The 71394-nt window shown below is 40.6% G+C and overlaps 5 protein-coding genes across 5 annotated transcripts; 4 read left to right on the forward strand and 1 right to left on the reverse strand.

Annotated features, from left to right (window-relative positions):
* The first annotated feature begins 3834 nt into the window (after nucleotides 1–3834).
* On the forward strand, nucleotides 3835–5160 carry LOC111646672 (uncharacterized). The gene is made up of 4 exons (XM_023396223.2): nucleotides 3835–4050; nucleotides 4225–4342; nucleotides 4617–4691; nucleotides 4809–5160. Exons 1-4 carry the CDS (start codon nucleotides 3987–3989, stop codon nucleotides 4861–4863), a joined length of 312 nt encoding a protein of 103 aa, XP_023251991.1. The 5' UTR covers nucleotides 3835–3986; the 3' UTR covers nucleotides 4864–5160.
* An 859-nt stretch (nucleotides 5161–6019) lies between these two features.
* LOC111646644 (putative monooxygenase p33MONOX) lies at nucleotides 6020–13502 on the forward strand. The gene is made up of 8 exons (XM_023396187.2): nucleotides 6020–6213; nucleotides 7261–7387; nucleotides 7573–7760; nucleotides 7974–8085; nucleotides 8282–8406; nucleotides 11245–11396; nucleotides 11588–11754; nucleotides 12158–13502. Exons 2-8 carry the CDS (start codon nucleotides 7360–7362, stop codon nucleotides 12361–12363), a joined length of 978 nt encoding a protein of 325 aa, XP_023251955.1. The 5' UTR covers nucleotides 6020–6213; nucleotides 7261–7359; the 3' UTR covers nucleotides 12364–13502.
* Nucleotides 13503–20587: 7085 nt separating this feature from the next.
* Nucleotides 20588–36110, forward strand: gfpt2 (glutamine-fructose-6-phosphate transaminase 2). The gene is made up of 19 exons (XM_023396200.2): nucleotides 20588–20735; nucleotides 21726–21833; nucleotides 22877–22984; nucleotides 23392–23517; nucleotides 24277–24335; nucleotides 24878–25012; nucleotides 26086–26147; nucleotides 28104–28183; nucleotides 30121–30244; nucleotides 30484–30647; nucleotides 30944–31039; nucleotides 31550–31647; nucleotides 31813–31933; nucleotides 32129–32286; nucleotides 32566–32680; nucleotides 32863–32990; nucleotides 33085–33252; nucleotides 33697–33858; nucleotides 34769–36110. Exons 1-19 carry the CDS (start codon nucleotides 20729–20731, stop codon nucleotides 34811–34813), a joined length of 2064 nt encoding a protein of 687 aa, XP_023251968.1. The 5' UTR covers nucleotides 20588–20728; the 3' UTR covers nucleotides 34814–36110.
* Nucleotides 36111–37007: 897 nt separating this feature from the next.
* On the forward strand, nucleotides 37008–51973 carry mapk9 (mitogen-activated protein kinase 9). The gene is made up of 12 exons (XM_023396078.2): nucleotides 37008–37198; nucleotides 42232–42378; nucleotides 43716–43845; nucleotides 44234–44292; nucleotides 44621–44759; nucleotides 45208–45373; nucleotides 47220–47291; nucleotides 48306–48488; nucleotides 48913–49037; nucleotides 49139–49202; nucleotides 49557–49628; nucleotides 49836–51973. Exons 2-12 carry the CDS (start codon nucleotides 42263–42265, stop codon nucleotides 49970–49972), a joined length of 1263 nt encoding a protein of 420 aa, XP_023251846.1. The 5' UTR covers nucleotides 37008–37198; nucleotides 42232–42262; the 3' UTR covers nucleotides 49973–51973.
* LOC111646557 (uncharacterized) lies at nucleotides 51801–54469 on the reverse strand. The gene is made up of 2 exons (XM_023396079.2): nucleotides 53234–54469; nucleotides 51801–52368 (listed from the first exon to the last, which is right to left on the reverse strand). Exons 1-2 carry the CDS (start codon nucleotides 54226–54228, stop codon nucleotides 52131–52133), a joined length of 1233 nt encoding a protein of 410 aa, XP_023251847.1. The 5' UTR covers nucleotides 54229–54469; the 3' UTR covers nucleotides 51801–52130.
* Nucleotides 54470–71394: the final 16925 nt, after the last annotated feature.

Consider the following 71394-nt stretch of genomic DNA (forward strand, 5'->3'; position numbering starts at 1 on the left):
TAGTTGGCTTGTTTAATTGTCTGACCAGACAGGTTCTTTACCTAGTCTGACTTTATTCAATGTCCCCATGTTGCCTTGGCCCCACATCTCAGCAGCTACTTTGGTAGCACAAAAAATGAATTACCGAATAACAACCAAGTTGTAATAAATCTGAATTGTTCTGTAAATCAGCTAATGAGAAACACGTTGGTTGACACAGACACATGGGCATGAACTCAAAGAAACGATGGAACAACATAAACATCGATGGTTCCAGGAAGAGAAAAACACCTTCACTGACTTCACAAGACAAGACATGTGCACCCACATCGACTCACAATTCTGTCTTTCTTTCACACTTATCTCAGCACATCCGGATGAAAGGCTGTTGTAACCTAGCCAGTCAAAGCATATATTATATAGATTATCAAATATATCAAGATTTTTAATACTTTTTTTATTAAAATTTCTAAAAATGAGGCATTATCAGAAAAATTAAAGTAACTGTCTTGATTTTTGTTGACTCCCCAGTTTGATTTCATTTTTGTTACTGACCTGCCCATGAGGTTAAAAATCATTCTTTTCTAATTACATATATTTATAAAACCTTTATCTTTACCTTTAGCTACACTGTATTTGAGAACAACTTGAAAACGGAATAATATTGGACCTTTAACGTATATGGAATAATCTTAAGCAGTGCAGCTTGAGGCTACCTGTACTTTACTTGTGTATTTCCATTTTATGCAACTTTCTATTTTTACTTCATTAAATTTCAGATGGAAATACTGTAATTTATACATTTATGGGGGGTGGGGGGACAAGTCCAAAAACACTAACTTTGTATTGCAGAACTTTTTGTTTGTCATTCCTCATTAATCATTGCACACACAACATTTATATTGGGACCCTTTACAGGCTGAGAACCACTGGATTAAACTGCTGAACTGTAATCCAGCTCGACCAGCTACAGCAATAAAATGCTATATACGAATTAATTAATCGATATTTACTCTCTGATCATCTAATAATCATTTTCCTGCAGAGTGAGTTTGACTGTCAGCCGGGGATCTTTGTTGAATGTCATACCCTTCTCTCTCTCTCCCCCCTTACACTTCCTGTCTGTAGCCTATGTCTGTTACTGCTGTTCAATAAATGCAAAATAAAAGACAAAAAACAAACAAACAAAGAAACAAAAGAATGCAGGACTTTTGCTGATAATGGAATACTAATACGTTTATTTTTATTTCACCCCAGATTATTGCTGATTATAAAAATGACTTTTCAAATGAAAAGAGAAGTGCAACCACACTAAGCTTTGCACCCAAAGTCTGCAGAGGAAGAGACTCTGCTTGCGTTATTAGTTCCTGTTGGCTCATGGTCACATTTTGTGGTACTTGCTGTTGGTGAAGAGATGTGCTACCTCACAAAAAGGAAACATGAATAATTAAAGAGAGTTATGGTTGGTAATCCCCTTGCACATTCAAACCCTCAATCACCCCACTCCACAGTAAATAGGGCAAATAGAAAAAAATAGCCTATTTTCCGTGAACCATGTGGTCATTCATGAACTGGACTGCAGTCACCTGTTTTTGTTCATGTGCATGTGAATGACAGAGCAAACTCTACTTTCCACTCTCCTTTCCCCAATAAGTGAAACCCATGAAATATTAACTGAAAGGATGTATAAAAAATTCAAGCTTGGTAAGTGCAGTCTGGCTGTACTGTGGCAACCAACGAATGATTTCTAAATCCCCCTGATAAGTCAACCAGAGAAATTCTACATTCATGACTCATATATTAACACAGTCACAGTCTTGTCTTGAAACAGGATTTAAGTGTGTTATAAGCTAGATTTTGTGAGCGGACAAATCACGCTTGCTGACCGCCTGACCGTTGTCATTTAGTTTGTTCCATATGCTGTAATAGATGAAAGTCCCGGGCACTGCGCTTCATTGGCAGGGAAGACCCCTGTGTCTTAAATTAGCACAGCTGGGCTCTTTTTGTTGGCATGTCATGCAAAAGTAAATGTTTTTGACAAAACCAGAGGTAGATAGTAAAAGTTTTAACACTTTAACACTATGTATCTCCATATATGATTATTTTTAAGATACACTGAATGATTACATGCTCCTTTTGTTCCTCATCCTTTCCAAAAAATCCACTGGTTAATCGTAACTTGCATTGTCACCATGCTTAATGGGTAGAACCAACCAGGTTACAGTAAACCATACAGTATTTCCACACACTAGCAGTTTCCACGTGGACAGTTTTGATTTTAGCTACCCTGGTTTTTAGATATATGTCTCATATCGTCTGCCCAAAGAAGACAGAAATCTCAAAACCTGGGCAACTAAAATCAAAGCTATCAGCATGACTGCAGACAACTGTAGAGGTACAGTAAGTGTGAAAGCAATGTGAAAACACAACAATACAGCAGTCACATTCATCAGCCTTCTGTGTCCTTTATCAATGCCTTTACTGTTCCCTAATGCTCTCCATGGAATATAGTTTAGTACATTACAAGAAAGCAGGATTTTCAGTATAATTTCAATCATCTTCACACTTCATTTTCCTGTTGTTTCATACCAGCGGTATTCAGGGGCCAGAATACAAAAGAAAAGAGAAAAAAAATTGATAGAAGTTGACTTTGTCCAGAAAAGTGAAAGAGGACATAAAACTGAAACTCACAGCAAGACCAAGCTTTCTGTTGAAACCAAGCATTTCCTTTCAAACCGGTGACATGACAAGAGGATATATGATAACAGATCTCTGTGATGGGGTGTTGATATCAAATACAGAATATGATAAGGAAATTAAGATAAGAATCTCTAAGATGAGGCCAACACTACTGATTTACTCTCACCACAAATGTCACAACAGTCTGAGTACCATGAATTACAATGGAAAGACATGAAGTCATGCCTTCATTTTTTTCCGAGCGCTCATACATTTGATTTTGTGCAATACACAAAGGTGTTAACCACAGATCAAAATACAACAGTGCATCTTGCAAAGATCACAACCTACACCTTGTGTTGCCATATATAAAATAATCAATACATATCTAAACTAGTTTGATTAAAAAAACAAAATCCAACTGGAAACTTTTTTACCATGTAAATCAGAAACATGAGAATGGCTCTCTGTGCACTGAAATATCAAATAGCTATTTCAAATTATTTATATTTATTTATATTTTACTTTATCTTCCTGGTCGTAGCAGAAGGGATATAACAGTATGCCAAATTAAAGAAATAATAATTTGTCACCCTTTTTTATTCATTATGAGTCAGTTCAGTTATGTCTTTGCTTGATAACTTATGACTCCCCCATGAACCCAATTCACCCCAACAGAAAGACACAAATCTTATAGTTGTACTCATATAACTTTACTGTGTTACCTTTATGCTGCAAGTATAGGAAGAAAGGGGAGACAGAAAAGAAGCGACCTAAATGTCATCATGGTTTTTGGGGTTTTTTTTTTTTATATAATCCATTTGTTTGGATCTTTGCACTTCATGGTATCAACATGAGAAAATGTGCAAAATGTCCACAAAGATTTGTTCATTAGTCACATGACTAGTTACACAAACAGTGTAGGTACAAGTTTGATGTAAAAGTTTTTTTCCCTTTTTTTTTTTGCTTACAATTCTTTTTTAATTATATATTGTATCTAATGTATTTCTATAATCTAAGTTGTGGTCAAATCATACTAATATAGCCAAAGGAAAAGGAAAGGAGAATAAGTGATGAGGGGTTTTTTGTGGTTTCACTTTCCACTTGTAAAAAATTCCCTTGAAGGATGGGGTATGTGCTACAGTGTGTATTTAAAGCGAACCTCAGCCTCTACCCCTCACAGAGCTGCTGTCAACTCACTTTGCTTTCCTTGACACAAGAAAATCTCTCTAGCTGCATTTATTACAGATTTTTTCTATCATCTTCTACACAAAAACTAAGATTTTTTTCCTGCACCAGTGTCATCTTGACCAAAGAGGAAACCAACAATGTCTGGCATCATCAAAGTGTTTCTGCTCCTGGCCGTTGTGGTCTGCATCTCTAAAGCCCAGCGTAAGTTTATTACACTTTTTTTGGACTCTGATATAGCAAACGTGAGATTTGTTTTGCTGACGCAAAACTATTATTAATATATTCAATTAATCTTGGTGGATGTAAGTTGGAATTCTGCGCAGTCAATAGCATTATGGTTTAATAAAATGTTTCTTTCCTTGTCCCCCTCTCTAGGCATTGATTCCGGACAGCAGTGTCTGTGTCACAATGTCAGGGATTCCCTCGCCAAGTCTGAAATAAAGGACATCCAGATCTACCCAGTCACCATCTTCTGTAACAAAGTGGAGATTGTGTAAGAGACATTGATTTTTATTTATTTTTTTATATATACAGCTGTGGAAATATGGGATGCTATTGGGAAGATTGATATTAATATAAAGTTAATGTAGCTCAAATAAAGCACTACATTTGTAAGGAATGAAATGTGTGTTTAAAATAACACTTAGATCATATATTCTGAAAAATACCTATATCTATTAGTCTGCCCGCATAGCTCATCTATATATCTGTTTATGTTTTCCGTAAATCCCTTCAACTGAACATATCTCTATTGTCAATTTCAACAGTGTCACCACCAACACTGGTCGCTTTTGCCTGAACCCCAACAACAAGCGAGTGAAAAACTTCCTGATTAACATCCTGTAAGTATTTGAGCAGAGCTGAATTCAAGCCTCATCTTCAAAATACACTGACCACCAATAATGAGAACACTGTTGTAAAGAGTCTAATGTTTGCCCTACTTTCATTGTCATTTCTAGAAAGAAGAAGAAAACCTTTGCCACCGTCAGACCGGCTCATTTCACCACCAACTAGGGCAGCCGCAGCACGGCTCGCATTTGAGTCTCTCTTTAACTCAGGTGAACAAGAAGCTCATATGACCTCTGACCCCCCACCCCAGAAAGAGCACCTTCAACAAATGTGGATGTGAAATAAGTGAAGCTTTTTGTCTATTTATCTTCTATTTATACTGATGTGCACTTGCAGTATATCTCCGTTCTATCTTATTTCCTCTGATGTGTTTCTGTAAATACATTTATGCGCTGTAAACCAAGTTTTTCTGCATTTTGATAACTTCAGTTTTTTTTTAAATAATAAAAGAAATCAATTGAGCATTGTGTAATATTTTTCTGTTCCAAGTCTGATACTGTTTGTGTCCTATATCAACAGTGCTATCTTGTGGTTCAGAGCTGTCAATGCATAAAATACAGTGTATCAGTCAGTTCACATATCCTATGATCTCAGACGGGCTTAGGTGGCAAAGCATGAAATATCAGAGGGAGTTACGCTCTAAGGTGTCTTCTAGACACAAGTAATGGGTCTCACTAGTACTTACATGTATCACATATCAGGGGACAACAGAGCTGCAGTCAGACTCTGGGATTAGCGGTCGATAACCAGCAAACATCGTATTTTCCTGCTCAACTCTGACAGGGGCGGCTCAGCTCAACTGAGTATCATAGGCTGTAATCCTCTACACCCATCTCACACGCACACAGACACGCACACGCGCACACACACACACACACACACACACACACACACACACACACACACACACACACACACACACAGGTGTTAATTTATTCCTTGGGCATTTACCCTAACCTTAACCATTACCACTACATTTTATACATGCCTAAACCCAACCTCTACCTCATCTTTAACCAGTGGGCGACAGTTTATTGTCTTCTAGAAGGAACTGAGTGTCCATGATGTAGCTGTCTGAATCAGACCCTAGTTTTACAGCAAATCTTATGACTATTTATTCTTATTACTGCACCTATCCATCTCAGTTTTAAAGTATAACATTTGTATTTGGTGTTCCCTCGCACTCGGTGGCATTGTTGCATATAAAAGGCTAAGACCTCACAATACTGTTGTATTGCACCACTTGTTATTCCCAAACATGCTGCAGGGCTTTAAATTTAAGACCAGCACTTGCGCCGGTTGCGTTGCCGGGTGCGTTCACCGGTGGTGTGTGGCCGCCTCAACGCCTCTCTGTTTACTCTCTGCATGTCCAAAAGTCATGGATGAACCGAGCGCTGAGCAAACATACAGCATTTGTTCGTCCAGTCTGTTAAATCGGCGGAGCTCTGACAAAGAAATCACCGCAGCTGTGGAATAATCTCAACAGGACAGAAGAGGAAATACTGATAGGTCGAGGTGAGTGTTAATCTGCATGCATGACAAACTGTTATCCTTCATGTGAACGCTGCAAATGACTGAACAATATTAAAAAATAATATGAAAATGCAGAAATTAGCTACCACTCCATGTATGGTTCAAATACTCCATTTTTAATGTTAGGCAGGGGTCTACTCTGTGGGAAAATATCCCCACATCAGAAATGCTTTTGTTTTTATATTATGAATAGAGTTTACAGTTTCTTTTTGACGTTATTCCCACGCGTCTGGCATACTTCCTATTTTTTGCAAGTCACTGTATCTGGCTTCCTAACAGTGCTGACGAGAACAGCAGAGAGCTGTCAGCTGTCTGGAAAGTAGAGTAGTCCAGGAAATACCCCAGACCTAAATCTAATCAAGCTGAATTCAGGAAGAATTTAAGTTTAGGATGTTGCAGATTACTCATTATTTAAATGAGGGAGATCCAGGTGGACTGCAGTGAGTGGAAAGTGAGCTCAGACAAGGCTGATAAGGAGTAGACAGGTTCATCATAACACAAGAGGACTGAAGGAGGGTTTTTCTTTTTGTATTTTTCACAGTAAGGAACTCGTTGCAGAACAGGTCCCAGTCTATCAAACAAACAGTGGAGCTATTTCCTTAATTCCACAGGTTTCATTTCCTTGTGAAGATTAACCCGCTTGAGGTCACAGCTTGGCTGTTTTGCTCTACCATGGAGAGAAGTAGAGGCTGGTATATGAGGGTGACTCTGACTTTCACTCATATTAATGACACTTTAACATGCTGTAACCAGATTCTCTGGTTCTATTTGCAGCAGGTCAGAAACAGGACACCATGCTCTTTGCACAGTAAATACAGGTCTCTGATGTGTTTATTCTCTGATTTAGCCATGATTTGTGGAATAAAAACATGCACACAAAGGCCTACATTTAATTATTACGTCTTCTGCAAGGCTGTGGTGACAGGGCTGATGTGTTGTTCTTGCACTACACAATTTGCATCCATATAGGACCAGGCTACTCTATCTGTCTAATGGCCCTGTCTAACTGTGTGATGTCATGTAATGAAGTGTTCAGGTTTGGAGTCCAAACTCAAGCAAGCATAGCTGACGACCACACTGTCAGCCTCCACAGTCTCCTGTGGCCATCCTCTCTGATCTGGTGTCAAAATGGCCTCAAGACGGGGAGATATTCCAGGTAATGTAGGAATTTAAATTTGGCAAATTAAAAGACAGGGAGGATAATTTTACATTTTCTACCTTGTGAAATTGATTGTTGGGTATGTTTAAACATGGAAAGAGAAATAGAAGAGTAGAAATAGTTTTCTTATGCAAAATGAAACACAATTAACTAACATCTGTCTGTTTATTTCTATGCTTCAGCACTGGAGTCAGGCACGTCATCTGGACTCTTCGGTGCCTTTTCGTCTCCTATTGGAATGACTCGGCATAATATCAGCTATGATGAGCACATGGACGCCCCCATGCATTCACCACCCCCAGACCTAACTGTCAACATCTTGTGGAAAGACCCTGTCATCCCACAGCACAAGTTCAGGAACACTGCAGAGGTGCTTTCCTGTTTGTTTGCACTAATACTGCCTGACCCAAATTGTATTGGAGATATGAACTGGTTAGCTGAACAAAATGTTGTTTGTTCTGGCTGATGTGTAACTTGTGTTCTTGGAGGTTAGGTGGATAGCAGTACACATTTGATTCGCTGGCATATCTGTTCTGTAACTGGTTTGTGAGATAATCTTAACAGTGTGATCTTGTGTGACTAGGAAGGTGAAAGTGGTGGGAAGTTTCTGACTTGTGAGCCAACAGCGCCAGCCAAGTCACCAGTGCCTGTGGTGAAAGCCAAAGCCACCTCTTTAATGAGTTCACTTATGATCAGTAAGTCAACAAAATCGAGTAACTTAGTTGAAGAACATACATTTAAACTTAATTTCATAAATATCTAAACATGTAAGAACACAGATAAACTTGATAAACAGTTTTCAAAGTATCAGTAGGCTAAAATGGAGTGCAGCACTTTAAAACAGTGACTAATTTTATCTCCAATGCTGACTCTATGCCCATCTTTACTTAGAGCAAACCCAGGAGAATCTCCAGAGGTTTGAGCACCAGGCAGGCCTGACAGACGCTGGGTATTCTCCCCACAAGGGCCTCTCCACCGAGGAGACACGCTTTCACCGTCTGGGTGACACACTGCCAGTGAGTATTAACAAATGTGAGTTAGAGGCTTGAAGTGTGCAGGAGAAGGGAAAAGTTTGTGCCTGTCCTCAAGTGACTGTAATAATTATCTTCACACGTTAATGTGTGACTTGTGTGTCAAAGGGTAGCACCACACAAGGTGAAAAAAATCCACACGGTTTCACTTACAGCTCGTTTATAAAGTTTAGGTCTAAATGAGAGGTCGCAGGTCCCCCCTTTTGTTTTAAAAGTGCTTTTTTTCTACAGAAAGTGAACTTTCAGCAAGATTGAGTTTATTAGATTTCAGCGGATTGGAGTAATTTGGTTTGGAAATGTCACACAACCTCTGAATATATGTTTTCATGATCATAAGGCAGTGCAAAAACATCCCATGAACAGTGAAAACAAGAATAATGTCTTCAAAATATAACTTGCACAAACAGAAAAACAAATTTTGTGCTTAAGGTTAACCAGTTGTAAGAATTACGTAATGTGCTTTATTTTCTATACATTGAATTTTAAGCAAAAACTGTTATAGAAAGTCCCAGAGGAGGGCACTCTGCATACACACATTCACAGTAGTACAACCTGAGTGTCACGCACTGCCCCCACCCCCAGTCACAAGTACAGCTACATTTCAGTGCTGTAATGTTGACACACACACACACACACACACACACACACACACACACACACACACACACACACACACACAGGACTAACCTATATTCCTACTAAAAGAATTACGGTGTCTGCATTTTATTACTCAAAATAAGCAGGCATTATCGTGGAAAATTATTGGTTAATACCATATTGTTGTAGCCTGTTGAGTGACTGCAGGCTGAACACGGAACAACATCTTGGTAAACAAATTACGTAATATGCTCTGTGCTGCTTGCACAAACCACAGCTTCTATCAGTGGTGTTGCCAGGCAACGCCCTTAAATGAATCGAGCCCCCTTATTTTCCCAAACGGACCAATCACCGAGCTCCTAACAGAACAGACGTTTTAGAGGCCGACTGTGGAGTGTACAGACGTTACCGTCTGTGTTTTCGAGAAATAGTCGTCCCTTGAACTTGTAAAAACAACAAATTATGGGCAAAATGAAGGAATATATCGGACTGGAGCGTAAAAGAAAACTAATCATAAAAAGGTATGTCAAGAAGCTATTGTATTAAGCTAGTACTATGTCTACATTCCGACCGGAAAGCAGGCCGTTAGCAAAGCAACCCAGTAGGCTAGCTGGCAAAGCTGGCAATCGAGCTAACCTTAGTGAACAAACCCATTTTTGACATTAACTGTCATTTAACAGCCTACGGAAGCTTTATGTTAGGTATTGTGGAGGTCATAACTGAGCCAGAAGTAAAAAGGGTGGCGTGAACTGATGCTGGCTAGATAACGTTAGCTTACTACGCTGCTTGATAGGTTCATATTGTATCTGGTGTGTGGCAGTCTAGCCACAGTTAGCTTAGCACCTGCTAACCAATGTTAGGGCTACACTTAACGGGGATATTGGTTAATGTGAATTGAAGCTACAGGGAAGGAAATTCATCATAGGCTGTTCCTGTGACTGTATTGGGTTTTTTTTTTCACTCTGCTATAGCAGCTTTCGTGTCCCCAGGCAACCACTAGCCCCAGTTTGTGCCCCTCATATTATCATCAACCTAAAGGATAATAAACGAGTGGCACAAACTTGGGCACTTGCCCCTGACGTTTGGGTCAATTGAAAACATAATCCACACCAGACCCGTGTTTGCCTCCATAGTGTTTTCAGTATATAACTATAGAAATTATTTATGATAACACACAAGGTCTAGCCTGGAACATTTTTTTTATTTGGCTTTTTTGTCTCCACTGCAGTTCTCCTGCACTTTATAGATCACACAAAAATTGGTTTAACTTTGCAAAATATTGTTGATTCCCATTCTGGCAACAGAATACCGACCCAAATAATACAGAGGGTGTTCAAGGCCATGGGGATCTTATGTTATTCATTTGTATGATGGGCACTGCCCTGAGCAGGATGCAGGACCACATATACAAGATTGATATGAGTTTGGAAGTACCTTCAACATATGGATCAGAATGCGCCTTCATTGAAAGGAGACTGAACACTGAAAACATTCTTCCAGAGATCATTACTGCCGTAATGTCAAGGCATGTATGGTTGAACGTGCATTCAAATTGTTACAGGTATCAGGATCTAAATCTGTTTTTTGAATGTTTATTTGACTGGCACAGGTAAGCCAGACCAGGTTATTTTCTCTTGAACTGGAGGTTTTGCAGGTGTTGCTGGTAGAGTTTTAAGCAATTTATATCATTGCAATAATGGCCTTTAAGTAATACAACTTCTCAGGCTCAGTGCTTATGCTATGAAAGCTTATTTCGATGGTTAGTAATGATGTGGGTCATAGTCAGATCACCATGATTTTATAACACAGCAGTCCTCTCTGTGTGTGTGTGTGTGTGTGTCCTCTCTCTTTCCACCCACACCACATGGTCACAGGTTATAGGCTCTGACGATCTGTGACGCACTTTGTTATCATTTTTGAGCTGCAGGTCCAGAAAAACACTGCTGACCTTTTGCATTGTGTATTCAAGGAGTGTTTGTTCTTTAAATAAAATCAATGTTTTGTCTCTGACACATCTGTCACAGACTGTGCTGATAAAATGGTCATGGGGGGAAAGTGTCACAGCTTTGCTGTTTTTAAAGGGTATACAAGTCAAAAATGAACAACCAGCCAAACTTGGTTTTAAAAAAAAAAAAAAAAAATTCACTCTGTAATGTACAGGGTGATTCTGGGTCAGTGGAGGTCATTCTTTGTTTGTTTCATCGCTTGTTTTTTCTGTCCGTGCAGAAGTTGAGAATGCCAAGCGGGGAGTTCAAGGAGGACAGGCTTACAACATCAGCACAATCCACCCCAAGTGGCACCCCTTCTGTCACCCCCTCCGTCACCCCCAGTGTCACTCCCTGCGTTAGTCCCCACTCATCGCCGGCTGTCAGTCGCAGGTAGGCTACGAAGATGATAAGCTCATGATGTTATTTAATAAAAGCTCAGATCAAATATCGTATGTTTAAATGAATGGAACCACACCCCGTAATCATAACATGCTTAATTTCCCAGCATGGCCTATATGAGGTGCCATATGGCTTATCACCTCACATGTTGTCTTGTATGCTCATTGCTTGGTCGAGTGCAGGAGCTGGTTCCAGCTGAGTCCTGCGCCTTTTCTTGCCACCCCAGAGCACAGTCCAAGCACAGACATGGGAGGAAATGAAGGGGGAGGAGGAGAGAGGTGGAACTTCTTTGGATCTCGGTCTGTGGTACAGAAATCCCCCACCGACCCAGGCTCTGAAACCAGCACAGGTGAGAGATCCTGCATGTGGATATTGACTGTATTGCACTATTTTTTACATTATTAATGCACAGCAGTTAGAATAGTTTCTCGTAGCAGTAGGATAAAGCCTGCAGCATGACAAACTGGGGACTTTTGTACCTTAAACCTCACCCATTAGTGATGTCATGGTGTCCTGGAGTACACCTGTACATCACTGCAGCAAGATGCGAAGTTAGCCAAGGCAAATTTATTTGTATAGCACATTATCATGCACAGAGGTCATTCAGTGTGCTTAACTTAAAGTTGAACCACTGGATATCAAAAAAGCAAGACTTAGCATTACTCTTTAAAATCATGACAGTTAAGGTGTTGGCTGTAACAAGTAGATTTAGGTTATTAATGACAACATATACCACTTCTTCTCTCCTGCAGGCTTTTCACTGCAGTCCTACTTTGGCCTGCAGAAGTCTTCTACCATGGATGGCACCAACACCCAGGTCAACCTCAAGGTGGAGGACCCTGCCAACTTCATGCCCCCCAAGATTGAAATCTCGGGCATTAATGCCAAGCCGGCGCCCCCACGGCCACACAAACTTAAACCTCGGGATATGAATGTTTTAACACCTTCAGGCTTCTGACACCAGGCCAGCTGTGTCATTACACCTCTGTACCACATCCTCAGTATTTTGTTTTCTCTCCATTTGGTTGCTCATTTGCTTCCCTGCTTTCCTCTGTCCCCTCTGCCTCCCTGAATTCACTGAGGCTGTGAGGAATGAGGACCACTTATAGTATTAGCCCACCAGCCCCAGAGACATCGCCACACTCTTACTCCTCCCAGTGGACCTACTCAGATGGATAGCTATCTTCTATTAGTTCACACCATCCCCAACTTATCTCTTCCAACTCATTGGTCCAAATAAAATACCAAATGAAGTAACTTCATTTGTCATCCCTAAAAATCATAATGCTTTTTATTATTGTTGTTCTGTCATGTAATGTGTGCATTGGCATTCATTGCCTTGCTGTCCTCGTTCCATTGTCAGTGGTAGCGTGAGATTGAAGTCGTTGAAATATCTTGTCAGTCCCTTGCTTTAGTTAATCACTTTAGCATTGCCTCTTGTACTAAAACTGACCAGCTATTTCAATTCATAATGCTCAGTTGCCTCATTTGTATTATAATTTTTTTATTTTAAATAAGATCACAGGTTTGTAGCTGTGTAGTGCTTTTCTCTGTTAGCATGCAGAGTATAGTGTGGTATGACTGATATTGTGCCTAAACAGAGTGTTTGCTTTTGGCTTTCTTGCCATCTAAGTTCAGCTTTTGTTTTTGTATTATATGGAAGAGCGTCTTATTTTACTTTATTACAGTATGACTGCTGACCTGAAGTGATTTTTTTTATTTTTATTATTTCAACAAGTATTTTCATATTGCTCCATTTTAATTCAACTTTGTTAATACTAAGTAGTAGGTAGTATTTTGGGTTTATACCATTTTATATAGCATCACAATCTTGTTTCAGAATGCTATAATAATACAAAGCATCTGCCATTTTCAACTTTCAACTGATTTTATTTGTGTGTGTATCTCAATCCAAGAATCCCTGCTGTTTTATTTGAAAAAGTTGATGAATTCCAATAAGTAATTGCACAAGGGAGGTTGTCTCCCACTTACATCTGTAAATAAATCTGATAGGCATAAGCAAAAATTGTTCTTTTGTTTTTTCTTAATGAAAACATTTGGAAAATTAAATGCAAGTAGTGTGTACCGGCAGACTAATCCCATGTCGTACTGTCCACTCATGTTCACTATATAATGCATTCTATTATAAAGAAATACTATTTTGTGTTATAGCAGTTGTTACTCTGAAGAAAAATACTCCTAACAGATTATATATATATATATATATATATATATGAATATGAATTGTGCTGTGGAAATACAGCCTAAAAACCAGACTCAACTGTCCTCTTGTTTCCCTTTAATATATTTGGAAGCCTGGAATGAGACGATGTAAAACACGCATTTGTATATTTTCCTTTTCAGAGGAAAAAAACTACTGGCACCAACTGGAAATTTCTATTGAAATATCAGCTCATAAAGGTGATAACATATAAGCATTTTGCACCAACCTTTAACTACAGTCTTTGGCCACAAGGTGGCGCAATAAGTTAAACATGCAATCACTGGGTTGTGACAAGTTTCGTACTCATTAGTTTGACACTAGTATTCCTTCATGAGTTACCCAGGCCCTTATCAGATAATAATCAAGAACAGAAGCATATATGCTGCACTTAAATGATTAAGTAGCCATGATATTTTTTTCTCTAAAATTAAAAGTTTGATGGATAATCAGGAAATTAATTCTGCTGTCATCTGCTGTGCATACACATATTTAATTAATCTTGTCCTACTGTTGTCAGAGAGATTGATGCAACAGTAATTACATTGTCAACAATACCGCACAATAGCTGAATATTATTTCCCACCCAGCCTCCCCCCTCCACAATGAAGCAAACATCCAGGCCATCAGACAATGAGCCAGCAGGGAGGATCAGTAGAGAGGAGAGTCCTTCCCCCCTGGGCTCAGCCATGAACTGGCAAGGTTTACAGCCTTGTTAAAGTTCTCAGCAGTTATTGTCTGATGCTCTATTTATTGTGTGTGTGTGTGTGTGTGTGTGTGTGCGAGAGAGAGAGACAGCAGCATCTGTGTCAGTGTGTGTACATGTGGTAAATTTAATACAGGGTGTGCGTAACATTTACAACATATTGTACAGGAGGCCTTTGTTGACTTATTTAGAAAAGTATATATGAATTATGAATCTTACTTTTGGATTTGGTGCTGTTGTTCTGAGAGAAGCAAACCTTGACTTCACTTCCTTTCTCATTCATTTTAAAATTTTGACTTTCGTCTATTCAGAAACTAGCTGGAGCTTTTGAAGGAAACACTCCTTCGCATGATTACAGGCTGTTGAGCATCCACGTCTGGTTTTCAGATGGTGCGTCAGGAACGAAGGTGAATGTCAAATGAGACAGGCAAGTGCAGACAGAGAGATGTCAGTCAAAAGGCTGGATGTGGACAGTCATTAGCGGCAATTAAAGTGATGGATAGACAGACACAAGATGAAAGGCAGAGAGAAAGACAGGATGAAGAAGGTGCAGTGAATTTGGTGTCCGGGTTTTGTAAAACTACTAACACAGATGGAGATATTCGGTCTTGGGTCACATTTCTGTTAGAGGCATGCAATATGGCAGATAAACAACTGGGCAGAGATGAGTGTGTCAGTAACACTAAACCAGAAACACAAACAGCAGTAAAGCAAAGGCAAGAGAAAGAGTGGGTGGGGGGAGTCTTGGAATGAGTAAAACAGAGGAGCAAGGAAATAGAGAGCAAAGGGTGGAGTGCCCCGGCAGTCATGACATAATACAGATGGCTCTCTCTCTCTCTCTCTCTCTGGCTCTGCCATGACGTGTTTTTTGCGAGCCCCTCCCCCCAACTATGCTCTGATCCCACACTAATCATTTAGCTCACTCACAGATGTGCGATGGCAAGCACCACCCTGCCAGAGTGATCATACACCAAAACAAACAGTAGGATCCAATCTGTAATCTGACACGACAAATTCACTCACTCATCTACATTGTGAAAAACTGGTCTGTCTGAATTCCTTCCTTAACAACCTCAAAACAATGACTATTTTCCACAGACTGCATTTTAATTCCTCACCCTCTTATGACACAACTTGGTCTTGCCAGTCTGGCCAAACTACCATGGTGTAGTCTCGACGCAATGCTAGTGGCAGTTTATAAGACGCTATGTGATTTTTCTTTTTTAGGTTGCGCTCGCTCCCCTTCTCCAGGTTTAGGTGTGTTAGGGATACTATGTCAGAAAAACACTAAATGTGCAGTGTGGGAAGGTCAGCTTTGAGGAGGATTGTGTGAACTTTCATCCGATTCATGTAGGAGTGTTATAGAGGCACTTTATGTCAGGGTGACTCCAGAAGGGTGCCAGGAAATCCTCTCTCCAGGTCTTGAGTTCATACAGTCAATGATTGGGATGCTGATACCTGACCTATAAAGAGTAATTATTTTCCAGCAGCAATAAACTCCTTCAAAGACTTCTTTGACGCGAAGCATGTGGTACTTTGATGTTTTCTATATCAGCTGTACACAAGATGTTAGAGTGACAGACACGACACTGTCACTGGAATTACATTTCATTTATTGCTTCTAAGTTACAGTTTCTCTTATCCGCTAAACTCACAACTTGTAACAAGCTTCACTAATCATGGTGATGACTAACTGTTTTTTCAGATTTAATCTGGTTACTCACGCAATGACATAAACAGCGAGGGATTTGGAGGGGGTCCCTCTTGACATTTGCTGCTGGGTGGGTTCTCTGTGTCATATGCTATACTAGCTGACTCCAAAAGCACATCTGGGGCTAATTCACAGTGACATGGCCTGGAGGTGAACCGACCAAGCTGAGAGGAGTTTAGAGGGGGGTACGTGGGACCCTGAGCAGAACTGATGGTTATGTTCAGGTACTGTATCCTGTGAAAGTAAGCACAAATCATGCCTACTACCTTGGGATAGGGTTGCAGTGTTACGGCTATTAACATAGATATGTCACACACAAATCAAATCAGTGTGCTTATGTATGTAATAACAAACTGCTGTACCTCATAAATTGGGAAGACTCTGTTACAACATCTCCAAGTCCCTGAAGAGCCCCTGAAGAAAATGTACACATCTTACGCACAGTGAGGAAATGTATATCAATGTAAGCATCTGAGAAATATATTGAGTAAATACAATTTCATACTCTGGCCTTTGTATCCTGCAGGCAAAAAAATGGCAATGGAAAAACAAGAGAAAACCAAAATGAGGCGCCTGTTGATGTGAAAAAGCTAACTACTGAAGGTCATCTGTTCCAAAATATAGGGACACTACACCGTAGTGTAACAAATGAAAACTGAAAAAAAACTCACTAGATTTATTTAGCTAAAAAATGTTACCTGTGTTATATAACCTAGTTTCTAGCCTCTGGCTGTGTGTCTTAGTGCTGTTCTTCAGGCGTTCTGCCATCCCCCACTGAGAAAGAGACAGAGAAGCAGGGAGTATTGTTGGGCCCTCCTGTACTGGCCCCCAGGCCCTAACATGAAGCAGATGTGGAAGGGGAGATCCCCCTATATGACAAGGTCTGAACAGTCAGCTGGAGGTGCTCAACTAACGAGAGTCACATCCGGCTGATGCACCAAGACCAACATTGTTTTAGAAACCACACACACTCAGAGAGTTGCTGATGGCCGAACAGTTAAAGAAATACAAGGAAGAAAACACTACACCGCACATTGCGTGTGCAGCCCTGCATGTGTGTGCGTGGTCGACAGTGAAACCTTCATGTGTGTGAGATGATTCATGTCTGGGATGTGCTACTATAATAGATTTGTTTGATTAGATTAGGTGTACAGTTGAAAGTAAATGAATATCTAAATTACATAATCCAGACTGCAATGTTTCCTTAAGGGGTCATATAAAATTAAGGTGTATACATCATTATTTATCTAAAAGACTTGACTACTGACCAGATTTTTATCAGCAGTCACACAGATAGATATATCGTTGTTATTAGTGTTTACATAAACTTTGAATCAGGTTCAGAGTTCACTCCTCCGCTTGTGCTTGTGTGGTAACCCTCAAATATTCAACTGTTGCCCACATCCTGTTTTTTTTTCCTTATATGCGCCTGCTACATTTTGCAATTCAAAAGTCATTACTTTCATTGGGTGAGAATGGACATGGATAAAGAGATTTTTAGTTCGTTTTTATATGATGTGGTTATCAGAAGTCGTCAAACTGTAACTGCTGTCATTGCCGTGGGCTTACACGCACTCAGCACACAGGACTAGTTTATCTGGGTGTTTCCCTTCATATATATGACGCAGTCAGGACCATGACATGGTAGCCTGGTAATTTACTTATAATAAGTATCTAACAATTACATAAGATGAATCACCATAGTAGCAATGAAGTAAAAATGTAACCTAACAAACTAGACAACCAAAGTGAAAGTTTAAAGGCTCAAAAGCTAGAAGTGAAAATGAATTAAATATTACAACTTCTCTGAAATTCCTTGGTAAGCTGCCCCACTGCTGTTGCCCATCATTTTATATCACCATAGTGATTAAGGAACCTTTGATCTTTGGGGTGGATCCCATTGGATAACAAAGTCATGGTCCACACATAATTATACTTATTAATCCCTTAAGCCAGGAGAGGAATGCAGTTCTTTGGCTTATGTCACTGGTTCTCACTCACGCACATCCACAGCACACCTGAAGACATGTCAGCATACAACCCAAAGAAAGATACTGAAAGGTAAAAACTTAAACTGGATTCTGTAAAAAAAACACTTCACTTCAACATCAGGGAAAAATATCCCCAACAGTTTGTGTACACAGTATATATTAAAAAAAAAAAAAAAAATACATGGGAACATATACTGTACACACAAGCACATAGTAACTGAATGATATCGGTATGGCATTGAATAAATATTTAGTATCTGGTAGTTTTGTGTAGCACTTCCAAGGTGTGGATCTGGGGAATATGTTTTTTTTTTCTCCACACACTCACAATAGGCCCCTTGTAAAACGGTCCATCCCTGTTCTCCTTCATCATGATCACATATGGGCCGATGTGGTTTTGGACACGGCGAGGTGAGGCGTGTTACTTGGCCAGACGATCACACATTCCTCAAGAAGAGACATGGACAGTAAGTGGACAAGATGTCGCCAGAGAGAACTTCACACACTTTTTAGTGTTGAGCCTTTCTTTGTCATTTTTATAGATTTCCATCCCAGCACACTGTCTCACACACTCCCTCACTACCTGTCTCCTTCTACCCTCTCAATGCCTGCTGGTACCCATCCAACTGAGATACAGAGAAGGACTGTCTGTATCTTAGTGATTGAGAGAAGCAGTGTCTCTAATTCCCTGTCTCCCACTTGGGCAAAGTCTTTCATATGTTTTTAAATACGGAGACCATAGTTCAGGTCTAGTTTAAATGTATTATAAAGACTTTGGTCTCCTTCAGTATCGGTGTTACTCAAATGTACATAAAGTAAATGCAAAAAATCCATATAAACCTGTCCAAGTCACTTAGTTTCTATCATTCACTATTGCTCTAAATGCAGTCTTGGCATCAGATCTGAGCTCTGGCAGGTAAAACTAGAAGGAGTAGGAGTAACGTGATAACACCTTAACTAAACTGCTTTAACTGTTTTGTGAATGACATATGTGAACAATCAGATTTATCCCGTCATTAGTCAAATCAGTAGTTTAGCAATCTCCGTTCACTGTTAGCATAATACAATCACTATTGGCACAGTTCATCTAGGTGTATGTGTTTTATATGTAGGATTTCCATAAAACTGTCTCCCAGTAGGATATGTTTTATATCAACGTGAACACAGAAAGCCCTTAAACTAACTTCAAAGTTCAATGAAATCAAAAATGTTCCACTGCCCGGGAAATATTCAAAGACAATAAGGAAGCAACCTGTATTATCAGAAGGGGCAGGAATTGAAGAGATGCCAGTGGACTTAACTCCGCCAGTGTCTGTCTTTAAAAGAAAAACTCATATATTTATTATAACAATACCGTAAATATGTAATGTCTTTTGCTTTGCTTGACATCGGATCATCCTCAGTAAGAGTAGAAAATCATATCATATCATCATCATATCATATTTTTACACAGACATTAATTCATGACCAGTCCACTCTGTCGGTAACAACTTACACAAACTTGAATAATTGCATGAAAAAAAAAAAAACATTAATCAAAACTTATTTTAAAAACATTGTTTGCTTTCAGTGGGTGTTACTCCCTCTTCAGAGTTGCTCCTCCTGATGCAGGTATGCACAGAGGTAAGGTGTAGTTTTTGAGTAATTGTTTGGATATGAGGAACTAGATAATTAAACTGATAAAAAATAAGTAACTGAAACAAGCCCTGATCACATGTCTTAATCTGTCTTCATCATCATTTTGACCCTGGGTCATCCGATTCCCCACCCACAGTGGAATCAACTCTGGGGCTTGGTGCAGGAAGTAGTTTTCCACATAAACAGATAATATTAACAAGGTACGTAAAAATAGAATCACAGGCACCATGTTGATGAACCTGTGTTATTAGTAGAGGAATCTGTGCCCCTGATTCCATCTTTCCTGAATCATGTGCCAAATGACACAAAACCAATTACCATAACCAACACACCTTGATTACTATTTCTGTTGGAATTGTATAAGCGTTTCTCATGCAGTTATTCAGGAACTCACTTCAGGAGGGTAATTAACATTTTGCCCCGTTTGTTCCTGTTTCATTCCTTAGTAACTACTCGCCAAGAACTATATGTGACTTGGCAACAGTAGAAGAATACAAATAGATCACATATAGAAATCAATTTATGAAAATTGCAGCTGAAATATTCCATTTATTTTAACCTCTGATGCTTCATTCACAGTCTACATGTTTGGTGAAAACGATCCAAGCTGATGAAAATAAATCAGGACCAAACCTTCACCAAATAAAAGATCAAAGAGAGGAGTGAGTGACAACTGAAAATAATTATTTACACACGTCAGACTTGGTGGACACATGTAGTAGGGTTTACCATCACCTGTCGTTTTGTGTGTCGGCACTGCTGACGTTAACCCGCTGGGTTGACAAATAGTTGAGTTAATGGCCGCCCATCCATCTACGACAGATGAGAGGGTGAACACCTGAGAGGTAGCAGCATAGTGTTAACAAGGGATGGGAGGTGTCCGAGGGGGAGGGACCGCTGGCTCTGCAGGAAAACACCATTTAAATGCACGGGGGGAGTGTGCCTGAGCCGCTCTGGATTTCAAACAGGAGAAGCAGAAGCATCAATCAAACTGGGGAACATACAAGTTGGTTTTATCACTGAAACGGTTTCAACAACGACGGCAAAGCTTGAGCCATGTGTGGTAAGGTTTTCTTTCCATCGAGTTAATTTTTAAACTTTTTGCAAGGAATTGAGCGTATTTCTCACGAAAATTGTCTTGACGGGCTCCTGCAGTGCTGTAAGAGTCTAGCGATGTTTTGCTATAGAGGGAGGAATTTGCAAAGTTGTCAGATCATAGAATTGGTGATACGTAGTTGCTACGATCTTGTTGCAGTTTTATTGGAATATGAATTCTGAAGCGCAACAGTTGGATAAATCTGTTTTCTGCGCTGTGTGGATCCTGAAGCGCTTTACACACAACTGCTACGTGTCAGTGTTGTCATGCACGGATGTAGACGGGCAGACCAGACAGGCAGGTCTTACCAGTTACTGTTTAAAAAAAAAAAACTGCATTGCACTTGCATTCATGAAATGACTCATCCATCCTCTATAAGTAGCCTACTTAAATCTGAAGCATTAGAATCATCTCTCACATTTTTGGCAACTTCACGTGTGTCACTCGCGAACAGGCACGTTTACAGCTCAGAGTAAATCTTTAACAGTCCTTCGGCCTCTCCTCATGTCTGCAAGGAATAGGTCATGGTTGTTCTACCGCAGCCTGCCTACCTGGCTGCTCCAACACTGCGCGCAATGTGCGTCCGTCAATGGTCAGCTGTGTGCCTGCGGGAGGAGAGTTGCCCAGGAACATTCCTACACACACACACACACACACACACACACACACACACACAGACACACACACAGAAGAGGCTAGGGAACACTGTATGTGTACAACATACCCAGTAGCCTCATACTGTGTACATAACGTTATATTAAATTAATATAGCCTAATAAATTAGATGAAGTTCATGGGCAAAACTAACAGAGCTGGTAGCAAACAACCAAAAAGTGAATGTTACTGTCACCTAATGACTGAGTTATTGATGTATCCTTAAACACAATATGATGATAGTTATCAAAAGAAATTAAAAAGATGGCACTGTGCCTGTTTCTTCTTCCCCCTGTCTAAAAGGAATCTTTGCCTACCTGAATTACCAAGTGCCCCGCACCAGAAAGGAGATATTTGAGACGCTGGTGAAGGGACTGCAGAGACTGGAGTACAGAGGGTACGATTCAGCAGGTGAGACACTAAGCTTCACAGAGTTGCCACACACACACACATACATACACACACACACACACACACACACACACACACACACACACACACACACACACACACACACACACACTAATAATACTCCTTGGCAGCACCTGTGTGTCATGTCCTCAAAAATCAAATCAAGGCAGCATTTCACAGTATTCAAAGTTTGAAGAAAAACAATTAACCAGAGATCTAATGCTGAGTTTAACTACTGTAACCAGCTCTATATGTTTAAACGTGGCTCTACAGTCAAAACTTCTGCTGTCTCATGTTGGTCACGAGGACACCCTGCCTGATAAACTAAACTAGATTAAATAAGATAGTAATAAACTGGTGTAATGAGTTGGGTGAGCTGGGTGTCATATAGGATCACCTGTTGATAGCAGATCCTTGTGCTACCTGGATTATTAATAGTTCTCTCTCTTTCTCTCTCTCTCTCTCTCTGTCTTTCACACATTCACACACACCTTGTATTTGTTCATCCTATTTGAGCAGGATAAAGCCACAGAAATAAGAGGTTCTTTTCATGGCTGTTACATGCTGTGTTCTACATACATGCACACCCACACCTAGCCACACACCCATGTCAGTCTTTCTATAGCTGAGAGGACATAAAACATTCCCTAGCGCCTTACAAATCCAAAATAAATGCCTAACCCAGACCTTTACCCTAACCTAAACCTAATTCTAACCTCAGGTTGTGAGGACCAGCCAAAATGTCCTCACAAGGATGGTTTATCCACACAGTCAGAGAAAGACACACACTAACACAAAATAAATACAGATATTAGTGCATTCAATGACGAGTCATTTTGATGGCCTCAAATAATATTTATACCTTTACCTGTCTTTTCATAATTGATGGTCCTAAACATTCTGTCCTGGTGAAGAGTTGAAATTGACCTCCCATCACTAATACACTGAAGACACTGAATTTGTGACATTTGTGCATTTGGCGCCATTCTGTGTGACACTATGAAAGTATATATTTAACTCCTCTGTCCTTTGTCTCTCTGCAGGTATCGCTGTGGATGGCCCTAACAAGGTGACCTCTGACATCAATGGTAACACCATCTGCTTGATCAAGAAGAAGGGGAAGGTCAAGGCTCTGGATGAGGAGCTATACAGTGGGTTTATGCACAATTCACTATATATTTTTATGAACGATTTTTTTTTTTTACATCAATTGTGAAGTTAAATAAGTTTTTATGTTTGTTGATCAGTATTAAAACTGCGATATTATCACTAAGATTATAATTTTTTTTTTTTAATGAGATGTGATAGTGACTTGGTTTTAGTGGGTGTCTAACCTGTATACCCGCATGCTAAGTGTAGTTGTTATGATTATTTCACAATCACACCATCTTCTGTTTTCCCCTTATTCTGACCTCATCCAAACATTTGGAAGAAATTCTCCAAAACTTAAAATCACCTCTGCCCTGCTTCTCTGAACATTTCACATTTTTTGTCTTTAAAATTCCCTGCAGTCTGTTAATATCAGTAAAAGTTGTGGTATTGTGTTTCCCTTGTTCAGAGAAAGACATACTGGATCTGGACGCGCAGCTGTGCACACACTTTGGCATTGCTCACACTCGTTGGGCCACACACGGAGAGCCGAGTGCTGTCAACAGTCACCCTCATCGCTCTGACAAGGATAATGGTAATATGTGCTAATGTACTTATATGCATGCTGACACACTTTCATTTTCACGTTTGGTTCAGTGTCAACAAGAAAAGCCGACTTAACAAGGTCTTCTTAACCGTCTCTGTGTAAAGCGTTTGATAATAGCTTATTAGCATTACATTGCAAGGTTAGGATGCTTTATACCTGTATACCTGACATCCCTTAGTCAGTAGTGTGCCATGTTCAAAGGTGTGTCAGTATTGTATCTTGGCTTTAAACCAGGCTCATAAAGTCCAAAGTGTGTAAGTCCATATCACATGGAGAAAAACTGCAAAACCAAGTAACATTTGTATTGATTTATGGGTAGTTTATTATCTTTAGTTTTGGCCCATTATTATTTGGTAATTGTTAAGATAACGTATCACTTTATTTCTTTGTAACCTCTTCGGTTGTCGTGCTCTTCCACGTCATTGTGGTAATGTATTTGCGTCATCCGAGTTGCTTGTAAATCCACTTACACATCTACGTACATTTTCTTCAGTTCAAGTCACATCCTTTGAATAACAACAACCTTTTAGCCCTGCCATACCATTAAGTGTATTGTTGTCAGGTTCTGTACATGAGGCAGTTATTGATCTACTATTAGTTTAGTCCTTGGACAACATTAAAATGCTATTAGAGTGTAAATGTAAATGAGTATCATCAGGAGAGAGGTTTTATTACGATTTCACTAGGACTAGTTTTTGACCTTTGACCCCTTGTTCTAATCTTTTCTCTCTCACTGCCTTTTCTCAGAGTTTGTTGTCATCCACAATGGCATCATCACCAACTACAAAGAGCTGAAGAAGTACCTGGTAAGACATCCTGTCATTGGGAATTCATGTTGTAAAAACACCTAAGTTACAGTCCAGTGCCATTCTTGGGCCTGTCATTCAGGTTAAAGCTAGTATTACCATTAAAGGGACTTAATAAAATATATCCTATAATATGGCAATGTATGTCATGTTGCTTTTAGGCCAGTGGTCAGAGACCAAAAGACCAACACTGGCCAAAGGTTAGACAAATACAACTTTCTGGCTGTACCATTTATTTATATTCAGCTGGCTTTGTTTTATAAGTCAGCCTGTCCACTGCATAGGTAACCACTGCAGGCAAAGGACTGTCTGAAAAATGAATCATATTAATGTATCTGGAAGATTAATATCTGATAGATATAAAGAAAACACCACAATGATAAGAGACACTTTGGATGCTTAGCACATTTTTCTGTAGTTTGAACATAATTTCATCAATTTCCTCCAATCTGTTCACCTGAAGATTTGAAAATTATGGATTTCAGCCAGTACCTCCTCAGTGTGTTTATACTAATATAAAATGTATGTCTTACCTTTCTCAGATCACCAAAGGATATGAATTTGAGTCAGAGACGGACACAGAGGTGATCCCGAAATTGATCAAATACGTTTACGACAACCGAGAGAGTGACAGCATCACCTTCTCCACGCTGGTCGAGAGAGTCATTCAGCAGCTGGTGATTAGCTCACACAATGCAACAACACACAAAAACACACTTTATGGCAGCACAAGGGGTGATTGTGATACTTAGCTTCCTTTTCCAGAAATACTATAAGAAGTTAGGTATTCACTTCTATTTTTTCACAACACAGCTTTTTTTCTTCTTCTTTTTTTTTGCTTCAGCCCTCTGCTAGGAGATGGAAATTTTTATAACTAGCTTCCTGGTAACTATGAAGGGCAGCATCATTTAGCTTAGTGTCATAAAATGTGTCATTGACTGGTCATACACACACACACAGACACACATACACGTGCATTCATTTAAGCAACTCCTTAAATTCCCTGTCCTGTAAAACACAGTACACCATCACAAAAACAGTCCCCATGGCAACCATCCTAACAGCATCACAAGTGACATCATCACCCGTAGAAACCAATATATTTTTTCTTTGAGTGGGATGGAGCGAGCCTCCTTTTTCCATTATGTGACGTTCATGCTCCAAAGCTTTACACTCTTCAGCTGGGGTGAGTTGTTTCTGTTCACATGAACAGAGGAGGCAAAAGCGGCCATTTTGGGTTTGGAGTAATGGGAACCAGATAGTTAGACCCAATTACAGCCTCGCAACCATGACACCCTCCCCTTGTCTCCTGTCCCACCCCCCAACACCACACAAACACAAACACACACCCAGTTCTGCTTCTAGTAACCACCACAGGCAGCATTGCACTCAGTACTTTCGAAATACAGCTGACGTTATACAATAGAGGTCTTATTTCTCTTAAGCCCCCCCACCACCACCACCACCAATACCCCACTACTTCCCAACACTCGCTCACACCCCCACTACAGCTACCAAGCCCCACAGGGCTGAAAGAAACATTTGCTTGTGTTCAGAAAATGTTTCTCTTAAAGGTTACACACACACATTCTAGGAATACACGGGTTACTTTACCTTTTACATTTAAATTTTTATACTTTGAACAAGTTTTCCTCCTCTTCCCTCACAGCTTCATTTAACCTTGATGTATTTTCACTCTTCCATCAGGTTAATGTAAACTCTGTGTTTCCTCTGCTTCTCTCTGTCTCAGGAGGGGGCTTTCGCTCTGGTGTTTAAAAGCCGTCATTTCCCTGGAGAGGCTGTGTCCACCAGGTTAGTATACACACTCAAACACACACACACACACCGACACACACACACACACACACATGCTGGCATTCCACTTCATATTATGGTCCAATATCTTTGCTGTTATCCAAGACTCAATGGAAGTGACTCATCCAAGTTACAACCACTGCGAAGCAATACCAAATATGATTTCACTCATTGATTGAGCCTTAATCTCAGTTTGCATGCATTACATTTGACATGTTATGACTCTGGGACGTGCTTCGCTTACGATAATGAATGATTGTGCTGTTTTCCCATGTGCGTGTGCGAATGTGTGTAAATTCCCGTCTGGCTGCACGTATCAGTCCTATCTGAGTCTTAAGACCCAGGCAAAGGGAGGAGCAGAGGTTGAATTCAGGTTCCCTCTCTCCCCCCTGGGCCTCTGGCCTCTGGGCTGCCGGCCCTACACCTCCTTCTCTGTGACTCATTAACAGAGAGACGAGAGAGTTTCCTGTTTCAGCTCCGGGAAGTGCAGCTGCCAGCAAGACTCCTGGTTAATCACTTCTCATCATTTTATTTGACTTTATACCTTTCCTGGTTCAGTGAGCCGTCATGGATCAGGAAAATGGGAGATTGCTGGAGCACGGGAGTGAGAGAGAGAGAGAGAAAGGACAAGGGCAGATGGGCAACAAAATGAAGCCAGATAAGCAGACAGGTTGCCTGGTAGTGCTGGTGTTAGAAAGGCCGCTTCTTGGCACACCCTCTTTTAGGGGCCAGGAAACTTTGCATATCAGTTGTCTACTGTGTGACTGTTGTTTTCTATGGAAGTTGATATCTCTATTGCTCAGCTAAACTCAATGTAGTTTTGTGGTTAATATGTTGAACAGTCAGCATTGTCTTCCAGGATGTAGGGATGGAGGAATGTTTGTGATTATCTAGTGATGCTTGTCGGCACCCACCCTTTGTCGTCAAGAATCAACCTCCCGGCAGGACTTTTACTCTCTTTTCCTCAGTTTCTTTTTCTTTTCATGTTTCACATTCTGCTGTTCTCCCCTCTTGTCTTTCCACCACCTGGTCCTTCTCTTACTTACTCTTACTTTTCTTTCATCCCTTCTTCTCATCTCTCCCTCCCTCAGGGTAAATATTGTATTGGATAGCGACCACATGTTTCTGTTTGCAAGCCTCCCTTTTTCTGCCCCACACCCCTTAAAACAACCAGCGCTCTTACGTCAGTGTAGCCGTGCCCCAGAGAGGAAGAAGGGATCCAGACAGAGAAAGAAAAGAAAAAAAAGGAGAGGCCTTCAGTTTCTCAAGAGTTGGTGTCACAATAATTGTTGTTTTGCTATACTGTTTATGATGTTGTCAAAGGATAAGTGATTTAATGACTTCATTTATTTTAAGGTTAGTCTCCTCACACACCCCGCTTTCAACTGTCAAATCTACATGTGCTTGCACCTACATGTCCAGTAGGGGAAGTCCGTGTGGAATCTGTAGCGAATGAGGAAGCACTGACTCAGTCCAGGATCTGTGAGGAAATCGTAGAGGGATGTAGACGAAGGGAGGATCAGTTTGCCTGCCAAATGTTCACGATTAAAAGGTTTAGAAGAGACTTGGAATAGATGTGAGGATATCTGAGCTCCTGTCTGTGCAGGGGCGCACTCAACTGGATTAAGTACAAAATTGTGTAAAATTAATTTTACAATGATAGAATTTGAGGTAATAAAGGGTAATAGAAATATTTATAAATAGAAAGAGATAAAGGAGGATCATAAAGAGTAACAGTAGTGATTTGTTTGGAATAATACAGCAGGATAGGATGTCAGGTTGTCTCATCATTCATATTTACACAAAGCATCACATGACAGTGTGTATCTGACATAGCTGTGCATCTACCAAGCCTAATCCTCTCCTTCCTCCCACTTTACCCACACTCTCTCCCACCTCTCCCCCCTGCCTTCCGTCTCTTCCTCCCTACCTGCTTCATTCTTGTCCCGGCAGGAGAGGAAGTCCATTGCTTATTGGTGTGCGAAGTGAGCATGAGCTGCCAACCGAACAGATCCCCATCCAGTACAACAGCGGTGAGCTCTGTTCCTCTTTCTGTCTGATACTCCAACTATAACAGTTTTACTGGTCAAATAAATATGCAATTTGCAAAAATATGAAATTTGACATAAGGAGCTGTTTGCTTTGTTATAACAAAATAAAACAAAACAAAAGTACTGTAAAAAGTAGATGAAGAAATTGTATGTGCATTTTAGATCTTGACTGAGCACCCTGTCAGGAAGTTATGAAACACTGCAATAATTGTGTTTGTGTTTGAGGACTCTGTTTCATACTATTAAAGAAGTCAGTTATGATCAGTTCCATCTTTATATTGTGTGTTTAACCTTTCTAAAACTACTTTTAAACACATCCTAAGAGGATGAAGCAGGCGAGGACCAGAATCAACAATGCATTAGTCTGTAAAAACATTTTTTGACTTCCAAAACCTCTCAGTCTAAGGCTCTGAGTCCCAAACCCGTTCATTCATTGCAAATGGGAATGTATACTTTAATTTGAAAAAAGACTAAATCATTTCTTAAAGCGGTTAGTCACTGTTGTTTTGAGCAAACTGACACAGAAATAAATATTTGTGGGGGACAATTTTAGCCACTGATATGGTGCTCTAGTGAGTATTTACAGCCGCAGTATGGTGAATATGTGATTGACTCTAAATACACTACAGTGCCTGTGTCACCCAGTGCTACGGTGCGGCTTATTGGAGTGTTTTTTTTAATAGCTTTTGGTCAACAATGGAGGTGTAAGATATATCAGGCTTTGTTTACATGGGAATACTTCTTTAAGAGTAAGTCATTATTGGTTTTGATCTTTTCATTACTGGCACAACTTGTAAAACTAATTCAGCAAGATACTCAAGAAGCACGAAGTTAAAAACTCCCATTTTGCACAGTCAGACTTCACCACAGCCCTTCAAATCTTCAGAGGCCTCTCCCACTAAACCTTATATAAATACAGAGCAGTAGCTTTAAACGTGTCCAATCAAGGGAGCGTTTTCTCTTTGTTTTCTTACTGGATCACTGTGTAATATTGCTCTATTGATTTTCTCAGATACACTAAAACAAATCCATACTGACTGTCAAAATGGTTTTCTTGGCTAACTGTGGAAGTAATGCAAGATGTTGTGTGGCTCTGTCTTTTATTGCGCAATTATTCTTTGAAAAAACTTTCTTAGAAGGCCATTTTTCCCGAGGTGTTGCAAGCGACTTTAGTGTGTAGTTTTAAAAAGTAGTCATGTGGACATTAAAATACTTCCTGGGAAGAATTGGTTCCCAATCCCAGAATCCCCAGCAGACAAAAGGGTTCAAGAGGGAGGGACTTTTTAATTGTTTAAAATACTCTTGTTACAATGAAGTCATTTTGTTGCGTCTCTGTTTCCACTGTGTGTAGGGCTTAGCCTTCACTATCTTCAGTCAGTTTGCTTAAAATGTATGGGTCTTAATGACTCAAGTGAGTCCAGACCAAAGTCCAAAGCAGCATGAGGCTGTTTGGGGGCTGGAGGAAACCAAACTGGGTGTGTTATTGTATAGCTGAAAAAAATTCTTTCAACTCTGTTAGTCCCTCATTTTTCCCACATTTCATATACTGATGAAAATCTCTATCATCATACATCCTTTTTGTTGTCATAAACACCAGAACAAACTTACCAAATTAGATTATGTTTGGTTTTGTGCCATGCCAGTGTTATTGTAAACTCAAGAGAGCTTGTTTGTTAATAGAAAGCGTTCTGAACGTTTATTTGTGATCTGTTTGGTTGAGTTTTCCATATAAAAAGTTTCCAGATTTTTACCATCAAAATACAATTTCACACAGGACAAAAGCATTTCGACAGCAGGGACCCTACTACATCTTGAAGTTGAGAGGAGGAATTCAAGTGATGAGCACATCTTGATTGTTTTAGTCATTCAAATTCGCTGTGCAACCTCTGACCCTTGACCTCTCACTTTTGACCCTGTAGGTCAACTAAAGGAGGGACTTCAGGAGAAGAACAGCCATAACCGTCCTGACTGCTCCAACGCCAACGCCATCAATTCTGTGGGGGATGACAAGGCTGTGGAGTATTACTTTGCCTCTGATGCCAGGTGAGAAACCATTTGTCTGTGTGTTTTGTTCTGAATCTAATATGGGCCTGTATCATTGAATTCTTATTTGTCATTCTATTACACTCACACACACATCTACCCCTTCCTTCTCTGTTGCTACCATGTCTTTCAAAAAAGAATCAAAATATTTGTTTTGTACCATTTGCAAACATCAATCAAGAAGTGCACATCATCATGAGTTCATCACACATGTATCTGTCTGCTCCCTCTACCCACAGTGCCATCATTGAGCACACCAACAAGGTGTTGTACATGGAGGATGATGACATTGCGGTGGTCACCGGGGGAAAACTCTCCATCCACAGGGTGAACCGGCAGGCCGGCGAGAACCCCATCAGGGCGATCCAGACCCTGCAGATGGAGCTGCAACAGATCATGAAAGGTCAGATGATCATCAAAAGACTGTTTTGGTATCTGTTGGATATGAGGACGATTCATTGCTTTCATTTTTGTTTTGTTTAAACAGGCAGTTTATCTTTAAATTATTAAAACATATATGAGCACACCAACAATATCTACATTCAGCATGCTAGTATTTTTACACAAGTCTATTCTGCAGACTTGTGCTGGCTCGCCCTCTGCTGGCTGAATAATCGAAAACATAACACTGTTAATTTTCCAGCCTCTTTCAGTTTACCAGTTAATATGATGTACATATATGCCCCCCTTTCTCTGCAGGTAACTTTGATGCCTTCATGCAGAAGGAGATCTTTGAGCAGCCGGAGTCAGTAGTCAACACTATGAGAGGCCGGATTTTTTTTGAAACCAACACAGGTGACCAGTGACCTTATAACCTGTTTCCTACCTTCAAAGTTTAAGGATATGTAGGGTGCATGTGCGGCTCCCTGATCCCTTGAATCAATATTAGCAGGGACTAATTCAGGCTACGCACACAAGGATCTGCTCTTTTTTTATAGTCCGTCCCACCGTTGTCTGTTTGAACTTGGAATTTTGAAAGACAAACTGCGCTAAAATACTAAGACATTTATTTACACTTTGCTGAAGCACCATATGCTGTCACCCATATCTTTCACATTCATAACAGAATAACCACCATTAGCACTAGTGCAATATGTACACGTGGAATGATCTCAGACAATCAAACTGTAGGTGCATGATGTACTTCCTCAATATGTACCACCTGTTAATTGTAGAGTATACATCCAAGATTACGTGGCTGTGCCTTGGTAAATTTGTTTAAAATGTGTGCAGTATCTATTTCTGACGACTAACATGCATTAAATCAACAGTATAATCTAACTGTCTTACCTCCTGTTTCCTCAGTGGTTCTCGGTGGACTCAAGGACCACCTGAAAGAAATCAAACGCTGCAGACGGCTAATCGTGATTGGCTGTGGCACTAGCTTCCACGCTGCAGTGGCTGTGAGTACAGCTGTCAGAAATTGGAATAAGAATGATGATGATGGTTTTGTGAGGAAGATAGCAACGATTAGTAAAAAAATTAATTTCAAAACACATGAAAACATGAAATTACTCTTTGTTTTGTGAGTGGTGACGATGATGATTTTGTTTTTGCCCACTTTTTAGACCAGACAGCTCCTCGAGGAGCTGACGGAGCTGCCCGTCATGGTGGAGCTGGCAAGCGACTTCCTGGACCGCAACACCCCTGTTTTCAGAGATGATGTTTGCTTCTTCATCAGTCAGTCAGGTGACGGTAACACATGGTCTATCAGACAACACAATTCTGACCACGAAACTGACTTTACAGAACAACTTGCTTCACATTGTTACATCTTGGGTGAAACCTGATATACCACCAATTTGAATTTCTCCTCCGACTGTGGCCTAACTTTGCTGTAATTCGGCATCGTAAGTATAATTTTTATTCCCTCTGCTCCCTCAGGAGAGACAGCAGACACCTTGATGGCACTGCGCTACTGCAAGGACCATGGTGCTCTGACAGTCGGTATAACCAACACTGTGGGCAGCTCCATTTGTAGAGAAACAACGTGTGGAGTCCACATAAATGCTGGGCCTGAGATAGGAGTGGCTAGCACCAAGGTACGGTTTATATTCTACATCTAATAGTTTTATTAAAGACCCTTTTCAGAATGTGGCAACAGCCAATTGTAAAACAGACACATTTTTTATACTTGATATAAGCTGTCATGTATTACCACAAACGTTGTATTCAATTTGATGATACAATTCTCCTTGTTAAAGGCTGCATGACAACACAGAACTGTGTTATTTGCTAGATAGGCTCATCTTCCTGCCGCACCGGTCAGCACAGGATATATTTTGGTGTTTATTGTGTGTGTGTGTGTGTGTGTGACACAGGCCTACACCAGTCAGTTTGTGGCCCTCATTATGTTTGGCCTGATGATGAGTGAGGACAGGCTCTCCTTGCAGAAGAGAAGACTGGAGATCATCAACGGCCTCAAAGTCCTACCTGGTTAGTGCTCCAACAAACACAAATACATCACAAACACAAAGTGGCCCCAGCATGATCACATAGCATCTTTAAATGTAGACGGATGGATGCAACCACATTAAAAAAATACTGCATCATCTGTGTAATACCTGTACACTGCCGTAAGAACTTCACCTCAACTCATTATTTTCCTCAACTCCTAGAGCTGATAAAGAAAGTGTTGTCTCTGGATGAGAAGATCAAGGCTATTGCCAATGAGATGTATGAGCAAAGGTCCCTCCTGGTCATGGGCCGAGGTTACAACTATGCCACCTGTCTAGAGGGGGCGCTGGTGAGTTGAGAATGCCACAGTGGCCTTTCAGAAAACTGCAATTCATGTGAGGAAAGAGTAAAAAACATTTGACCCTTTTTTTATTCCAATGCAGAAAATCAAGGAGATCACGTACATGCACTCAGAAGGCATCCTGGCTGGGGAGTTGAAACACGGTCCTCTGGCACTCATTGACAAAAACATGCCGGTCATCATGATCGTCATGAGAGACGCCTGCTACGTTAAGTGCCAGAATGCTCTGCAGCAAGTCACTGCCAGATCGGTAGGTCCTGGAAAAACACATTTTAATAGACCTGCAGGCACATTTATACAAACATTATAACTGGGGAGCAATAGTAGACTAAAAACTCACCCATTTTGTAGGAATCATGAAGGTGTGATACAATAAGTACAAAGAGCAAAGAGCCCAATCATTATTTCAATAATCTTCATAATATAGAACAGTCATGTAATTCATTGGAAATGACTTTAATAAGAGGTACAGTAAGGCACAATGCACACACACACACACACACACACACACACACACACACACACACACACACACACACACACACACACACACACACACACACACACACACAGACAAACACGCACCACACAGTATATTCTTACAGTCAGGTCACAAACTACTCAAATCCATCATAAATGATGACATTAAATTGACTGATGTTGTTAATGACGATGTTAATGTTCTTGCCACCAGGGTCGGCCCATCATCCTGTGTTGCCAGGACGACCCTGAGGTGACTAAGAATGCCTACCAGACCATCGAGCTGCCACATACTGTGGACTGTCTGCAGGGCATCCTCACTGTCATCCCCCTGCAGCTCCTGTCGTTCCACTTGGCCGTCCTGAGAGGATATGACGTAAGTACCCGACACAGTTTTCACTCGGTCCATCTATGAAAATTCTCAATGTACATGAGTCTTTTTAACTTCAAGTAGTTTTGCTTTAACATTTGTTTTAAGTAATACAGTAGTTGAGTGCTTTTTATCTACCACAAAATCAGTGAGATGTGTGACTGTGAGATACAGTGCCTCATAAATAGCATCTAAATACTGCACATATCAGTGGTTACATTTTATTAAAGCACTGTAACTGCTTGACTTGACTGATTGTATTGACCCATCTATCATGTGATTTTCATGAGCTCAGTGTATAATATACACGCTGATATGTCATATACACTTATCAATATTATACTATGATATGATATTCTACTATGATAATTGTAGCCATATTAATTGTGTTCATCTTTACCACACCCAACACTAAGGCAATACAGATATAAGAAATTAAGTGGACATATATTGTAAAACATCTTATGCTGATATAATTCAAACTATTTTAGTTGCATTATAGTTTGCATATGGCAAAACAAATATCAAATATTCGCCTTAAAAGACATCTCTCTCACCAATTTGGACAGCCACTGTGTTTTTCCAGACATAGTCATGGCAGTTGTGGTTTTTATTTTCAGACCACCATGACAGCTATGTGGTTCTGTCTCTGTAGGACCATTTCTCTTCCCGCTCTTTGTTAGACTGTAAATGTGCACTTGTTTTAGTCTAAAAGGGAAGCTTATGTTCCTTGGTTATCATACAGTAAGTGCACTTTATGTGGTGCAACGTCTATAGCCAAATCCATATCATGCCAGAGTGTTATTGTTAAAAATCACCCACCTTAATATGATGTGATTTGTTAAACATGCACAGCACAGCCACAGTCACTGATCACATGTGATTTGCTATAACACACTGCTTTATCTTTTTGCAGGTTGACTGTCCCAGAAACTTGGCCAAGTCTGTGACTGTAGAATAAACGCAGCTCACAAAGCATCAGAGAGGAGGCTTGTAGATTTACAGTGCAATCGTGCAATTGAACGTTCAGTATGTTTGTGTATGTTTATGTCTATGTGATATTGTGTCTGGAGGGGTTGGAGTGAAGAAGGGTCTGTGTTAGTGTGTGTGTGGATGAGAGTGTGAATGAGAGAGTGAGTGTGACAGATGAAAGAGGATGGTATACGGTACAATGCCTTTTTTTTTAAAAAAGAGAAATGTGAAGTCTGACCAATACACTGCTGAGGAAGTGCCAGTGCCATTGAGGCCTTGCGGAACAATCTATGAAAGCAACATTCATCCAAAGCAATATGCTGTGCCTTTTTCTAATCTCACCTTGAGCCAAAGACACACAGAAAGGACACAGCAGAAAAACATTGATATTAAGTGTTTACAGTTGTGCAATATGGGGACCAAATGTGCATTATGAATGTAGGCTACACAATCACGAATGAGATGATTCATTCTCTTCCTGTTTTATGAATTTCTTATATCCATTGGGGAGCTTCTTGCCTCTCTGTTGCACAATGGGAAATGTAGGAATTACACAGTTTTATTTCAGAGCGTCATCCGGGTTATTACAATCTGATTTTATATACACTGTTGCTCATAAGGTTGGAATAAAATATTTTTTACCTCTTTCCATGAAATGATTGTGACAATGTGATTTATTCTTGACAGATAAAGTGTATATCTTCTCAAAACTTTAGTAGTTAATCTCTTCCAAAGTGATTACTGATGCATTTAAATAGGAATAAACAGAGGATTGTGTCAGAAAACAAAATTATTCCAACTTTATGGGCAACAGTATATTTCATTTTACACTCATGCAATGACTGTGCCTGGTGGGCTATTAACCCATAACTCCAATAATTTTTAGCGGAAGCTGCCAGAAGTCGCTTCATTGTTAAATTTTAATTTAAAATATATTGAATGTCTATTCTGTTTAACAGAATTGCAGTTTCCAAAGTCAGTTCATGGTAGAACATGTGCCTTTTTCCAGACTGTCTTTAGCAGTTCCATATAGGCATACGAAGAAATTATTTAAAAAGCAGTCAGGCAGCAAAAAATGAAGTACCGTAACATTTAATAATACTTTTGTTTTGATGGTTATTTGTATGGGTTTATAGTAATAATAATATTCTGTATTTATCTGATTCTTGTTTTATAGGGGCTAAAGAGAGGGTTTGATTTATATCTGTAACTATGGTCCTATTTTATATGTATGTTTTATAGACATAAACAGGCACTATCAATCAATAAATAGATAAAGCATTCTATCCAAAGTGTGTTGTAATTTCTCTTTACCTGCAGTGTTTGTTGTAGTAAGTACTATTAGATTTTGATTCTATTTTCTGTAGATTTATAAAACTAAAGGTTGCTCTGTCTTTCATTGACTTTTTTTGTTTTTGTTTTTGACTGTGGTATTAGCCTGCATGGCCAGTCTAGCACCAGTTTGAGCTTCTACTATATTATCATTATGAGCATATGAGAATATTTATAAACGTTTATGGATGATAAGCAATATCACATACATAAATGGAGCCAACTGACAAAATATTCATCTCTAGTCTCTGGGTAATTGTGACAGCATTTTTCAGGATTTTCCTAATTTTTGCAAACCGAATATTTGTACAAATCAGAAGAAAGAAATGGCCGGGGGCATTTTTCTGCATTGAGTAACCTACTTTTACCTTTGATACTTTAACTACATTTTCTTGATTATACTTATATAGGCTACTTTTACGGAATTGTCATTTTGAATGCAAGATCTTTTATTTCTAACGCAGTATTTTACTGAGTAGCATTAGGCCACCACTTTTACTCAAGTAAATATAAATAAAAAGGAAATATGAATCGGCAATAATAATTTCATAGGTGTAGCATAAACACTGAGGTCACTCTGCTGCATGTGTAAATACTTTTGATACTTTAAGTTGCCATTTTGTATATTTTCAGTGCAGGGCTTTTCGAAATTGATAATTTATTTATTTACTTCATTAAAGAATCTGACTACTTCTACCGCCACTAATATTATATACCGATATTAAAATCGTTAAGACTCAGGACAAAAAGTTTTTCCAAACTTTTCGTGGAAAAAAAAAAAGTTTGCGCCCACGTATAATGTGCGTGATGACGTCATCCGCATGCTCGCTCTCTGCTTGTTGTGGCGTTGCCTTCCTCCGCACCCGTCCCTCCGCGCTGCTGCTGGAGTTAGCTAGGAACCGGAGTCAGGTCTCTGTCGTGACAGCCCGGTGGGCCGTTCTCCTAAACTTTTCCAAGTCTCGGTTGTGCCTGGAACACGGAGAGAGTGTTTTATCTGTGTTTTAGATGCATGGGAGTGCCCTGGGGACAGCGAAGGGAGAAGGTAAGTGTCGCTGCTGCTGCTGCTGCTCCTGCCGCTGCCTCCTCCTCTGCCGTCCGTTGGTCCGTCCGAGCTCTCAGTTCAGCCCCGGCCTGACTACCGCATTGCTGCCGACTCAAGTGAAAAAGACGGGGAGAGTAGGCCTCGTTAACTTTGTAACCTCCCAAAGGCGAAGTGAATTTAACCGACGTGTATGTTAGTGTGACTTCAGCTGTGTGAACCGATGATTTCTGACTGTGTTAAGCCACCGTGTACCAGCGGTGCTGCGGCCGCGGTGTGTCATACACGGGTGACTTCATACCTCTGAGTGAGTGTGTCTGTGTGTATTTTATAGTAGACATGCGGCGTGTGGAAATTAAAAAAAAAAAAGTCAGTTTTACACCCACGTCACATCATAGGATTGCCAGTTTACGTACCATACCCATAGACCCCAGCTGATCGCTGATATATATTTAGCCAATTGAATGATATTTTTGTAGGCCGAGTGTGCTGTGGTTTTCAATACCAGTTACCACTAACGCAGATGTAGATGTTTGAAAGCTAGTGCTATATTTCACCTCCATCTAGTTTATGTGGAATGGTATGTCAGGGGCAAGTTTCAGCTTGTCGTCAGATCAGACGTCATGTGTACACGGCTTTAATCTGTCATGGCTAAAGTCTGAAGCATGTCAAAGCATAAACAGATTGGCAGGGGTTGTGTCAGAGGACATGAACAGTTGGATCATACATATGCATACGGTACACACATGAAATGATACCAGGAGTGTCTATAGTGGTACTGGAATCATTTCCCATTAACACATCCTTAACATCCATCATCCTCTTTAAGAGACTGGTCTTGCAGCCTCAACAGAGATCTCTAGTGCAGCAGCATACATGTAGTTTTACCCGCCCTTGCTGTGTGTTTTGTAACTCTGCTACATCAGGGTGAGATGCTGAGTCTTCAGGCCATGCTAATCTGATATCATAGCCAGCTCACTGACTCCCATCCAGCTCCCAGCTGAGAGCAACAGCCATGACAGACCCAAGGGCTGGACTGGACTGGACTGATCTGGACAGTCACCATGATGATGTGCTTGGGGTTGAGGATGTTTGTGTGAAGGTCACTGCTTTTATCAACTCGTTCAATACAAAATCATATTTAAAAAAATTATGGAATAAGATAAGACAAGACAAGGATAGGGGCACAATGTACTTGCTTCTCATCTTTTCATTCATATTTCTTTTGTGACACAGAATGAGTACTGCAATAAATTAAGCACAGCCTCTTTAACTATTCTGTTTTCTGACAGTTTAGCCATTTGCCAGTGTATATCTGTTTGATATTTTTATGATGAAACATGTTGCACATGTTAAACACCAATCTCAGTTCCCTAAAACTTACTGAAACTAAGAGGACTTCATTTTACATTAAATAAATATTATTAAATGGATTTGGGGCTGCACAATTGGGGCAAATATAATGCAATTGTTTTGGTTCATACTGGCGCAACTGTAGCCGCCTGTCCACATGTTTAAGTGTCTTTGAGCAAGTGCACTGGCCCCCACATGGCTTCCAGGTCTGTGTATAGGGAAATCTGCTTTGGAAAAAAAAGTGGTTGCTTAATAAATTTAATTTATTTTAAGCTCTCAGATTATTTTTATATATCTTATTTATTTTATAATATATATTTATTATATATATATATATATATATATATATATATATATATGATCAAAACTACAGTCTATGTCTGTAGCTAAATATAAATGAAACTGGATCAATAATGTTCCCAAAGAAAAACAACCAGCTCTACATAGGAAACACAGTTACATTACACTGGCAGGTTGTCTTTGTAGTGAAAGTGCTCTAGCATGCAGCCTTAATGATGTTTGGGAAGCAGAGATAATCACAGCGTTCTCTGAGGAAATGTTTGTGATCATGAGGCCGTTGTGCCTTATAAACTGGCAGTTTACTGGGCAGTTTTTTTGTTGTGACTGATCTGGCATACGTAAGGAAAGCAAAAATCCTGATCACCATTATTAAACAATTAATTGTCTGAGAGTTGTAACATTCGGTTTGTGGTTTTCCTCAGTGCCTGCCGGCCAGAACTATAACAGGTGTCTGCTCATGTGTCGGGCTAATTTCTGAGCTTGCACGCAATTTTCATTTCACTTCAGTTGTTCCCTGTCAGTGTTTGTATATTTGTGCTGAGTCAAGTCTACATTTAGCCTATAGTCACCCCTAGCTTGACAGCAAGTGAAAGATTGTACATATGCTGTGCTTGTTGTTGCTGGAATGGGTTTTGTTTATGATTAATGACCCCCTCATAGTGTTATTTAGCTTGATGTGTGTTCTGTGAATCAGTGCAACAGATGTTTAGGTAAAAAGAAAATGAAAAAATAAGAGTCTGTATTTTTGTCAAAGGGTTTGCTGGATATTTGTTGCACAAGGTGTTCATGTGCTGAGTTAAATATGTGGCCTAGAATCCACGCTGCATTTCAAAGAAAACTTGCACTCTAATTTACCACAGCCAGCACCTCTGGTTTCCTCTGCACCTGTATTTTAGAGGTTTATGTAATCAAGTGGGGAAAGCTCTGCATACATGTCATAATCATAATATTCATCAAAAATATAACTGTCAGTACAGTTCAGTGCTTTAGTCGGTATCTCTTTGAATAGGCCACAGGGAAGATGGGAGAAAACCAGAAAAGGGCACATGAGTGAGGGAATGTCAGGAGCATAAAAGAACGACAAAGAAAGACAAAGCCAAGGAAAATGGAAAGAGTGAGAGAAGCATGAAGAAAGTAAAGGTCTTTGCAGCTCTCCCCTTGGGTGTAGTGAGAGGGAGCCAGCTGGATGTCCATGTGAGAAGGAGAAAAAGGCATAGGAATAAAGTAGTGATGAGAAGGATTCATTTTTCATCTGAATAATGGTGCAGTTGCAGACCCACACCCAAAAGAGAAAATATGGCATGTTCAAGCAAGATAAGGTAAAAAAGAAAAAAACCTGGGTAAGAAAAGAAACAAACAATTCAGAATAAACCAACAGAGGAAATAAACAAGATGACAAGCAGAGACCCCAAGATTTGGAAACACAATCAAATGAGGACATACGTAAAAGCACAGCGGGAAATACTTCACTGAGATGCATGAAATAACAAGTGAAGTCACTGTAGTTGTAATGAAAATGAATGAGTGATAGTAAGAGGGAGGGTTTGTGCCTTTGTGGTTAGCATATGCTAATATGTGTGTTTGAAGAAGAGACATGAGGGACCATGTGGAGTTCATTAAATTGTTTTTTCATTTATTTTTTAAGAAGAATATTATTGAGGCCAGTGAAGTGACAGACTTCACTGCACGATAAACATTATTAGGTTGTTATTTAAGCATTTTCATAATGACATTTCATTATTACTATCTTTGCTATATCCTTATATAGTGCATATATAGATGTATATATAAAGAACAGGGATGAGCAAAAATAATGTATATGTTTTCCCTTAATTACTCAAAAGTTCCTACACATTTAAGAGTATTTTAACCATTAAATGTTTCACCATTAAACAGTTTTTTGTCAATACTGATACATCTGTCAAAAAAATATTAAGGCTTTAACAATTCATATATTGATACTTTTTAATGTAGTAATTTAATACTTACAATGGCAAAAAAATCAGATTTTTAACTTAACTCTTAGTTATAATGTGTGTGTGTGTGTGTGTGTGTGTATTTGTCTAAGAGAAAAAATTTAAATTTTTATCTTTTGTTAAAAGAGAATTGCCTGCTGTTCATTCTTTTGTGATACGAAAGAAAGAAAAGCCACTACATATGACCATTTTTAATGTGATAATAAGCAACATTTGAGTGTACTCAAATGTGTAATTGATTGTCAATAACACAGTTAATTTTCTGTCACTCCACTAATCATTTCAGACTTAAGGCTGACACAAGTCGAGCCTGTCAACTGACAGCTGCTCATTGCTCACACACTGCATTTCTTTTCAATGCTGTCATGGTGACAAAGCTGAGACAGACTTTTTAGCTGTGATCAATCATAACCTCCCCCCTGCCGCTTCTGTCTTTTCAGTACATTGTCTTTCTGACCATGACAACCAACGAGTGCTTGTGTCCTTGCTTCCTGTCAAACAGAAAAAGCTAAAATATCAGACTCCATTTGACCTGTGGCTGTTTTCTGAAGGAATGACAAACAGCCACGACTGTTGCATAGCTACACAAATGTGTGTCCTCGCCCACATACATACACACACACACACACACACACACACCCTGGCAAAGAATAATCCTCCTCCTCCACTTCCTGCCTGAGGAATCAATGCTAATATTGCTATTCTTTTATAAACACTGTTCACATAACATATCTATTAACATGTTTTAACTACCATGTGCTGATGGCTGTGTATACACAAGCTGGATGCAGATCAAGGAATAATGAGCATGCTCAAGCCTAATGCTGTCTGCATGAGTGTGTGTGTTATGTGTTTACTGAGCATGAATGTGTCAGCATGAGTTTGGAGATGGCAGTGAGAGCCTTAGGAACTCCAAGCTGTCAGCTGCCTCTGTTCTCCACTACACACTCACCAAAGCATTTGCAGCCTTGACTTGAGCTCCAGCTCACTGTTACCTTTGTCAGATGAACAAACTGGGCAGAATGTGCTGATAGATTGGTTGGCTGTAGACTGGGCTGAAAATGAGGGGAGAGATGCCAGGGACTGACAGATGGAACCATATTAGGCCCTGCCATTCACTGAGGATCATTTGAGTGATTCAGTGAGCTAAAAAAAAAAAAGGTTCCGGTTTGTTAACAATGTAATAATTGTATTGCACACTGATGTGGGCGTATTAACATGTTGTAACCTGTTTACCATTCTGCCTCACGATTTAAAGATTGTGTTTACAGCTGCTGGTGCCTGGGTGTTTATCTGTGTTTTTGTTTCTTTGTGTGTGTGTGTGTGTGTGTGTGTGTGTGTGTGTGTGTGTGTGTGTGTGTGTGTGTGTGTGTGTGTGTGTGTGTGTGTGTGTGTGACCTCCTGCAGACAGTGCCGGTGGTCCTGACTGTTCAGCAGGATGAGTGAGGCAGAGGGCCAGTTCTACAGCGTTCAGGTGGGAGACTCCACCTTCACTGTACTCAAGCGCTACCAGCAGCTCCGTGCAATCGGCTCTGGGGCTCAGGGCATCGTCTGGTGAGAGGCTGTACTTTTATTAGCATTTTGCTCATTGTATCACCAGCCCAGGGTGTTGTTGATACACAGAGTTCTTCTAATTAGACAAATATATCACTTGCTGCATGATTAAAGCGAACTTTTGCCCTGCTAGCAGTGCGTCATTATTGGCCTTTTTCCCATCCGACACGTTCAATCATCGTAAAGGGAGAAGCGCAGGTGTAAATAATAAAATTATTGATGGCTGAATTGTTTAGTTCCTGTGTTGTTGAGGTCTTAATATTGTGAATGCCCGCTCACTGTCACACTGCTTTACTGGGACACTTGAATAAAACGTAATAAATTACAACTGCGCTTTTCCTTCACAAATTAAAATGTCTGCTGTGACAAGAACTATTATGGCAATGTTGCCTTGTCTGTCTCTGTCCATCACATAAATCCACAGCAAGATATCTTGATAACAATTAGTCCCTAAACATCAAGTTTTCTTTAATTTATCCTGTGAATATCTTCAAGGTTTGAAAAATAATCTTGCCACACTTATAATATAACTTATACAGTATATTCTTTATTAGCTTGTTCTTGTTCTTTATCGAAGCTACATGATATTTACACTGAGCGAAATATTTACACCATACTCTTTACTTTTTATTGCTACATCATTACATTGAATAGAAATGTACAAAATGTCATGTGCATGATTTTATACACATTTCCCTGTAATTCACATTGATATATTTGGTATTTTCCCACAATTTTAAAGAAAGCTCTATGGGTTTGTTCAGCTGCACAGCATGAGTTTGTACAAACAGTGGGAATAAAGTGTTTGTATCTAAAATTGATATTCATAGTCCCTAGAGGATTGTTTGCAGTGTTGTGGGTAACCTATAAAACGTCCCCCTTGAACAACACAGTGGTCCATAACAAAGTATCAAGAAATTAAATCATGAAATTTGCTGTGGATATTATGGTGGCCCACTGACCTGTTCTCTGGCACCAATATGAAGACAAGATCTCTGCTCACTCACGAGAAATATCAAACCTTAAAGGCGGCATGAGCACATTCACGATGAGCCCTTTCCATTTTGGATACTTCATCAGCTTTTCCTAAGCTCTACCCTCAGGCAAAATTCCAGCTTTGGATACAAGCTCTAATAGCTACATTGCAATGAAATGTGCCTGTACTAATGGTAAGGTTCAAATATAGCAGCTTTTTTTCAATGATCAGCATTTTCACGTTGCTAGCAGGGCAATAGACTAGACTCTTCCTTATGAAAAAAAAAGTTTTGTTCTGTAAGATGCATTTATTTTCTTGCTTTGTCTTTGGCTGTTCCTTCCTTTGTACGATGTGTGACCAGCTCTGCTCTAGATACGGTCCTCGGTATACCTGTAGCTGTGAAAAAGCTGTGTCGGCCCTTCCAGAATCAGACCCATGCTAAGCGTGCCTACAGGGAGTTGGTGCTGCTCAAATGTGTCAACCACAAAAATGTAAGACTTAATGATGATTTAATTATAATAGATTCATAATAAGTCATTCAAGCCTGAATTTAAAATTATGTTCACATCTATTCTGAGTTAAAAAATATTATCCTTCTGATGTGATTTGCAGTAGGAAGGCGGAAATGACTGACAGCTAGAACCGTAATCATGTTAATTATCTGTTATTTAAAAAAAAAATAATAATAATAAAAAAAATACTCTTGAGAAAACAAAGACAGTCACTTTCTGCAATGCTGATAAAGTTTCCTGCTCAGAGTGAGAGAATCCAGACAAACCCTCGTGGTTCTCTCCACTTAGTTGACTAGCTCTACACAGTGAAGTGGATGTAGATGGGAGAGTAACAGAGTGGACTAATGGCCTGTCTCTCTGCTTGCAGATCATCCGTCTGATCAATGTGTTCACGCCTCAGAAGTCCCTGGAGGAATTCCAGGATCTGTGAGTGGCAGTGTTTTTTGGCTGCAACAATCTACTCTTTAGTTTCTTTTTCAGTAGGATTCAGAGATTTTAGCTGAAGCGCCTCCTTTCTCTTTGTGTTTGTGTCCATTTAAATGGCATCCCTCTATTAACTCATCAGCCTCCTCTATTGCTCTGTCATTTTATATACTCTCTCTACTTTAATGACTTCTTTGCCTTTGCCGCTGTGTCTTTATATACTATAACTACTTTTTCTCTCTCAGTGGGTCTGTTCTGCCCTTTTAATCCACCACTCTGTCATATTTTTAATACATACTTGACTGTTCTTCATTCCTTCCTGCCCTCTCAGGTATCTGGTGATGGAGCTGATGGACGCCAGCCTGTGCCAGGTGATCCACATGGACTTGGACCATGAGAGGATGTCCTATCTGCTCTACCAGATCCTCTGTGGCATCAGACACTTACACTCTGCTGGCATTATCCATAGGGTAAGGACAAGGAATGATTGTGCCGGGGGGAGAGGAGATAATAAGGCAGACAATAATGTTTTTAAACACTGTAGAAATATCTGTGACTTAGTATCAGGCTCAGAAGTAGTATTTCACTTCCCTCTCTGATTGAAAATTTCAGGTTGTCACAACCACAACCAACAATGAATGAATTTGCTTGATAATTAGCCATTTAGTCAAGTATTCAGCCTTATATATTTATTAACATAGTTTTCCATTAGCAGAGGATAATTTCCTTGATTCTAAAATTGCTTTTGTGCTTTGGAAATATGTGGAGGTATTTAACCCTTTTGGTCCAGTTTTCCAAAATAGCTGGAGTCGTTTCTAATCTTTCACCAGCTACCGTCTGTCTAGACATAAATACCTCAGAGGTAATGTTTTTGTTTGAGTATGTTTCTATAGCTTTACAGATTTTCTGTTCCCTCAGGACCTGAAGCCCAGTAACATTGTGGTGAAGTCGGATTGTACCCTGAAGATCTTGGACTTTGGCCTGGCACGGACGGCCTGCACTAACTTCATGATGACCCCCTACGTGGTGACCAGATACTACCGTGCCCCAGAGGTCATTCTGGGCATGAAGTATAAAGAGAATGGTGAGCAAGACAACCAAGCAGCAGTCATAGAACAGTAGTTGAACAGATAAGTTTGGATCATTTGAATAACATGACAATATATATTAGTGTAATACTTTCATGTGTTCACAGGAAGGAAATGACATTCTAGATGCTTAAACACAAAGGTGGCTCTTCCCTGGAGCTCCATGTTCTCTTTAAGCCAGTCGTCCACCTTTTTGAAAACCAGCTTGTTGATGATAGTTTTTCTTTCCCTGTCCAAAGCTTCATCGCAAAAATTCTAGTAGCTGCGGTTCTCTGTGGAACGAGCCATCATTATGGGTTGACACAGGCTTCTCACACATTCATTTGAATCTTTAATCTTATATCAGCTAGTATACAAAACATATATTTTACATAGCATGATGCAGAGGAAAGCGTGAGGTAATTTATAAACAGAATAATGATTACATTGTTTGTCCAATAGACTGGATTGTTTACAGTACACAGCACCACTTGAGCAAGCAAAGAAGCATATCACAGCTGAACAGATGGTGCAGGCTGTTAACAAGAATGAGTTTATTGTTCACTTGTTAGAAACCTGCCTACAGTACACAGTCTTCGATCCAGTCGTGCTCTAGTTTATCAAATTTGGTTTTATTGGTCATTGATGGTGACAGTGAATGTCTTCATTATGCTACTACTCTGCTGCAGTGGACCTGTGGTCGGTTGGCTGCATAATGGCTGAAATGATCTCTCACAAAATCGTCTTCCCTGGAAAAGACTGTATCCTTCCTTGTTTGTCTCCTTAAGCTTATCAGTTATTTTCTCCAAATGGAGACTGAAGACACTCAGGGGACATAGTTGTTGTTGTTGTTGTGTTTTTTTAAATCAGGGATAGTTTTCAGGTCATTACAACATGCAGTGTGAGAAAAGGTTTTAGAAACAGTAGTTTGACTAATATTTTTACAGTTATTTCACAGCCAAGAGTATATTCTACAGAAAGCCATGCAAGCCAACAATAAATCCACTGTAAATATTGGGATGCTGTCAGATTAGTGATTTGTGCTTCAAATGATCTGCTCTGTCAGACATACAGTGAAGTTGTTCATGTTTTTCTGAACTAGTGTAACTAAAAGTAGATGCATGTATCATGAAACATCACATAGAGGTAGGATTACAAACGGGAAGGAACTAATCAAGCTCTTTCTGTGCCCTAATCTAACAGGAAAGTCTTTTGCCAAGTTAAGAGCATAACTACAATGATTAGTGTAACCTATTTGAATTTTCAAGTTATGATTTTTGCATTGTGTGACTTGACTATAAGTCTATTGTAGTGATCTGCGGCAATTATCAGAGCACAGAGAGCTTTCAGCTTTAGTGATAGCGAAATCAAGGGAATAGAGGAGTTAATGGCTATTTGCCACATATAAACGCTCTAAAGCAAACAGTCAACACAGAGAGGGAGAGACGAACAATATCCTACTCTGCTAAGCGCACAAACTCACAGGGAAAGTGAGAGAGCAACAGCTGTGTAAACTGATAAGCAGAGCTGAGGAAAAAGGCCTGGAAGGCTAAGTCGGTTTCCCAAGCCAGAGAGAGAAAAGAAAACCAGCCTTAAGATGAATATGATGAAAGCGTTCGGCCATGGCACCGCTAGAGGATAGACGAAAATATTGAGAGTTGATGTTCTGCATATCAATGTTTGTCGTTCAAATTTAAACCAAGGAGCATGTTACTCATCTGTGCAGCTTCCATATGTCACTTTACTGTATATTTAGTGTGCATTATATTATGTGGTTGATGTTATGTGATCATTTTTATTTAATACCTTTTGTGTGTGTGTGTGTGTGTATGTACTTGTGTTTGCTCGTGTGCTCTGTTCCAGTGGACATCTGGTCAGTGGGGTGTATCATGGGAGAGATGGTAAAGGGCAGCGTCATCTTCCAAGGCACCGACCGTATCCTTCACCGCTCTCACCCTCTTTGCACCTCATCGCTCACCCTCCATCACACCTCCATTTTGGTATAAAATATCTCATTCATTTTGACAATTTGCTTGTGTTATGTTTGTTCCTGCATACTTGTCTGTCAGGGCATTTCCTTTGTTATGCCCTCTGAGCATTTTCTGTTGAATGGGGCGACTCATGATTTCCAGTTGAGAGCTTTCTTTGTTTCCCGCCCTCATCAATGATTATTAATCTGTGGGGTTGTTGTCCAGCGATCTATAATCCCCCTTAATTGATGGAACGGATGGAATTGAAGCTTTTCACATCATTTGCATTTATATTGGCCATTTCTGTGTTTCTAATGGGTTTAGTCACCTCTTCACTCACCAGTTCCTTTCAGTGACTGTCCATTTACACCTGAGTAGCAGGGTGCAGTGTGATTCTGGGACAGATTGGTTTTCATCTGGGAAAGTAATAGTTTTCTCCTGCATTTGTAAGTCAGCAGGCTTTTTGAATTTGCTTATGTGTATTTTTTAATATTTTCCTTATTGACATAGATGAAGATCCAATCATATTCTATTAGGGCTGAACAATTTTCAAAAAAAATATCATTGAAATTATTTTGACACATACTGCGATTGTGATGAGTCACAATTATAGTGCGGATGCTAATTTTTGCTATAAACTTTCACTGAAAAAATTATGTTCTATACCAACCAAACTTGTTCCTTGTGGAGAATATGATTTGTAGCACCACAATGCTTTATTAATGGTATGTTGTGACACATTTTACCTTCATTAAAAAATTGCAGCTCCTGCGATTTGGATGTTGGACTTGGCCATGTTGCGATTTCAATAATATTTCGATTAGTTGTTCAGCCCTATATTTTATGATCAATCAATCATGGATCAATTCAGTGTATTTCTCACTTGATTCTTTGCCTTTTCATGTGTTCTTTGCATTTGCTTAAATACATACATTCCCACAATGCAGCAGGATTTTTCCATAACAAGCATGTTGTCCAGACATCGACCAGTGGAATAAGGTCATTGAGGTTCTGGGCACACCCAGTCTGGAGTTTATGAACCGACTGATGGAGACTGTGAGGAACTATGTGATGAACAAGCCACAGTATCCTGGCGTCAGCTTTGCTGAGCTTTTCCCCGACTGGGCCTTTCCTTCTGACTCAGAGCACGACAAACTGAAGAGTAAGAATTTTGGATACTTAAATACACTTTAAGTCGACTTCAACTTGGTTTTTAAATCTCTTGACAAGAACACTGCCCTGTATGTATAGACGTATGCGTAGATTTTAGTGAAAGGGAGCCATTTGTCTGCAGTATATTGATGTTACGAGACAGTTCTTAACAAAATTACAGGGACAAAGAAGCTGAATGCTGGACCTCTTACACAACTAGTTCAGAGAATGACCATGCAGATCTGCCCTAATCTGTGGCATTAAGAGCTAGAGCTCACATCACTAAAACAAGAGAACAAATCTTGACATTCCCAGAGATGTTACCCAATACCACGAAGGGAAGTAATCAGTTGAGTCATGAAGACTGCTTGAATGAAGTGATGTCGTAGGCCTGTTTCCATAGTAACATTGCCCTTCCTCTGTTGCCATAACAGCAGGTCAGGCACGGGACTTGCTGTCCAAAATGCTGGTCATTGATCCTGAGAGCCGTATCTCCGTAGAAGAGGCCCTCAACCACCCCTACATTCATGTGTGGTACGACCCTGCAGAAGCCGACGCGGTGAGGCGATTCCTCCACTCGAGACAGTTCAGTGGTTTTAACTCAGTGCAGTGGTTGTGTGTGACCTTGCTGTGATACATGTATTTCTCTTTGTTTCACAGCCTCCTCCCCAGATTTCAGATAAGCAGCTGGAAGAGAGGGAGCACACCATCGAGCAGTGGAAAGGTAGGATGCACTGCCCTCTAGGGAAACATATCAGCAGTGCAGCTTAACTTCCTTTTAGATTTTAACAAATGTACAGGAAACTTGATTTCAAGTCATGTTTCTTCTATATCTAAGATATTCATTTGATGAACTGTCCAAAGCTCTTGAAGCTGCAGCTTAGCAACACCTATGTTTATTTTCCCTTTTATCATGAAAATCCACAGGCCAGAACTGTATGGGCATGCCATTTACATGCAAATAAAAGCAAAATTCTTCCATGTGACAAAACGTGTCTAAAACATGTTAAATCATTCTTTAACCCAGTGTCCAACACAGGAAATAAATTATGTAATAAAATGTTTTATTTCTCCACAGAACTCATTTATGAAGAGGTGATTGACTGGGAGGAGAGGAACAAGAATGGACTAATGAAAGAAGATTGCTCAGGTACATACATGCACCATCTTCGTTCATTATCAACTATATTGGTTACTAAACTGCTGTAAGAAGTGCTGTAGCTTCATCTTGAGACTAGTTTCCTGAAATATGCCATTGTGGACACATCTGTAGAAGAAATTCACTGTATTAACTCTTATTCTTATTTGTACAACTTCCTAAACTCTGTATCTCTCCATTGTGCGTGTCATGTATCAGATGTGGTGTCAGGTTCAGCCTCCCAGTCCTCCTCAGCCAACGACATCTCATCCATGTCCACGGAGCACACCTTGGCCTCGGACACAGACAGCAGCAGCATCGACACACTGACGGGACCGCTGGACGAGAGTCAGTGAACGCAGCCCATGGCCACATCTGTCCCCACCTCCCATTTACAATATCCAAATATCAGTCAATCACCACCATCCTTTCTTCTGTTTACTCCCTCCCTTCCCATTTCGGATTTTTTTTTATTATTTTTTTTTTCTTCTCAAATTAACCTCAATGAATAGGTCTATTTTTCTATTTTCTTTCCCCGTATGATCTGGTGGATCTTGCTGGTCCTCTTCATCTTCAAACTTTGTTTTGGACTGTTGCCTAGAGGTCAAAGCTATCTATGCTATATCTTGGGTCAAAGGTTTCTCTTTTCCTTCTTTGTGGATAATGTTTAACTTGATCAAGTGTAAAGATGTATGCATCCATATTGATTTTCAGGTTACCAGGAGAGGGTGGAGGATTGTTGTTTGTTCTTTATGCCTGTTTTTTAATAGTTTTATTTTTTTAGCGAATATTAAGTTGAGACCAGAGGTTATTGTCATCAAATTAGAGCAGACTCGCACTGAACACAGAGCCAGCTGCTCTCATGCATGTTACGCCAATAAGAACAAGAGCTTCCCGTAAGTCGAGCACACCAACCGTCCGATGTTCATCTGATGATCAAACACTAATCCATAGTTTGATCATTTAGCTTTAGCTATTGCAGATCTCCACAGTGGTGCTTTCTGCACAGTGTTTTTTAATTCATTGGCTTGAGTGATGTGGATTTTGAGCTTTTACTCCTGTCAGCTATGGGAACTTGTGGTTGCAGTGTTAGTTTTATTTCCTGATATAATGTACTGTATGTAAAAATGTCAAGATCTGACATTCATAGTGGCTGCAGACCCTTTCATTTCAAATACAGTAGATAAGGTGTGCTTGTTTTGTTAAGAAACTCAACATATCTGTGGAACTATATATTGCAATCATCCCCATTTGACATAAGGTACTATCAATGTGTATATCAAAAGAACATCATTGTCCTATAAATTTGGGAGAGGCAAAAAAAAACATGTAGTATTTATTTTTGTGTTCTTGCAAAATGTTGCACACAATCACCTCGAGGCCCATGGAAATCAAGCCTCTTGTCAAAACATTTTATTGACAGATAAATGCATGGGCTGCTCCTTTTCTAAACCATTCCATTAATATTGGGACAGTAACAAAATTAATCATGAATCAGACATCATGTAAAACACATGCAAAGGCAGTAAAACACAAAAGATGGTGTTTAACTTGCATGAAGGCAGCAACAATGCCTATAAGATACTGTAGTTCTTATTAAAAAGAGAAATCCGTTCAGGTCAGTTCTTTTACTTACAGTACCTTGATGTTCTTGGTTCTGAAAGCCTGTTTGAGAGATGTTGTATTTTTTTTTTGCCTTGTAAGCCTATATGTGTGTATGTGTTACCAAATGTACTGTGGGTCACTGTCCTTCATTATCTCCTTTGAATTGTCCTTAAAGACAGCAGTCGCCCCGTCCCTAAAGGCAACATCTATGGAGGAAGTTGGCCCAGCAACAAAAAGCAGACACGTGGTTTAAAATGAGGATGTGACTGTGGAGTCAAAATCTGGACCTTGCAACTGTTAAGATTGAAACTAAAAGATGAACCTTGGAAATGGACCGTGGAGCTGCTTTTTGCTGAACTGATTGCACAGTGTGATGGACATGCAGAAATATGACACTATGGAGTCACTGAGGACTTTCGCACCATGTTGTACACTATATTTTCCTTTTATGACATGACCTTATTCTTTCAGTCATGCCTTAAATGACCTGAGGAGTGGCCAATTCACTCGCGAACATCTTATCAGATAAGGACTGAGCGTTAGTGTTCAGAACATCTTGTGTGTTTACCATGTTTAAAAAAAAAAAAAAAAAAAAAAAAAAGCTCCATTGTATACACTGTACATCTCACACTTTTGTTCAGTTTGTTTCTCCTTTTATTTTCAGAGATGTCCTGTGTGATTGCAATGACCACAATATTATCACTTGGCCAGCATCTTTGCCCTTACGCAACTAATAAAGTGGACATCAGTGATTCATTTCCTTTCAGTGAAGAAATAGCTGTACATCACTCTAATCCCTCCCAGAGAGAGACAAACATGTTCTGGCTAGGCAGAGACAAACTACTATACAAGGTACTGTGCATTTCTTTCCTACACATTCATGTCATCACACACCGAACAGACTCTTCTTCAAAAGCTCTTGACAATATGTTCTGTCTTCTTGGCCTCATTGTTCAGCTCTCCGAAAGTGTCAAAGAACTGCTCCATCTCTCTTTGCAGTGTTGCATTGCGTTTTTCTGCGGCACCACGGGCCCTTTCAGACTCCACGATCTTAGCCTGGATAGTTTGGTACCAGTGCCGCTGCTGTGCGAGGTTTGTTTTCAACCGCACAACCTCTACCTGCAGCTCTTCATTTCTCTGCTCTAGGCTTGATGTTGAAGACAAAAGGAGGGAGGGGAAAGGTTACTTGCTTATTTGTTGGTCAATCAATGACCATTTAAGTCAGTTGTTGAGTTTGATGCCTGATATGGTTGCAGAAGGCAGAACAGGTGACTTCTAAGTTTGGGTGGAATTGTTCAGTGAAATCTATCTTACTATAAAGAAGGAATCGTCATTTTCCTCTTGTTCTTGCCAATCACCAACACCTAACCTTACACAGAGACTCGCTCTATCTATATCAGTAATAAATGAGGTATGTGTTGTGTCTAGGTCAGCAGCATGGCCCCTTAAATTAGCTCTCTTTCCAGTGCCTTGTGCTGTTTCTATATGTCAACCACACAGACTGGCTGTTCTCCAACTTACACCAACCGGCTCTCTTCTAATACAAAATATAGAATTCTTTTAATTTGACTTATAAATCAATGGGAAACGCACATACATGCACAAACAGAAAATATGGCACATCTGAGTACTGGATGTGAACAGTTGGCTGTATATGTCACGGGAGGTTTTGGGAAACTTTAATCAGCTGTTGGTGCAATGTGAACTAAACAGGATATAGGGTGAAGCTTGGGGTCAGCTGAGTGACCAGAGCAGCACAGCTGAGTGGACACACACACTTTCTGGCTCTGGGAACATTGTGTTACCCTTCGCTGGAAATACACCATAGGCTGCAAAAATTCTTATAGTCAAGTCAGTGAACTGAACGTGTAATACTGAAGCCAGCAGCAAAAGCACATTACATTTAGGACATTTCATTTGACTTTCACATGGTGTGCCTAATATGTGTAAGGTGATTATGTGCACTGTGTACTTTGAAATGGAAATGCAAAACAAAACAAAAAGAGCATTACCTGATTATCCTTTCCTCATACTCCTCCCTTTGTCGCATTATCTGCTGTTGGAGGCTGGTGAGGAGGCTGCGCAGGGCGCTGGCAGAGGGGTCAGCCAGGGGTACAGGAGGGGGCACCCTGGGAGACCAGGAAGGCTGCTCTGGGTGCTGAGCTTCAGCAGGGGGCCACATGGCCTGACACTCAGTTGGGCATAGCTGAGGGGAACTTGCTGTAAGGACGTGAGCTGACATAGGGAACTGGAGATGCAGCATCCGGTCCTCCTGCTTAAATCCACAGGATCCTGAGTCCAGCTCTGGCTCCTGTTCGTGCTTCTTGTCTTGGTCTGAATTCTGGTCCCTGTTACTGGAACGGCTTTCAGCGAGGATGATCTCACAGGACGACCAGGGGCTCCTCTCTTCACTCACTCCATCACCCTCCATCAGTCCCTGGATCTGTTCAGGGGCCCATGCCTGATACATCTGTTCCTGCACATGCTCCTGGAAACCTGTTTCCATTTGAAAGACCTCCTGGAGGCTGTCGGGGGTGACAGCGTCAGGGAGGTTATCATAAAGAGACAGAGCACTCCTGTGCTGCTCACTCTCTGATGTATTGGGACTCTGGTTCAGATGAGCTCTGTTCTCAACTCCCCCACTACCTCCCTGTTCTCCTCCTCTCTCTCCTCCTCTTGCTCTGTTTATGCCTGGACCCAGCTCTGCTTCCCAGGCCTGTCTCCCTTGGCCTCCTCTCCAGCTGCAGTAGCTGTGATCTGGCCAGGCGCCAGGCCCTCTTCCCCCACCGACCAGTGTGGGAACCTCAGCCACAGCTGGGGCCAGAGCGGGCAGAGGGCTGCAGGGGCCTGGGAGTCTGGTTACAGCCGGGCACACAACCTTACTCTCCATTTCCTTTTCCCTGGCCCTCCCTCGCTGGGCAAAAGGTGGGCAGTTGTCGTACAGGGGGTCCGTGGAGCAGGAGCTAGCTGTGGTGGGGGTCTCAGAAGGAAGACAAGGCAGCTCCATGATTCAACCAAGCACATGGGTCTGCAGAGAGCCTTAGATACAGTAACTGCCCACCCCTCCTCGGTCTGCTGTAACTGGGATTCAAGGCTGGGATTGTGGATTTGGTATGGAGCCTCCTTGAGCCAAGTGCTGATGTGTCATGAGGAGAGGAAGGTGTAGGAGCCCTCCTCCCCTTTGACTGGCTCTCTACTGCACCCTTGACGCTACTGCCTAATGGTAGACAGGTTGTAGTGTGGGCGTACTCAACAGGGACCGTGTGTGTGAGGGTGTATGTCTTTAAGCAGGACTGACATGACATCAGCTGTTACTTTAGCACAGCTTCTGAGGGAGGGACCAGGGTGTAATATAGTCAGGCACATTCCTAAAGACAGTCACACATAACTGCAACCACAGAAATAGACGGTGGCCATGAGCGCAAAGTGTGAAACACTCACAATGAATCCCATAATCTGCACACAAGATTTGTGCAGTGAACTCTGCCACACACCTTAATATATGATCTAATTCACATTTTAAGCATTTAAAGAAATAGCGCAGAGCTCATTAGGATTGCTACTATTAGTACTGCAGACCTCTTGCGTGGGCCTGTTACTTTAGCTGGGTCATCGATTTTCCTTCTCTCTTTTAATGCACTCTGTCTGCATTAACACTGTAGGATGTGTTAACAGCCAAGTGCTTGTACTTTCGACAGAGTTCACTCTGTGGAATCACCTCCAGTGCATTTGTCTCATCTTTGAGAGCTGCTCAGCACAAAACCAGTAAAATGCTGCCATAAAAGAAGCCCAGTGACAAATCACAGGATGCAGATTTAACCCATTCTGCATATGAGGATAGGGAATTCTGGCTTAGATGTTTTTCTTTTTCAGGGCAGATGATGATGTGATGACAGGCAGCAAGAGGGAAAATGAGAGGAAAGAAATAATTGTCTAAATGGCCACAGACACACACACACTGAATAGCACAGCTTTCGTGGTCAGTGTGTATTCAACCCACAAGGTGGAGCTGCAGTCAACATTATGAAAAGCTTCTACTTGAGATGGGTGGTGTATCTTGAAATTATGGCACTTTTTGAGGACAAGGATGATAAACATATTTATATTTGATGCTGAAATATAATTTTATTTTATGTTTTTTTTTAAGTTTAAGATAACTTCATTAAGATAAGAAATTTTGTGAGATACTTGTCTCACGCATTCTTTTTCAAGTGGATGTTTCATGACTCCATTTTGGTCCAGGTTTGCAGTTTAGAGATTTTCCAGAGCTTTGTAAAGATCAGATAAGGATGGCTGATCCACTATTGATCTAGCAGCTCAGTGAAGAGCTCCCTCATTAGGGCGATGCCATGGAGGAACCACTATCAAAGGCACTTCCTCTTGATCAGGGGAAACATCTATACAGGCATTTTCTGCACCTTGTCCTTAAATCACCTCCAGTCAAACTGCTGCACAACAGGAAGGGACGCCCGTGTTTTTAACCACATGTGGCATCTATGGGTGCTTTGTTTTGGGAGCAATGATTTACTCTACAACACTGAGAATAAAGTGTTCCATGAGAGACTTTGAGTTTCACTGCAACGCATTACAAAATCAAGGACGTGCTGCAAACTTCATTTCTGCATATGCACATTAAACAGTCAGTTGTCCGTCAACACTGATAAAACTCCGCTCTTATCTGCACTATGTAAATCATCCCGCGCCCTTCAAGGCTGCGCAGGCACAGAAGGAATCACAATGTTTTATCTGGTCATAAATACAAAGTGTAGGATTTTAATGTTTTCTGCATCTCAAAAATTCTCCTTATGCCTTCCTGAACTAACACAGGAAGATGCTTTTGGAATATGGGAAAAGTGTTATTGTCACACTCAAGGTGAGACCAGAAAATGCCCTGAAATGTCCCATCTGAGACAACAGAGGCACGAGAAAGAAAACAACACTTCTGGAAATGCCACACATTTGATGCAGTCTCTCATATCCCTCTGAGGGTTTTGCCCCCCTTCATCTGTCATTGAACAAATGGTGGACATCCTGGCAGTGCTCACCCCTCGTCACCCCGACACCCTGAGATTTATCGCAGCTGGATCTCCTCCGTGCAGAGGTTAAGCTTCCTCCAAGACCCCTTATCGCCCCGGCCCTCCCTTCTCCTTCGTCCTTCTCCACTTCCTGTACATGTGCGTAGTTGTTTGTAGCCATGACAACAGAATCCATGGCAACACAGATCCCCATGGTTCTAAATAATAAAGGTGGATGGATGAAGGTGGGGAGGGGAGGGGGTTGGAGAGGAGAAGGGCTCTGTGGCTATTTTAGCAAGTGCCTCCATGGAGACTAATTGAGGAGGGCCCTTGTTAACTATAGACGTGGTCTGCTTTAAGAGGCGAAGCTTCCAAGGGCAACATAGAGCCAGTTCATTGAACTGCTTAGTGGTTACAGAGAGGCATAATGTATGCGTGTGTGTATATATGTATATATATATATATATATATATACATATAAATGGTCCATAATACATATTCGTCAGTGGGTATAAAACTAAGTAAAATCAGAGAAACTAGCTGTGGATGTTGTGTGGAGGAGTGACAAGGAGTCGAGCAGATAGGCAGCAACTTGGACTGTCGAGGAGAGAGGAGAGATAAGGAAAAAAGCAGACAGCGTTTGTCTGTAATGCAAAGGTGTATTCCTGCATGCAGGTGTGTTTTTGAGAGATTAACATCCCTGCCTCTCTTTCCTCTGATCCCCAACCTCTCCCTGTGTGTGTGCTTTAAAGCTGCAGTGCTACCAGAGAAGATTATATACTGTTTCTTTGCTGTTTACTCATGTTTTATTAAAACAACTATGGTTTCCTTTTCAGCAGGCACCTCAGTAGCACTCACAGACATAACAAAACTCCAACACCGCATGGAGTGTGGTGGTGCTTTTATTGTGGGGACATTTACTGTTTTTTATTCTGACAAAAATGTTTGTTTTTTTGTTCCCTGTTTTTTCTTTTTTTAAAGACTAGTTTTAATCTGAGCTTCACAAACTAAATTCAGTATATTTAGCTGACAAAACCGTCTCATCTCTGGTTCCATTTAGCAGCTGTCCTGGAGCTTTCAATCATATAGCATGATCTTCATCAACAGGTTGCCCAGTTGTCATGAAACAGTAGACCTTCAAATTTCAATTTTTTCCCAGAGCACTTGAGAATCATTTCATGACCATGTTTATTTTTACCTGTTTATTATGCTCATTTTAAACTGTTTACAGCTTCTAATCCATTTAGAGCTCACGCATGGAGTCATTGTAAAGAAAATACTCATATTTTAAATGCAGTAAGACAAGTTGGCTTAAAAGTTGTATTGATAAAATATTGAGTTTCATTTAATATAGTCTAAATATGTGATAGTGTAGGTTCTCTACTTTCATTCTTAAAATAGACTTTACACTGAATGAAATTCATAAGATGTAGGGATGCACCGATACTGTCACCAGGATCGAGCCGATACTGAACTTGTAATCAAAATCGTAAAACTCCAATACAATACCGATACCACTGTACAGCAATGGGACGTTAACCTCATCAGTTGAGCAGGTAGGCAAGGGGCAGTGTCAGCAGTTTGAAGATATTTTGGGATGACGCGATGATGACAAAAGTAGAGCAGACTGCAAACTACACTCTGCTAAATTGTCATAGGATGGTGAAAATAGCTCCTTAACACAAGCAATTTGATAAAACATCTAAAGAAGCAACACAACACAGAGTTCAAGGAGTTTGCTAATGCTAGCAGCGGGAAACAGCATCAACCAACTACGACCCAGTAAGTCACTCTTGATGACCAACCATTATCAACTGTAGATAATACAGGATTACAATGTCTTCCCAGCACAGTGGAGCAGGAGTATTTGATTCCCAGCTGTCACCACGTCACAGAAACTGTATTACCAAAGCTGCGGGACTTTGTGAAAAAGCACATCACCAGCCTGTTGCTGTTGCAGGGCATTTCGGGCTTCAACTTCACCACTGATAATGGGAACAGTAGTGTCGGCCCAATGTCTCTCATCAGTGTAACTGCACAGTCGATTGATGAGGATTTTACTCCCCGGGGAGTCGATCTACAAATAAAGCAGCTTTGGAGTTTGCAGACTAGCCATGTCACAGCGGGTCTGTTTGATGGTGTGCTTCAGATGCGGGGCATTCTGAAATGTTCTGTTCATGATTAAGGCCATGAGTGATGCTGGACTCCCTGTGCTGCCATGTTTCTCTCGCACCCTCCAGCTGGCTGTTAACAAGGGTCATTTGGCTCAGGGAAGTGTAACTGATGCAGCGGCAGGCAGATGTAAAATAGACATTTTACACTTTTCACTTTAAACTACTCGTGCCCGGAGGACATTCGGGCGCAGCTCACACAGCCTATAAGAAGAGTCCACCAGGACGTGCAGACCTGCTGGAACAACATGTACAACATGCCACAGTCACTTCATCTTTTCTGAGTTAATCCCAAAAGTGAGCCCCTCTTGATGCTTTGGCATCAAATGTGCTTCCTGCTGTGACCGTGCTTTAGAGACTTTACACCAAAGACATAGACGAGGACGATGGCATCAAAACAATGAAGGGAACTTCAGCTGCAGCCGTCGAGAGACGCTTCACTGACACGGAGAACACCCCACTCTACTGCATTGCAGCTGTACTCGATCTGAGGTCAAGTGTGTGTGTGTGTTTGCTGAGCATGTGAGAAAGAGAGAGAGAGAGCATGATGAAAACAAAACTTGTCATTATGACCAACATAAAGCTTTTTACTGTTTCACTTCTACATAACCACTTCACTGATTTGAAGGCAATATACTGACAGTTTTACCTAAAGTATTATTTTCTCTTAGGTATAAAGATGGTTATTTTTCTCACACATCAACATTGCTATAGAGGCCGATGAGGGGGTGATGCTGGAGCTGCAGAACGTGTCTAGAGGAGAGGCAGACAAGCAGGAAGATGTGGAGGCAGAGGAGCATCAGCATCACTGAGCACCAGTAGCATAAGACCACAACTTCTTGAAAAGACATACAACTGCAGTAGGGGGGTGGGGGCAAAATGCAGAGAAGCTTCGGTGGTTCTGCTACAGTTGTTTTTTTTTTTTGTCAAACCTTAGGAATCCCCATAGTCACAGAGTGAGCAAACTGAACTAAAATTGATGGAGTTCCCCTTTAATGCATCTGCTAAGTGATCCTGAATCATTTGGTTCCATTTTGAGGCATGAGCTATTTGCAGTTCCAGCGATATTGGATGTATCTTTCTGTATGTGTGAGGATGAGGTGGCTGCATGTGTGACAACATATAGTGTCTTAATAAGGTGGGGACTTGGGATAGATTCTCCAAGTGTAAGGAACTCTATGGGAGGGATCAGCATCATTCTTGCATTCCCTCATTTGTTGTTTGATGACGGTAGTAGAGATCACCGCCCAACACATTGTTCAAAAATCTCACATTGGTGTTCAACTGGTTGGTGATTCACATCATTTTCATTTTCATCATGCCCTGACGCATGTGAGCTTCAACCAGGTCTCTGCGTTATTCAGGGTTAACACTTTTCAAATTCTGAATTCAACCCAGACCATGTTAAACAGAGTCATAAGTCTTCGTGTCGTGAAGTGTCTCTGCCTCACTTTCATCCATTTTAAACAAGTGTGTGTTTCAAGGTTTCATTCACCACAGCGGATTATTTAAGAACATGAACAAGGTGTCTTCAAGCAACAGGAGGCACTCACATGTATGCACACTGCTGCTCTCCGTCTCAAACAATCCCACAGACATAGATTTATACATTGGAGATGTGCGTCATTGGTATCCATGTGTGGGTAGGTTATGTTGCTGCCATGTTAAATTGGATTATATTTCTTTTTTTAAACCATCTCTCCATTATACACATTCTCAATTAAAACCCTCGGCACATTTTAACTTCTGACACGTTCACGCCTGCCTCTCCCTGTCCACAGGCTCTACAGTTTCATTATAGCTCATATCATTAACATTTTGATTAGATAGCTCTTACTCTCATCTCCAGAGGCGGCTGTGCGATGTGATTATCTACCCAGTAAGACGATGATATACATTTGTTTGCAGGATTTTTTTCTGGTCACAGAGCATCACACATTTTGACAGTCAATTAACAGTCCTGGCAGAGTTACCATGGGAACAACTTCTTTTAGAGTAGACAGGACAGGAGAGAGCACTCAGGAGCAACACCCTTAACAACCAAACTGTCTTTCTGACTGACTGCAGCCCCGAGCTACTGATGTGTGTGCTGTATGTATATATGCGGCCGCCAGTTTGCGTCACACAGCTGTCGTACCGGAGTAAGGTGAGAGAGGTGTTCGTTTTACTCGAGCTGAAAATGAAACTGAGGGAAAGAAAATTTCAGTGGAAATCCCTTTTGAGCCAGGAAGTGATTAGAGAGTCCTGCTGTGAGATTCCAGGGTGAGAAGAGGAAATGTGTGAGACAAAAAATGAAATAAAAGCAATTATTACAGATATATTGGATGGATGGCTAGAGGGTGAGGAGTGAGGAGTAAAATGATGGCAATAAACAGAGGAGGAAAGGAAGAGACAAAAAAAGCAAACAGAATAAAAGTTAGATGTGGGAGAACTGAGGGGAGAGAGGCCTGGCAGACAGGGAGAAAAAGAAAAGCTATAAGAGGGATGAAAATATTTGTCTGAGCCGAAAGAAAACAGAAGCACACGGGCCAGGAGATGGAAGGTAAAAAAGAAACACGCCGCTGATTTGATGACTTATTCAGGGTTTCTCTGGAGCTCTCTTCCGAAGATCTCTTTGAAAAGGAGCATGTTTGAAGTGTCTGCATATGTGATAGCCTGTCTGTCAGTGGGAGGTGGAGCAGGGGGTGCTAGAACAGAGAGAGAGAGACAGATACAGAGTGTGAGGAGGTGAGATAGTGAGGGAGAAAGGAGAAGGAAAAGCATTATTGGAAATAGAGTGGATGTGAGCGATGAAGAGCATATCAATGCTCTCCTCTGCTCTGTGCAGGCCTCAGCAGTCATTGGCAAGGTTAGGGCACAAAAATGGGTTATTAAAGGGGCTAATACTGATCGCACTTGTTTGGTGCAGAAAAGAAATACTAAAGGAAGGCAGGAGATCATGTTATAAAAAATGCTTTAACATGAACAAAAAGCCTTAAGTGGAACAAAGCATAGGGGAGTAGAAAATAAAAAATGAGCAAATCAATACATAAAACAGCAAGAAGAATACAACAACATGAAAAATAGTGATCAATAAAAGCTTTGAACTGATGTGAATGCAGCTCAGGAGCTGCCGGGACCATCGGCTTTTCCACGCCCTTGCGAGGAGTAAGGACATTTCCAACCTTCTAGTCGGTGACTAATGGCAGGACCGTTTCTCAGTTGGGCTCAAAGTGTTGGCTCAGTCAATGTGTGTGTGTGTGTGTGTGTGTGTGTGTGTGTGTGTGGGTGGGTGTGTGTGTGTGTGTGTGTGAATGTGTTTGTGTGCATGTGCATGGGTGGGTGTGGCTGAGCACACACTTGAAACACATCCAGTTTGCACAGAGCACTGGGAAAGCTCTGCTCATTGGCCAGTCCTGCGGTCGCCGTGGGAGACAGTCCTGGGATGACTGATTGGGTCTGGGAGAGTAAACAATAGCATGATGGTAATAGCCAAAGTGAGGGTCAAAGGTCAGCAGGGTGTAAGCTGTCATCTTCTTCACTATCCCTGAACATTTTCACACACACATAACATTCTTTCATGTAAATGAACATGTAGTAATCTTTTATTATTCTTGGCTTTTTCCCAAGTGTGTGTGTGTGTGTGTGTGTGTGTGTGTGTGTGTGTGTGTGTGTGTGTGTGTGTGTGTGTGGCAGCACTGCATGTGCACACTGCCCAGGTTCACAGGCCTTCATCCACCAGCTATACCCAGGGTCCTTTTCTATTTATAGGCTCAGAGAAAGCCTCAGCTCATATTTATTTCTACAACTGATACGCACTGAGATAGCAGAACAACTGAGGGCTGTTATTCTGCAGATAAACAAGGATGTGTGTATTTATTAGCTCATGGTTAGTGTGGCTCTATGAAGGGAGACTGCAGTGTTTTATGGAGATACATTTGTGCATCTTGGTGACCGCTCTGCTTTTACGTTCTACAGGGTTTTAACAGAAAGTGGGAAACCAGTCATAATGACTCCATGGGTGATGATTTTGTTTGTAGTGATGGTGTGTGCCATGTGTGTGTAACTGTAGATGTGTCTCTGTTGCCAGAGCTGCCAGGCTCCCATCCCCCCTCTGAGAACAGTGGAAGAAGGCCGTTTCAGTGCTGTTTACACTGTAAACGGACAGGAGCTGTGCCTGGCTTTTATTATTGTAGTAGACACACTGAACCATTGCGGCTCTATCTCATACATCAACATACAGACCTCAGGTTCTCTCAAAGCAAAATTCCACTTTATTGCAACTTGTGTCTTCTTTGTGTAGTTCTGGCCTGCTGAGATCTGGGAACTAGCAACTTTATCCAGATTATCTAAACCACTTAATTTCAAATTAAGACCTAAGATGGGGGTTCCCCAGTTTGATTCTGGCTTTGTTGCATATCATCCTCTCTGCTCTCTCTCCATGTTTCCTGCCAATCTCTATCTCGGTCAAAATAAAGGCAAAAAGGCTTAAAAGAATTGTATTAAAAAAGAATCTGTCATGGTACAGGAAAAAGTCAAAGGACAAGTACAGTGTAGGGGCATCATCATGTACCGGTATTGATGATAACTGTAATGTTTAAAAAATAGAATAGTGATCTTGTGTCAATAATACACATGGTAATATTGTGATGGCAGATGCCTTGTTCATCTTTTCACTCGTCCAAACGCATGATAAACAAAGTTAAAAAGGTTTGACTGATAGCATTATTATTATTTTCACATTGTCTATAGATATTGTTATTGTGAATTCTTCCCGCCACAGTAATCGTGTAGTGAAAATTTGATATTGTGACAGCTCTTGAACCTGAAAGTAAATAAAGAATAAATAACTTTACTCTTCACCTTAATTTTCTCCTCTAAAAGTATTTGATGTCGTTGCATCACCACATCTCAACAGTAATCGTAATGAGTACACTGTTATAATTAGCAGTAGAAATGACAATAAAAATTAGTATTATCATGAGACCCGTAATATGTGAAACTGGAATTTCCATTTCACATCAAGATGAGAAAATGTGAAACCAATACTGACAAAAAGGCAGAAGGTTAAAAGTTAATGGAATAGGGAAGTTAATAAAAGGAGGAAGCCGTTGTTTGTAATGTGGAGAAAGAAAAACGGCTAATGGGAATTTATGGACAATTATGGCTTTTATGTTGCTGAATAGACAAACGCACACAAAGAGAAAGATAGGTCAGTAACCTGTTGTATGTGAAGTCAAACCCCAACTGAAACACGTGTAAATGAATTTACAGGCTCCCTGTGCCTGCCATCTCACACTGGCTACCTCATGTTATCACCACATACATCTCAGTCTTATCTAAAACCGTCTTATGGTCATGTGTGGTTTCTATGGTCCGACTGTGTTTACAGCAGAGTGGCTACGGGGAAAACTTGTTCTCTTTTCGGTCAATTTGACAAGCAGAGCTGAATATTAATGGTAGAACTGGTATAACAGGAAACCCTATGAGGAAGTGTATCCATGTTCCTGGGACATTACTCTAAATACACTTCCCTTGTTCATTGCCTGACATTGAAATTAAAAATTATCAGCTTCCTGTTTAAAAGTTGGTTTGATGATAAACAATATCATGACAATGACACAATAGCAGGTGTTGTTTTAGCTCCAATAGCTGAGCTGGTTGGTATCCCCAGATGTCTTTTTTTTTCTTGATATATACCTGTTTCTGTTCTGCTGCTGCTGCTAAACAGTCGATGGTGTGTCAGGAAATAGAAGGGTAAACCAAAGAGAGAGAGAGAGAGAGAGAGAGATTGAGACTGGAAAGCAAAGCTGAAGCTGGGTGAAAAGTAACACGAAGAAGAGCCAGAGGCATGTGCTGTGTGTCTCTATTTCACACCGCTGTCTGCCTCAGAGGGAGGGCTGATGATCACATACTCAACTGTCCACTTCTGCGTGTGATTCTGCACACCTACCACTTCCAGCCCTGCAGGCACCGACATTTACTGTCTATAGGAAGATTGCTTGCTCTTTAATTCAGGCTCAGTGGACACTTGTGCGACAATTGACGATAATAAAAGATTCGCAGCGCAATCATTTGCTTCCTCCTCTGGATAGTCATTCAAATTCCTGTGAAGGATGTGGGAGGGTTTTATGGTGCACAATAAGAATGCCAATACTCCATCTGCCACACATAATTCCCAAACTATAATCATTCCTTCCATTAGCAAATATCCAGGTATAAATAAAGTCTTGTGAGTGAGGAGGGAGACCATAAAGCAGGTATTTAATATACAGAGACTAAGTTCTTTTAATGTACCTGCTGCTGCAGAGGCCCTCATTCATCAGATACTCCTTAAATTCTCTCACACAATGACAGGAAAAGAGCTCATCCAAGCTTAGAATATCCACACAGGATCAAATTATTGAATATAATGCTTTCCTTCCCCTCCCGCTCTGTCTCTATCTCTCCGTCTCTCACGTTTGCACACATCAGTTCTCACTCCCTGCTCACTCCTTCCAAATTCTACTCTCTCTTCTTCATGAAAAGGCTTTTCTTTAAAAAAAAAAAAAAAAAAGATTTTGAGATTTGGTTCCCGTCAGAAAATGTGTCAGGCAGAACAATTGAAATAGTCTTTCTATTTGCATCAGAGTAAAAAAAATAGGAGGATGGTAATTTGCTTCTCTATATAAAGCAGGATCATTTCAGAATCTTTTGGATGTGTCGCCCATTTGCAGTTTGAGCATGAGAATGAGGAGAAATGACAAAGGAAGCGAGACGTCTTTAATCTATTTTTAGAATGAAAAGATTGTTCAGTGAAATGGCACAACAGCATGAGGACACTCACATTTTAATGTCAGCTCACATCTGATCCACACCCTTCCACTACTCTATACTCACGGTGATTTATACAGTAGTATTACAAGCTGTGTGGTTACGAAGCCACGTCATTCACAGCGTTGTCTATCTGTAAATGATCCTTATCACAGCCATTGCAGCCTTGTTATACGACAGTCAAGAGAATCTGGTGTTACAATTGTCTCGCTTCCTCTCTTCCTTTCTCTCTCTCATGCTTTCCCTCTACTCCACCATCCATAACTCTGTCAAAATGGGCCTTTTTTTACAGCAGACAATTCCACTTGTAATAGTAGGAAAAGCACAGGTGTTACTAATAACATTAACAATGGCTCCATTTTATTCAAGTGTCCCACTGAGCCAGCATACACAATACCAGGGCCCTGAAACAGAAGCAGCTAGAGGGAATCGTTCATTTATTATTTACACCTGCACTTTTCTTATTGTGTTAAAATGTCTCTGTGAACAAGATGAACAAGAGTTATTCCACACTATTGATACAACTAGTATTCTATATCGTCATTTTTTATCGTATTCTGTTTTTACAGTTTGCATATAAAAAGAACAAAGTTTCTTTTTCTTTTTTACAAGTTAATATTTGAATCATCTGTAAACGGCTCTGTTCATGCCAATAAAGCTGTTTGAACTGAATTGAATTATTTCATTGTTTCAAATTCATATTTCCAACTACATGCTACGGTTCAAGGGATCGGCATTGCCCAGATCCGCAACCTTGTTTGCCACCAAGTTTGAATCACACTTGACTGTGATTCCTATCCCTGCAGGTGATGGGCCTACAGGGTGGTGGCCCCATGTAAACTCCCCTCACAGGTCTGGCTCCAGGAGGGGGCCCCGGCTTCCCTGGTACAGGCTAGAGACACATTCTTTAAGGGACAGGGAAATAAATACATTTTCCTGTCTGCTTAGAAAACACACTGGCAGGAGCTCACATTTAAACCTCTCCTAAATTGTTAAGCACAACTGGCAAAGTGTGTGGGTAGTGCCTTCATTAATGATTTAAACCTTCTGACATAGAACTGGGATTTAACAGTTACTGACCTCACTGCTTTCAGCACGAGTCCAAATTCATACGAGTTAATTTGGCGTAGAGCAGCACCCAACCTTTTTCATTTAGTCTCATTTAGTCGCAAATCTCAAATGGAGCACGATGGCCATATAAATATAAATGCTTTTCTCACTTACTGCTAAAAATGAACGTACAAAACGGCAACACCACAAAAATATTATATCATACACACACACACACACACACACACACCTGAGTCACAGCGATTCATGATCAGGGGACGATGAATTTATGAGTCAGGACCAATGTATTGAACTAACCACTCTGGTTCAACCCGGCTCCCTCAAACTACACTCTTAGTGTGACTGAAATTAATTCAATAATGAATTATCCTTCAAAGTTCACCCAATATGGAAATAAAATACCCTTAAAGCTGAAAGTGAGAACTTTAACCTTGTTTACTGTTACATTCTAAGCCTAATGTGCTACAATGCAAACCTAAAACCATAAGAAAATGTTTTGCAGACCAATTTGTGTAAGAACTGTTCATTATCTGTCCTGCTGACGTTACAATAAATGGCTGCGGGAATGAATCAGTGAAAGGTAAAGGTTTTGATACAGTCTAAATCAGCGATGTAGTCTACGTGATACGCGGGTATACGCCGTGAACCCACTAAGAAAGCTCCAGAATTTCTGTCTAACCACTTAAAATTGCCCAACAACATTGTTTTGTGACATAACTTGCAATTCTGCAATTTGTTTTTGTAAAAGACCTGTCGGGAGAACTGATAGTAAACTCAACACACATGTCGCAGTGTCCCGCCCACAGCACGATCTGATTGGTTATACGTCACGAGTAATAGCCTATCACCCTGAAGGCAACTGTGTACACAGTCATAGATGAGAGGAGCTCCGGTTATTGAGCGGAGCCGCTGTTGAAGGTAAGACAGCAGACATCACTGAAAGTTTAATAAACATCACATTCTTCTACACGGATGTTACAACAACAACACACTCTGATGAACAAGCTCACCTGTTGATCCAAGACACACCAGGCAGGAGAGAGACGGAAGCCAGCGCTAACTGCTAAGCTAAAGTAACTAGCAGATCCGAATAGCATGTAAACTACTGCTGAATCCATGAAAGTCGCTCAAACAGCTGGAGCAGAGCTACTTAAGTTTAATTTTACAGCAGATAGGTAGTGAACCCGCAGTTTACCCACTAAAATAAATAAGACTACACCACTGGTCTAAATGAAGCTGTGGGTAAATTGATAAGTTAGTCTTGCAACAGAAACATTTTACATAAGTGATGTGTGACGTAAATGTTTTTCTGCATTATAGTTTACCAACATTGAATCATACTGTATATTGCAACCGTGAAGGCAGATATTAAGTGAGAACACCATGAGAATATACAGCCCCTATCTTGAATATTTCAATTAAATATACTTCAATAGATCGACAAGCCCGCCCTGTATTCAAAAACAGTAGCCTATGTGTGTGATTTAATACATTGTACAGTGTTAAATATATGATTGATTGATTGTTTATTTATTTATTTTCATTTTTTTATTTGGATTTTTTTTGTTGGTTTGTTTGTTTGTTTTTTTATGCATGGTTTAATGTGGGCTAATTTAAAAAAAAAATTTCTATCATTATTTCTAATTTCTATTGTTTCATTTCAACAATAGAAATTAGAAATAATCATGTTGCAAATCATGTGGTTGCTTGTTTTTTGGTTAATCAACCGAACAGGAAATGGATGGCAAGTGAGTCGGTAGATGATGCATACCAGCCTCTTCATTTACAAGCTACACTTTGTTGCATACCTGGTTCTGCCAGGTGGACCAGGTTTGGGAAGTGCCCAGTAAGGATGAGTATCCTGGTTTTGTAAGAGAACAAGGGAGAGAGAATGCAAGAGAGAGAGAGAGAGAGAGAGAGGTCTTTCCTCTGGATTAAGAACAGCGAAAATGCATCATTCATAGACAAATGTCTTAATCAGAAACAGAGTTGGTGAGAGAAAATGTGCGGGAGAAGTTTGAATTCATAAAACAATAGAAATGATTTCTGTTGCAAATCATATAATTGTTTATTTTGTTTTTAGGTTAATCAACCAAACTAGGAATGGGTGGCAAGTGGGTCTGTAAACAGCTCTTACCAGCCAGCCTTTTCATTTACAAGCTGCACCTTGTTGCATACCTGGTTCTGCTTGGTGGACCAGGTTTGGGAAGTGCCTCGTCTGGGTAATAACTTCTCCATACCGTTAGCACCGTAGTTAGACCCCTCCACACGTCCGCCAACCAACCCCTTTGCAGGGGAGTTCAGCTTCGGTGCTTTAGTGAGTGGTGGCAGGCGAGAGGGCTTCATATCCACCATGCTGAGCTGCAAGCTTTTGCGCTCCAGGTACCGTTTCATAAAACGGGTTTGGTCAGTGGCAAGTCTGGGCAAAGGGTCCCAAGTGGTTTTGCAGTAGTAGTTTGGGTCCTCACCATCTAAAAGGAAACCATGCACTCCTGTGTTTGCAGCTAAAAGAGGTGTAACATTTCGTTGATCCTGTGCTGCCTTGTGAAGTTCACACTGAACGTACTGCTGGAGTTGTTCTTTCTTCTTAGCAGTCTGTTCAGCTTCTTTCACTGTAGCCTCATGGTCCTGCCTTTTCAGCTGCTCAACACGGGCACATTTTTCAGCAGTCATGGTGGCATTGAAGTCCCGATGCTTGATGTTATCTTCAAGATTCTTCTGAGCCTTTTGTTTTTGTTCCTCTTGAAACAACCTGTTAGACTTTTTATGGGCCTGAAGCCAGTCCTGGTTGCTTTTTTGCTCTGCCTTCTCCATCTGCTTCTTCTCCTGTATCTTTGCCTCTCTGTGAGCAGCAGCAGACTTGAGCATAGCAGCATTGTTCTCCTCCTTTTCCTTCAAGTGCTTTGTCATTTTAGCATCTTGCTCAGCCACTTCCTTAGAAAGTTTTGTCTCTTCTGCCAGAGCTGCAGAGGCAAACTGGTCCTTCACTGTGACTGCCAATTTGTCCGTTGCAATTTCTATCGGTATCTGACGCTTTCTGAGCTTTTCGGCTTGGTCATTTTTTCTTTGCTGCTGCTTAAGTTCACCATCAGACACAACACGTTTTAGTTCTTTCTCCACCATATGCAGTTTCTCTGCCTCCCTTTCTCTGTGGCGGTTTTTACTGGAGATATCCTCCAGTCGATATTTCAGATAGTTTTTCTTTGACTCTTCTTTTTTTGCAGCCAGATTTCTTTGATCCTGAGCATGCAGTTCATCAAGGTACCTGAATCCATCTCTCTCTTCCTTCTCTTGCTGTCTCTGTTTCTCTCTCAATTGTTTCTTCTCATTTATTTGCTCAGTGTGATAATTAGCCACAGACCGGGTCTGTAGCCGTCTCTGATGGGCTTTGTCTTGCTTTAGTCTGAGAGCTTCTTCCAGTCTAGACCTCGTGTCCTCTTCAGACTGTTTTTTGCGTTCTTCAACAATTTTCTGCTGTTTTTTGTTAAATTCCATCAGTGCCTCATTCTCCTTCTGCGCATGTGTCATTTGGACTACACTGTTGAATTTTCTGACACAGCCAGTCTGGTGAAACCTCTTCATGTTGGCTTTGTCAACTGTTTGCTGCCAGTCCTGTCTCTTCAGTTCTCTCTCCTCCGCAGCAAGCATATTCAGATGTTCCTCCTTTGCTTGTTCCCTCAGTTTTCTTTCTGCAAGCAGCTTTTTCTGTTGACCTCTCGTGAGTTTATCTTCTGCCATGTCAAACTGACGCAGAAGGTTTTTCTCTACTATTTCCTTCCTGGTCGGCACTTTGGCCTTGGGCTTGTTTAATAAAGACTGGATTCTTTCCCAGTCAGCCCTGGACACAATAGCTTCTTCTGGTGGAGCCATTTCAGACTAAATAATTTTGTCCAAATTATTGTGTAGTAATGCGTTGTGCTAGGACGTGCTACACCGTGTTCTGCGTGTTCTGAGAGTTCTATGTTGGAACACTGTATATACTCTCTGGTTGTTAGCAGGCTGCTGGTGACATCATTCCATCTGACATCACTGCCTTTGATGTCTGTGTTCCATCGTTAGGAACTAGTGCATGTGATGTCATAGTCCTTGGTCACGTCATCAAAAGAAAACTTGGTTACCATGGTAACATCAAGTGCAGTTTAGAATAAATGGAGGGTTAGGGTAAGGGTTGGGGTCTCAACAGCAGCTCATTCAAAAAACTTCAGCATTGTGCTTCCTCTGGTTCTCAGCAATGCACCCACCTAGTTTGAAGCCAACTGGATGAGCTGTTGTTGAGGAAACCGAAGGACAGACGCACAGAAAGACAGATAGAGATTCCACAATTTACAGTTATGGAAATTGATGTCAACAAAACTGCAGCTTTAAAATGACAATGACACATCACAGAGAGAAAGCAGAACTGTTTTCAAAAATGTAATACTTTGTTTTCTGAAATGATCGATGAGGTGTTTCACCTCCATTTCATCACAGTTTGTTTCTTATGCAGACGAGTGAAGTTCTCCTATTTTGTTTGTGCATTGCAGTGTGCGACAATGCTGTCCATCAGGCACTGGAAAATCAAGTAAATTCAGTACAAATACTGACTTCATCTTTGAGCATACTTAAGTTTGTTACTTTTCTGTTGTGATTCCACAACACACTCAAAATCTGACTTGGATATGTCTGGTATGGACAGGGTCACAGGTCAGCTCTCAGCAGCTGAGTTTTCACAACTGATGGAGTGAGAGCTGTTCATTAAAGTGAGTTTATATAACTTTTATTTAACATCAGCACAGTGGCCAAAGGTATCAATTACTAGCAAATTAAAATTCAGTTACTTCTTAAAGAAAGTCTTTGAATTTGTGTTTTGAATTCTACTTTTCATTTGCAGAACAAAGATTGTGTAACATTGATCTGCAAAAATCTACTGCCCAATTTACAATGGCCAAATACCTTCATTGTTTTAATGTTTGCCTTTGGATTTGTTTACATCTGATTTGATCATTTTGCTGCTTCTTCTTGCTATATTGGACCCATTGAGTACGTGAAATGTTTACCTTTAAAACTAAGACGCGACCCATGACAGAGTTCAGTTTTGGGAACCGTCCTCACTATGCACACACAGATGGTTTCTGAGAGCTTAGG

The sequence above is a fragment of the Seriola lalandi genome, unplaced genomic scaffold, assembly GCF_002814215.2.
Source record: "Seriola lalandi dorsalis isolate HSWRI2012SDOR001 ecotype SW California unplaced genomic scaffold, Sedor1 jcf7180002054973, whole genome shotgun sequence".
In the NCBI taxonomy this organism is placed as follows: Eukaryota; Metazoa; Chordata; class Actinopteri; order Carangiformes; family Carangidae; genus Seriola; species Seriola lalandi.

What these genes read in the sequence shown, in the direction of transcription:
- LOC111646672 (XM_023396223.2), top strand. Translation starts at nt 3,987, where the DNA reads ATGTCTGGCATCATCAAAGTGTTTCTGCTCCTGGCCGTTGTGGTCTGC. An exon ending in CTGCATCTCTAAAGCCCAGC is followed by an intron (nt 4,051 to 4,224) that starts GTAAGTTTATTA and finishes CCCCCTCTCTAG; the next exon opens with GCATTGATTCCGGACAGCAG. An exon ending in TGTAACAAAGTGGAGATTGT is followed by an intron (nt 4,343 to 4,616) that starts GTAAGAGACATT and finishes CAATTTCAACAG; the next exon opens with TGTCACCACCAACACTGGTC.
- LOC111646644 (XM_023396187.2), top strand. Translation starts at nt 7,360, where the DNA reads ATGGCCTCAAGACGGGGAGATATTCCAG. An exon ending in AGTTCAGGAACACTGCAGAG is followed by an intron (nt 7,761 to 7,973) that starts GTGCTTTCCTGT and finishes TTGTGTGACTAG; the next exon opens with GAAGGTGAAAGTGGTGGGAA. An exon ending in AATGAGTTCACTTATGATCA is followed by an intron (nt 8,086 to 8,281) that starts GTAAGTCAACAA and finishes ATCTTTACTTAG; the next exon opens with AGCAAACCCAGGAGAATCTC.
- gfpt2 (XM_023396200.2), top strand. An exon ending in GGAGAGGCTGTGTCCACCAG is followed by an intron (nt 26,148 to 28,103) that starts GTTAGTATACAC and finishes TTGTCCCGGCAG; the next exon opens with GAGAGGAAGTCCATTGCTTA. An exon ending in GCTGCAACAGATCATGAAAG is followed by an intron (nt 30,648 to 30,943) that starts GTCAGATGATCA and finishes CTTTCTCTGCAG; the next exon opens with GTAACTTTGATGCCTTCATG.
- mapk9 (XM_023396078.2), top strand. Translation starts at nt 42,263, where the DNA reads ATGAGTGAGGCAGAGGGCCAGTTCTACAGCGTTCAGGTGGGAGACTCC. An exon ending in AATGTGTCAACCACAAAAAT is followed by an intron (nt 43,846 to 44,233) that starts GTAAGACTTAAT and finishes CTCTGCTTGCAG; the next exon opens with ATCATCCGTCTGATCAATGT. An exon ending in ACCCTGCAGAAGCCGACGCG is followed by an intron (nt 49,038 to 49,138) that starts GTGAGGCGATTC and finishes TTTGTTTCACAG; the next exon opens with CCTCCTCCCCAGATTTCAGA.
- LOC111646557 (XM_023396079.2), bottom strand. Translation starts at nt 54,228, where the DNA reads ATGGAGCTGCCTTGTCTTCCTTCTGAGACCCCCACCACAGCTAGCTCC. An exon ending in TATGAGGAAAGGATAATCAG is followed by an intron (nt 52,369 to 53,233) that starts GTAATGCTCTTT and finishes TTCAACATCAAG; the next exon opens with CCTAGAGCAGAGAAATGAAG.